Below are 72,089 nucleotides of genomic sequence, written 5' to 3'. Positions count from 1 at the left end.
ACCCATAAGAACACTAGTTACCAATAAAGTACAACTTAACATTAGCCTAAAGGGTGTACTGATTGGCAACACCATTTACTCCACTGATTAATTTTTTAATAAACCAGTACTGAGGTATATTTTCCATTAACTGACTGTTAATGTTAAAATATTTTATACATTATGAATCGAAAAAATGGGACAGTATCACAACTGTTATTAGTTAACCAACTGTTTTTGGCTGTTAGGCCATCATCAGGAACAAATATAAATTTGTGTGGCTATTAATTAAACAAGAACAAATATTTTAAACAAGACGCAACTAAAGAGTCTCTCAGTTGGCTGTCAGCAGTGACAAGTATTGAAACGAGAACAATTATTTCGTTAAAATGTTGAATAAAAACTATTTATCGTATATAAAATATTTGACAAATTAAGTTAATGAACTATTCATCAAATTACAAGAATTCGTCAGACAAGGGAAAAAAACAATGAGCCTAATACAACAATCTATGGTGGCATGTTTCAAGTGTATAACTGAACGAAATATTACCATCTTGAACAATTATAATATCCGGAGTCAGAGACCTGAGGAGATCAGACTGAGAAGTTAAGTAAGTGTAATTATACAAAGTAAAATAGGGAGTGAATGAAACTGCATACTGTAACTGAAATAAAGTAACGATTGCCACCAGCAGATATTGCAAATGAACCATCTGGACTGTTCTGTAATGTACCCTCCCTACTTATATCCACCGTATTTCACTCATGTGGATCACCAGTAATATACTAGCTCAGAATAATATTATCTCATTGTGTCATGACCCTGAAATATGTCACCGAAGTTTACTGTATTTTGCTCAATTTCTGTTTCTCATTTGATCAACTTTTGTTAATTTCTCATGGAGTTCATAAGGTAAATAAATTCGCTTCACATTTTAGTCTTACATCGGATTTTAATATGTCAGTCAACTGACTTAAAATCGTAGACATTTTTAAATTGGCAACCACACATTTATATTTACAGTATACCTAGTTATGGCCCAACAGCTGAAAACCGGTTACTTGAATAATAAATGTTGTACACTATTACAAAAGTGTCATGTGCTTTTCAGTCCTGATGTACAAGTTACTAATGTTATCCAATAACCCATGTTTTAAGTAAAATCTGTCGTTTCACGTCTTCAGCTCAGTAATGTTATGTGTGTAAGTAAGCATCATACAATGTTTTCAGACATCCACATCAATCTCTACATCCACATCTACATGACCACCTACACCCATGCTCTACAAACTACAGTGATGTACATAACATGGTACTTCCAATAGCGCTAGAGTTACCAATGGAAAACTTTTGAAGGAGAACTATTTTTAAAACGACAGAGATTTCCAAAAATAAATGCATATTTGAAAACAATTATTAACATGTCAGCTTAAGACAAAAACAAAACTGAGTTCCTCGTTTTAGTTGGGGGGGGGGGGGGAGGGGGGGCCTCAGACATGGCTTGTTACTTTATTAAAATGTGCAGAGTCTGCTTCTTGCAGACATGTCACTGAACTTGTATTTCATGATACTGTCGTTCCTTATTTCACTGACTAATTACTAAAGGAAAAAATCTAAAACGTTCCCATTGTGGCTTGGAATAGAAAAATAGAAATGACTAATTTTCAAAAGTGCTCAAAAGGATTCACCAATGCCACACCTTTTGCAGAGTTTACAACATTTTAAAACTAAAGATTTATATTTTTTGCACCATAATTACCGAAGTTAACGTAAGGACTGATCAAACAGCTTTCAGACATTGTACAGGGCTATTACAAATGATTGAAGCGATTTCATAAATTCACTGTAGCTCCATTCATTGACATATGGTCACGACACACTACAGATACGTAGAAAAACTCATAAAGTTTTGTTCGGCTGAAGCCGCACTTCAGGTTTCTGCCGCCAGAGCGCTCGAGACCGCAGTGAGACAAAATGGTGACAGGAGCCGTGAAAGCGTATGTCGTGCTCGAAATGCACTCACATCAGTCAGTCATAACAGTGCAACGACACTTCAGGACGAACTTCAACAAAGATCCACCAACTGCTAACTCCATTCGGCGATGGTATGCACAGTTTAAAGCTTCTGGATGTCTCTGTAAGGGGAAATCAACGGGTCGGCTTGCAGTGAGCGAAGAAACGGTTGAACGCGTGCGGGCAAGTTTCACGCGTAGCCCGCGGAAGTCGACGAATAAAGCAAGCAGGGAGCTAAACGTACCACAGCCGACGGTTTGGAAAATCTTACGGAAAAGGCTAAAGCAGAAGCCTTACCGTTTACAATTGCTACAAGCCCTGACACCCGATGACAAAGTCAAACGCTTTGAATTTTCGGCACGGTTGCAACAGCTCATGTAAGAGGATGCGTTCAGTGCGAAACTTGTTTTCAGTGATGAAGCAACATTTTTTCTTAATGGTGAAGTGAACAGACACAATGTGCGAATCTGGGCGGTAGAGAATCCTCACGCATTCGTGCAGCAAATTCGCAACTCACCAAAAGTTAACGTGTTTTATGCAATCTCACGGTTTAAAGTTTACGGCCCTTTTTTCTTCTGCGAAAAAAACGTTACAGGACACGTGTATCTGGACATGCTGGAAAATTGGCTCATGCCACAACTGGAAACCGACAGCGCCGACTTCATCTTTCAACGGGATGGTGCTCCACCGCACTTCCATCATGATGTTCGGCATTTCTTAAACAGGAGATTGGAAAACCGATGGATCGGTCGTGGTGGAGATCATGATCAGCAATTCATGTCATGGCCTCCACGCTCTCCCGACTTAACCCCACGCGATTTCTTTCTGTGGGGTTATGTGAAAGATTCAGTGTTTAAACCTCCTCTACCAAGAAACGTGCCAGAACTGCGAGCTCGCATCAACGATGCTTTCGAACTCATTGATAGGGACATGCTGCGCCGAGTGTGGGAGGAACTTGATTATCGGCTTGATGTCTGCCGAATCACTAAAGGGGCACATATCGAACATTTGTGAATGCCTAAAAAAAACTTTTTGAGTTTTTGTATGTGTGTGCAAAGAATTGTGAAGATATCTCAAATAAAAAAGTTATTGTAGAGCTGTGAAATCGCATCCTATCATTTGTAATAACCCTGTACTAATACCCTTGGGTTGCTAGTATCTTATTCATTACAAGACGCCATCAAACGAAATGTTTGTTAGTTTCAAGATTCATCCACAGGAAGCACTTAAATTTTTCCATAGACTAGGCCTTTAGAGAAACAAGAACAGAGAAAACTGTGTCATGCACTTTGACGACAGAATTATTTTCTCTGATGACATAATGAAATGGAACACAAACATCGTGAAGGAACCAAAGACACAATGGGAGACCGTACTCAAGTGCTACTGCTGTTCGAACAGTTGAGTAAGAAGTTTCATCTCCGCTTGGTGAAGTCAGTGCCCGTACAGTAAAGTCGCATGTCGTAATGGCATTCCACGCACTACTGTTTGGACAGCGATAAGGAGTACCCACCAAACTCATCTGCTCGGAACCTAGTGTCATCATGAACTGTTAGCCATCCATTTTGTGACGCGGAGAGCATACGCTATGTGATCAAAAATATCTGGACACCCGCAAAAACATACATTTTTCATATTAGGTGCAGTGTGGTGCCACCTACTGTCAGGTACTCCATATCAGCGACCTCAGTAGTCATTAGACATCGTGAGAGAGCAGAATGGGGCGCTCACGGACTTCGAACATGGTCAGGGGATTGGGTGCCACTTGTGTCATAAGTCTGTATGCGAGATTTCCACACTCCTAAGCATCTCTGTGTCCACTATTCCCGATGTGGAAGTGAAGTGGAAACTTGAAGGGACACGTACAGCACAAAAGCGTACAGGCCGACCTCGTCTATTGACTGACAGAGACCGCCGACAGTTGAAAAGGGTCGTAATGTTTAATAGCCAGACATATATCCAGACCATCACACGGGAATTCCAAACTGCATCAGGATCCACTGTAAGTACTGTGACAGTTAGGCGGGAGGTGAGAAAACTTAGATGTCGTGGTCGAGCGGCTGCTCATAAGCCACATATCACGCCGGTAAATGCCAAACGTCGCCTCGTTTGGTGTAAGCAGCGTAAACATTGGACGACTGAATAGTGGAAGAACGTTGTGTGGAGTGACGAATCACGGTACACACTGTGGCGATCCGATGGCAGGGTGTGGGTATGGCGAATGCCCAGTGAACGTCATCTGCCAGCGTGTGCAGTGCCAACAGTAAAATTCGGTGGCTGTGATGTTACGGTGTGGTAGTGTTTTTCTTGGAGATGGCTTGCACCCCTTGTTGTTTTGGATTAAAATTGTTTGCCGGATCGAGATTTGAACCCGGACTCCGATTTCGAGTCTCGGTCCGGCACACAATTTTAATCCCCCAAGAAGTTTCAGTTAACCAAAAATGGTTCAAATGGCTCTGAGCACTATGGGACTTAATTTCTGAGGTCATCAGTCCCCTAGAACTTAGAACTACTTAAACTTAACCAACCTAAGGACATCACACACATTCATGCCCGAGGCAGGATTCGAACCTGCGACCGTAGCGGTCGCGCGGTTCCAGACTGTAGCGTGTGTGGTGCCGACAGTAAAATTCGGAGGCGGTGGTGTTATGGTGTGGTCGTGTTTTTCATGAAATGGTCTTATACCCCTTGTTTGGCGTGGCACTATCACAGCACAGGCCTACATTGATACATTGATGTTTTAAGCACCTTCTTGCTTCCCACTATTGAAGAGCAATTCGGGGATGGCAACTCCATATTTCAATACGATCGAGCACCTGATCATAATGCACGGCCTGTTGCGGAGTGGTTACACGACAATAACATCCCTGTAATGGACTGACCAGTACAGTAGTCCTGAACTAACCCTATAGAACATCTTTGGGATGTTTTGGAACGCCGAGTTCGTGGCAGGCCTCACCGACCGACATCGATACCTCCCCTCAATGCAGCACTCCGTGAAGCATGGGCTGCCATTACCGAAAAATCCTTTCAACACCTGATTGAATGTATGCCTGCGAGAATTGGAAGCTGTCATCAAGGCTAAGGGTGGGCCAACACCATACTGAGTTTCAGCATTACCATGGAGGGCGCCACTAACTTTTAAGTCATTTTCAGCCAGGTGTCCGGATACTTCTGATCACATAGTGTATATGGTGTGGCCTGTTCAAAAATGGGGGAAGACGACGATTGGTTGTCTAACGTGTTGTGGACCGACGAAGCCCATTTCACACACCGAGTCTCTCAACACGCACAACTGCAGAATATGGGCTACCGAAAGTTCTAAGATCAGACTCTTTTATTTCGATGAAATGGGGGTTGCTGCTTTCCAAACAGTCAGCATGATGTGTGTGTGGTACGCCGATATGTTACAGACTCGCATCATCCCTTGCCTGGCTGACAAACACCCCAAACTGTTAAGCGTCTGACAGATCTCTTGCGCACATCCTCAGGTGAGAATCGCTTACTGAGCCTCCCGTTCCGTCATGTTTGGCCTCCCAGGTCCCCAGACCTCAGTCCGCGCGGTTATTGGTTGTGGGGTTACCTGAAGTCTCAAGTATACCGCGATCGTCCGACTTCATTTGAGATGCTAAAAGAAAACATCGGACGGCGGTTTCTCACGACATCTACTGATACCCTTTACAGTGCTGAGGGATTGTTGACGAAGAATGCCCAACATGTTGATCATTTGTTGTAAATTACATCATCCGCAGCTCGTGGTCGTGCGGTAGCCTTCTCGCTTCCCGCGCCCGGGTTCCCGGGTTCGATTCCCGGCGGGGTCAGGGATTTTCTCTGTCTCGTGATGACTAGGTGTTGTGTGATGTACTTAGATTAGTTAGGTTTAAGTACTTCTAAGTTCTAGGGGACTGATGAACATAGCTGTTAAGTCCCATAGTGCTGAGAGCCATTTGAACCAATTTTTGTAAATTACATCGTCTTTTGTACATATCAATTGTTATACTAATTATCGCTTTTGGACCACATGAAGCACCATGTATTGGTCATTTTTTACCTTTTTGCGTTTCAATAAAACCCCATGCCATTTCAAGTATGTATGTCAATTTTTACCTCTCTTCCTACATTATTCCGTGAAGTACTGAATTTTCAAATGTTAACAGACTTTTGGATGACCTGTACGTATTAACGGCTGCAAAAAAGGGGAGCAATATTTATTTTGAAATATGAACCGCCTTACATGTGTGTGTGTGTGTGTGTGTGTGTGTGTGTGTGTGTGTGTGTGTGTGTGTGTGTGTACTCATTTTCCTTTAAGCTCTGAAAGAAAGCAGATTGGTACAAAGTGTGATATATCTTCATTATCCGAAGTTTGATGGCTCTGGTTTCAGTATCTAATTATAACAGCTGTTATGAGAAAGTATGTTTACAAAGGACACACTAATAATGTTCATAATAAAGTGAAAAACTTTCAGTATCATTTTTGCACTCAGGATTACAGTTCAACTTTATAAGTACATTGTCAGCTGTCTACAAGCTCAAAGTTGATTTTAGTTGAGACACACATGATTATGTATTGTTTTTTTTATATCTACACTGTATTTGTCTCATTTACCTCTGTTATTTTAATGTATTCCGTTCCAGAAGGAATGCAATAGTTTTCAAATCTAACACGCTATTTACTCAAAGAAGACAATTAACGATTCCCTTCAATCGTCCTTGGTCCCGTTCTTGCAGGCTCTTTCTCCGGCCGCAGCGATGTCGGAGATTTGATGTCCCACCGGATTCCTGATATTCACGGCACACTCGCGAAATGTTCGTTCGGGAAAGTCCCCACTTCATCGCTAATTTTGAGATGCTGTGTCCCTTCGCTAATGCGCCGACTATAACACCACGTTGAAACTCACTTAAATCTTGATAACATGCCATTTTAGCAGGAGTAACCTATATAATAACTGCGCCAGACTATTGTTGTCTTACATAGGCGTTACCGACGGCAGCGCCGTATTCTGCCTGTTTGCGTATCTCCGTATTTAAATACGCATGGCTATACCAGTTTATTTGGTGTTTCAGTGCGAATTCGGCCGAGAATTACGCGAAACATTGAAATTAAAATTTTTGGTGCTCCTGAGAGCTGTTAGGTAGGCAACCTGCAACTGTGTTCCGTGATCGTGTCTAAACATACTGGGTGCCGCAGATCAAAGCGCCAGTGTTCAGGAATATGACAGCTACGATCATTTGAAGCAAAAGCGTCTGCTGAATGTGGGCTCTAAAGTTCATAGCTTAAGGAGACTTAGAACGGAAAAAAAATTCACGTTCTCGGATTTTTATCTCATTATAATATTTGCAATTTTCTGAAAAAAATGATAAACTCACATGGGAAGTATTTTATTTTACTTTTTAAACATAATATACACAAGTTGAAATTGTTAACATTTTTACCTGCATTACTTCTAGAGCTAATGAAATCGGCAACTTCTTATACAGAAGGGTGTGGATTGCTGGTTATAAAAGTCATGTCCAAAAGATTATGGGCACCAGGTTGAGGAAGTTGAAATAAAGCTTGAGAGACAAGAAACTTTGTGATGATCAAACCGTAAGAAGCAGGCTGACAGACAAAATGACTGATGAACTACAGCAGTATTATGGGATGGTCATTGCAAATAATACTGAGGATTTGTTGAAAATGAATCAGGCAGTGTGGGCTACCTTCTACCACAGACTGTCAACTGATGAAAACCCAGTACACCACCTTTGTCCTCCTGGGCCTGATTCATGGTGCAATTACTGCAATGCCCAGTACTCAAACAGTTCATACAGCCATAAACATTGCATCCCAGCAGCAGTCAAGGATATCATAAAACCTGTTTACAGAGACCTGGCAAATCCTGAATTACAGACTCAAAAATCCCAAAAGTCATTCAATACTCTTATATGGAATGAAGACACCAAAGTGGGGGGTCAGTGTTGCTGTTATTGCTTTTAATGATGGCAATATTGGTAGTGTGAAAGTGATACAGCATATGAGCGTTAATCCTGGAGCAAACTGAATCAGAGAACTCTAACGGATGGACAATGTTCGCTTTCATATAGCAGAGTATGCAGCACAGTTGGTCACTATGGAGTCCAGAAAGAAGAAAAGAAGAAAAAACATGGAAAAAGATCAAGAGGATGATATACAATACGGTGCAGGGTGCTTCTGAGTGACTAAAAATAAAAAAAATTAAGCACATATTAAGTGAGTTACAGCCTTTTGTAGCTTTAGAAGCCGTTCCTGAAAATTGACATTTTTTCCGTAAATCTCAGAAGCCACTTCGAGTAGAGCATTCAGATTTTCAGGGAGTAATAACATACATATCATGAGTCTACTGAACTAAAAGGAGATCATAATGTTATGCATAATTAAAATTATTTAGGATAACGTACAAAAAAGTACACAAAATTTTAACCGTCTAATTAAAATATTGTATTTCCGGAAGCAGAGGATGAAACACAATTATTGTAGTTCAGTGGCCTCAGAACATACACTTTAACGTCCTGTAAAGGTTTCATGTCAATAGCTACAGTGGTTCCTGAAATACAGGGAAGCCGAGTCACTAAATTTAGCATTGTCGGGATAGGGCGTTCCAACTCCCCTTAAGTGTTATGGGCACGTGTTCATCTTCGCAACTTGAAACATCACTCACGGTCGCAGCTGTTATGGTATGTATTTTGTAGTCCATGTTTAGTAAACATGGACTTTTTCGCTTGGGATGATCGTTCTCGTCATGCCCCCGAATATTGACAGTTTCACCTGCGACACCGTGTGCATGGGGAAGGACGTGAGTACAAGCCCCTGTGGCGGCGCGGTTCTTTCCGTCCCTTACGACGAACCTGCACCTACCTGCGAACACAGTCTCAGCAGGTCATCAGCAGGGTAGCCGAGCAAAACCTACTGTACTTCGACGTGAACCAGGCTGCAATTAAAGTCAATAAATCTACGTTTCGGGAGAACGTTTTCACACGACATGAAAGGTTCGAAATTTTGTCCTTAATTAATATATTCTGAAACTTAGATGAACAAGTATCACTGTCAAGTCTTAACGCAGTCACTCACTACCCCTTTCACTCACGTTATCAAGTTTATCAGAGCACTGAAAGGCCTGAGTCGAAACAAGGCCCCCGGAGTAGACAACATTCCATTGGAACTACTGACGGCCTTGGGAGAGCCAGTCCTGACAAAACTCTACCATCTGGTGAGCAAGACGTATGAAACAGGCGAAATACCCTCAGACTTCAAGAAGAATATAATAATGAGGCAATACTGACCTTACGACTTATCTTAGAAGAAAGATTAAGGAAAGGCAAACCTACGTTTCTAGCATTTGTAGACATAGAGAAAGCTTTTGACAATGTTGACTGGAACACTCTCTTTCAAATTCTAAAGGTGCCAGGGGTAAAATATAGGGAGCGAAAGGCTATTTACAATTTGTATAGAAACCCAATGGCAGTTATAAGAGTCGAGGGACATGAAAGGGAAGCAGTGGTTGGGAAGGGAGTAAGACAGGGTTGTAGCCTCTCCCCGATGTTGTTCAATCTGTATATTGAGCAAGCAGTAAAGGAAATAAAAGAAACGTTCGGAGTAGGTATTAAAATCCATGGAGAAGAAATAAAAACTTTGAGGTTTGCCGATGACATTGTAATTCTGTCAGAGACAGCAAAGGACTTGCAAGAGTAGTTGAACGGAATGAATGGTGTCTTGAAGGGAGGATATAAGATGAACATCAACAAAAGCAAAACGAGGATGATGGAATGTAGTCGAATTAAGTCGGGTGATGTTGAGGGTATTAGATTAGGAAATGAGACACTTAAAGTAGTAAAGGAGTTTTGCTATTTGGGGAGCAAAATAACTGATGATGGTCGAAGTAGAGAGGATATAAAATGTAGACTGGCAATGGCAAGGAAAGCGTTTCTGAAGAAGAGAAATTTGTTAACATCGAGTATAGATTTAAGTGTCAGGAAGTCATTTCTGAAAGTATTTGTATGGAGTGTAGCCATGTGTGGATGTGAAACATGGACGGTAAATAGTTTGGACAAGAAGAGAATAGAAGCTTTCGAAATGTGGTGCTACAGAAGAATGCTGAAGATTAGATGGGTAGATCACATAACTAATGAGGAAGTATTGAATAGGATTGGGGAGAAGAGGAGTTCGTGGCACATCTTGACTAGATGAAGGGATCGGTTGGTAGGACATGTTCTGAGGCATCAAGGGATCACCAATTTAGTATTGGAGGGCAGTGTGGAGGGTAAAAATCGTAGGGGGAGACCAAGAGATGAATACACTAAGCATGGAGAGCTGCATCAAACCAGTCTCAGGACTGAAGACCGCAACAACAACAACATCAAGTTTATGGTGTGGCATTTCCCGAAAACGTAATAGCTACAAAAATACGTATTGTTTTTGGTTGAGAATGCTCGCCAAATACGAGGGCTATCCACAAAGTACATTACGTTTTCGTTTGTGTCCGTTAGGGGCGGGGCTAGCGCGGCCATCTTGGTGTCATGGCATTCCGCCGCTCAGTCGGCATCCTGCCGTGCTAGTGAGAGGTTCGTGCTGTACTCCGTTGAGTTACTCTTACAGTTTGAAATGTCAGCGTTAATTGAAAATGCCGCTAAGTGTGAAGTGCGTGCTGTAATAAGGTTTCTGACTGCAAAAAACTGTACACCGATAGAAATCTATCGGCAGCTTTGTGAAGTGTATGGGGACAACATAATCACTGAAGGTGGAGTGCGTCAATGAGTCATAAAATTTAAAAATGGCCGAACTAACTCTCACGACGAAGAGCGAAGTGGAACACCCAGCATAGTGACTGCCGAACTTGTCGAAAAAGTCGATGCCGCGGTCCGTGAAAACCGTAATTTCACAATAAAAGAACTCTCTATGAGTTTTCCACAAATTTCACGGAGTTTGTTGCACGAAATCATTACAGAAAAGCTTGGTTACCACAAGTTTTGTGCAAGATGGATACCAAAAATCTTAACAGAGATTCACAAAAATCAGCGAATGGCTGCAGCGTTAACGTTTTTGGACGATTACGAGAAATATGGCGACTCATTACTCGATCGCATCGTTACTGGTGATGAAACATGGGTTAAGCATGTGAACTGCGAGACAAAATTGCAGTCAATGCAGTGGGGGCACACAAATTCCCCCAAAAAACCCCAGAAATGCATGGAGACAATGCCGGCAAGGAAGGTAATGGCGACTGTCTTTTGGGACAGAAAAGGCGTGATTTTTGTGGATTTCCTGGAAAGAGGCACTACAATAAACTCTCAAAGGTATTGCCGAACTCTGCACAACCTCTGAAGAGCAATAAAAAACAAGCGCAGGGGAAAGTTGGGCTCAAAGATCCTGCTGATTCACGACAACGCCCGGGCCCACACGGCAAATGCAACTCGTGAAGTTCTCGAATCTTTTAAGTGGGAGGTGTTTCCTCATTCGCAGTACAGTCACGACCTGGCACCGAGCGAGTTCCACTTATTCCCAGCAATGAAGAAGTGGTTGGCTATGCGGCGTTTTCATGACGACGCACAGCTTCAAGAAGAGGTAACCACGTGGTTGAAGGCGCAGGCGGCCGAATTTTACGACGAAGGAATTTCCAAGCTCGTCCATCGCTACGATAAGTGCCTTAATTTAAATGGCAGCTATGTAGAAAAGTAGTATTTAAGTGTGGCTTTCATCTGTATATAATTAAAAAAAATTCCAATACTTTATTTATTTTTAATTCCAAAACGTAATGTACTTTGTGGATAGCCCTCGTATTAAGTCTGTCAGTACCTAATGTAGCCACAGTTTTTAGCCAGATGTGGTAAAACAACATTAAAACATCTGCCGAGCAGATCCGAATTGGAGCCGCCGCACCTCCCCGGATCACGGAAGTGGCGTGATAACGGGCGCGGCTATCCGATGGGGGAGAGTAGCAGAGAAGGTCCACCAATTCGTTCGAACGTTGTCAAAAATATGTCGCGCTGAAGAGTGAATACGTAGAGACGGACTAACCCCGGCACCGAGTTTCACGGTCCCAGTTTGCACACGAGCTTTTCTGACCCCCCGTGTCACGCCACTGTGCGATAAACACCGTGCGTTGGCTGACCTGTCGCCAGCTGTGTGACAGAGCAGCCGGGTTGTTCAGCCGCGCGCCAGAGACGCACGCGTGGGAGGGCGTACTGGCATTGCGTGCCGGCGATACGCACGTCTAGCTCTGATCCTGCCCCCTCCCCCGCGTCACAGCCCCGACCACACGCGACGGCCGACAAACGCCTGCGCGTGTCGCTGCGAGATAGGCGGGTGGCCGCGGTCAAGGGGAACAGCCGTTGGCGAATCTCGGCTCCCCCTATCGGCTGACACATCACGGCACGACGCGTTCGGCTGCAGGCCTTTACCTCAGTAGCCTAGGTCAAGTGAACCGAACCATCAACTCTTGTGTCGTCATTCCTCTGCAATGTTTTTTTTTATGTTAAAATAACTAATGGCAAAGAAAGTGGGTACGAATCTGACAAGCATACACATCTACTGGCCAATAAAATTGCTACACCAAGAAGATGACGTGCTACAGACGCGAAATTTAACCGGCAGGAAGAAGATGTTGTGATATGCAAATGATTAGCTTTTCAGAGCATTCACACAAGGTTGGAGCTGGTGGCGGCACCTACAAAGTGCTGACATGACCGATTTCTTATACACAAACAGCAGTTGACCGGCGTTGCCTGGTGAAACGTTGTTGTGATGCCTCGTATAAGGAGGAGAAATGCCTACCATCACGTTTCCGACTTTGATAAAGGTCGGATTGTAGCCTATCGCGATTGCGGTTTACGTATCGCGACATTGCTCCTCGCGTTGGTCGAGATCCAATGACTGTTAGCAGAATATGGAATCGGTGGGTTCAGGAGGGTAATACGGAACGCCGTGCTCGATCCCAACGGCCTCGTATCACTAGCAGTCGAGATGACAGGCATCTTATCCGCATGCCTGTAACGCATCGTGCAGCCACGTCTCGATCCCTGAGTCAACAGATGGGGACGTTTGCAAAACAACAACCATCTGCACGAACAGTTCGACGACGTTTGCAGCAGCATGGACTATCAGCTCGGAGACCGTGGCTGCGGTTACCCTTGACGCTGCATCACAGACAGGAGCGCCTGCGATGGTGTACTCAACGACGAACCTGGATGCACGAGTGGCAAAAGGTATTTTTTCGGATGAATCCAGGTTCTGTTTACAGTATCATGATGGTCGCATCCGTGTTTCGTGAAATCGTGGTGAACTCACATTGGAAGCGTGTATTCTTCATCGCCATATTGGCGTATCACCCGGCGTGATGATATGGGGTGCCATCGGTTACACGTCTCTGTCACCTGTTGGTCGCATTGACGGCAGTGGACGTTACATTTCAGATGTGTTACGACCTGTGGCTCTACCCGTCATTCGATCCCTGCAAAACTCTGCATTTCAGCAGGATAATGCACGACCGCACGTTGCAGGTCCTGTACGGGCCTTTCTGGATACAGAAAATGATCAACTGCTGCCCTGGCCAGTACATTCTCCAGATATCTCATCAACTGGAAGCATCACAATACGCCAGTCACTACTCTTGATGAACTGTGGTATTGTGTTGAGGCTGCACGGGCAGCTGTACCTGTACACGTTATCCAAGCTCTGTTTGACTCAGTGCCCACGCGTATCAAGGCCGTTATTACGGCCAGAGGTGGTTGTTCTGGGCACTGATTTCTCAGGATCTATGCACCCGAAGTGCGTGAAAATGTAGTCACTTGTCAGTTCTAGTATAATATATTTGTCCAATGAATACCCGTTTATCGTCTGCATTTCTTCTTTGTGTAGCAATTTTAATGGCTAGTAGTGTATATACAGCGCTAGCCACCAAGCCGTGTGTGACGGAGGGCACAGTTCGCGTCAAAGTCATGTTTCCCCCCTTTGTTCCACTCGCGGATCGCGCGAGGGAAAAACGACTGTCTGAACGCCTCAGTACGAGCTCTTATTTCCGTTATCTTTGAATGGTGATTATTGCGCGATTTGAAACTTGGTGGTAACAATATATGTCCTACATCCTCGCTGAAGATCAGATTTTGGAATTTAGTGAGCAGCCCCTTCTGTTTAAGGCGCGTCTATCTGCAAGTGTGTCCCACTTCAAACTTTCTATGAGATTTGTAACGCTCTCGCGATGGCTAAATGTACCAGTCACGAATCCTGCCGCTCTTCTTCGGACCTTCTCAATCTCTTGAATCAGACCCAACTGGTAAGGGTCCCATACAGACAAGCAATATTCTGAGACTGGGAGAAGTATTGTAAGCAATTTCCTTTGTTGAAGGACTGCATCGCTTCAGGATTCTCTACAAAAGAATGGCCCTGACTAACAATAACCTATACCTTTCTTGAATCACTTACCTCACAAAAATCTTCGTTACTCGAACTACTGCAATACAGCGAGCGCCAATACTGCCAGCTAAATAAAAGATTCTAACTGCTGAAGGGACTAACTACTGATAGGCATAGTTTCAAATGAAAGATTTTGATAGAGAACAAACAATGTATTTACCTTAATAGTGTTCAAAAGTCATAATATATATATCAGTCCATGATATCCAATATTACAAATTTACTCTTTCTGATGGACAAACGTCCAGATCGTCAGCTCTCAAAACTCCGCCATCTCTCTTCCCACATCCACCACTGCTGGCGGTTCACCTGCGCAACGCTACGCGCTGTTCGTATCCAACTGCCCGACACTACAATAGCGAATATTACAACAATGCCACCCAGCCACAGACTGCACACAGCAAAGCCAGTGATTTCCATACAGAGCGCTACGTGGCGTTACCAATATAAAAACCTGAACAGCCTGCTTACAAGCTCTTTGGCACCACACTGTCGGTTACCCGGCTGTACTACGATCTTTGCCCCTGTTGCGATCTCGCGGGTGTTTCCCGCTCGCAGCGGTTGGTGTTGGAGTCGCTTCGCTACGGGGCGCAAGGACGTGCTTGAGTGGACGAAAGAGGAAGACACGCGTGCTCGGCCAGCAGCGGCACGGTGGGCCTACCTCGTAAGCCGGTCGCGAGTTTGTGGTGGATCTGCCTGATGTCAACTCCGGGCGCTGTTCCTCGCATTGCCTTGGTGCCTGTTTTCTCGGAGAGACCCATCCCTGGGGACCGTCTCGAACAACGCTCTCCATCGAAGGTGTAAGTGATTTTGGGACCTTCGTTTCGTTGAACCATTTGAGTTGCAGCGAGTGTACTTGTTGCTTGGTTGCCCTAATGTGTGCGTTGTTGAAGTAAGAGCATCCGCAAAGAGTGTGACAGCATGGAGACCAGCAGTTCCTTTTAAAAATCTGCTGGTTACATTACTATTAGGAAGCTGATTAGCACGAAGGTGTGTGTTGTATTTTTTGGCTTTTTGGGACAGTATCCAGAAGTTTATGTATTGTCTGAATGAGATTTCCAGTGTATTTTGATTGCCATCAAGTCGACGTCCCTTTTATATTGCTTTAAAATTTGGGTCACTTATATACGTGCATTTATTTGAAAGCACTCACTCAGTTAGTGGTAAAGACTTGTATTTTATAAGGCTAGTCATTTATACGTAGTTCCTTTATATACGTGCATGTATTTCAGTGCACTCACTCAGTATTAGAGCAATTGCTTCTTCATTTATATTGTTATTTATTGATCTCTCAACGTATATTAATTGATGTTTGGTTGATATTTGCCGTGTCTTCTGCGGTCTGTTTGTGTTCCAGTTTTCTGCGAGTTGGGGTGTGTGGGAGCGGCGTACGTTTCGCTTCGGTGCATAGAAGCTGTGACGTGTCTTCTAAAGGGATGTGACTCCCGGCTGGGCCCTGGCGTTTAGGTGTTGTTTCTGGACGGCTGGTCTGCTGCTTCCGGCATTTTAAGGTAGGTCACCTTTTTCCCAGGGCAGCCAGGCGTCACTGCCCGTTTGGTAAACTTTTAACGTGTTTCATGTACATTTTTTTAAAAAAAAGGTTTTTAAAAAATTGTTTGAGAATGAATTGTATTAATTGGTAACTTTTAAATCACCTCCAGATTGTAATTTATTCTTCCTTTAACTATTGAAATGTTTGCGGCTCATCTCTTTAAGTTAGTCTTGGTAATTACAATTCGCTGCCTTGCTTGAGAAGCAAGCTATGTGACATTTCGGTATTGTCTTAAAGGTGGCCAGGTGTTGATTGTCTCTCAGCTGTTTTATAACTATTGTCTTGATTAAATTGTTAATTTATTGTTTTGGTAGTGCGCTTAAGAAGTGATATTATAGGGGCCTTAACCTTCCATGCGAAGTGCACCCCTCATCCCGACTTCCTGAGTCACAGATTTGTTGCATCTTCTTACTATTCTGCCAATAAAACGTGGTCTTTGATTTACCTTTCCCTCAACATTTTCTACATAGATAATATAGGGATCAGAAGGGATAGATACAACACACCAGTTTCTAAAATCATTGTAACAAGTAGCAACAACTTGACTATTCACATTGATGTGCGGAATGTTATGAGACTGGCAATATACTATCAGACTTTTTGGAGATCAATTCAGAAGATTACAATAGCCATATAAGTGCGAGAATTTTCGCACAATCATGCATCCAAGTTGCTAACAAGAATAATGTACAGACGCATGTAAAAAAAGAATTAAGAATGTATCCGGTGATGATTAGTTCGGCTTTACGAAAAGTAAAGGCACGAGAGAGGTAGTTCTGGCGTTGCGGTTGATACTGGAAGAAAGATTGAAGAAAAATCAAGATGCGTTCATAGGATTTTTCGACTTGAAAGAAGTGTTCGACAAGGTAAAAAGGTTCAAGATGTTCGAAATTTGCCGGCCGCGGTGGTCATGCGTTTCTAGGCGCTGCAGTCCGGAACCGCGGGACTGCTACGGTCGTAGGTTCGAATCCTGCCTCGGGCGTGGATGTGTGTGATGTCCTTAGGTTAGTTAGGTTTAAGTAGTTCTAAGTTCTAGGGGACTGATGACCTACGATGTTAAGTCCCATAGTGCTCAGAGCCATTTTCTTGTTCGAAATTTTGGGAAAATAGGGGTAAACGACTGGGAAGGATGGGTAGTACATAATATATACAAGAACCAAATCGGATGTAGTCTTTCGCGCCTTCTTTTCAATCTGTGCATCTATTAAGCAATGACGGAAATAAAACAAAGGTTCAGAGTGTAATTAAAATTCAAAGTGAAAGGATATCAGTGTTGTGATTTGCTGAGGACACTGATATCCTGAGTGAAAGTGAAGAAGAATTACATTATCTGTCTAATGAGTGCAGAATAAGGATTGAGAGTGAATCTACGAAATACTAGTAATGAGAAGTAGCAGAAATGATAACAAAATGGCTCTAAGCACTAGGGACTTAACTCCTGAGGTCATCAGTCCCCTAGAACTTAGAACTACTTAAACCCTACTAACCTAAGGACGTTACACACATCCATGCCCGAGTCAAGATTCGAACCTGCGACCGTAGCAGCAGCACGGTTCCGGACTGAAGCGCCTAGAACCGCTCGGCCACATCGGCCGGCGAAATGATAACAGCGAGAAACTTATCATACTAGTTATCAAGCAGTAGATGAAGTTAAGAAGTTCTGCTACCTAGGTAGTGAAATAAACCTTGACGAAAGGAGCAAGGGGGACATCAAAATCAGACTAGCACTAGCTGAAACCACATTCCTGGCCAAGAAAAATCTACTAGTATAGGACAGAGGAATACCTTCCATGGTACTAGAGGGAGCTGTAGTTGGTAAAAACTGTGGAGGAAGACAGAAATTGGAATACTTCCAGCAAATAATTGAGGACTTAGGTTTCAAGTGCGACTCTGAGAAGAAGAGATTGACGCAGGAGAGGAACTTGTGTCGTGCCGCATCAAATCAGTCAGAAGACAGACGAAAAAAAAAAGCTTCCAAATTCAGTTGTTCATAATTGTTATACCTAGGTATTTAGTTGAATACACACGACCTACATTTGATTTGTGTGATTTATCGTGTAGCCGAAATGTAACGGTTTTTTTAGCACTCACGTGGATAACCTCACACTTTTGCTTATTCACAGTCAACTGCCAGTTTTCGCACCATAAAATTATCTTGTCAGATCATTTTGCAGTTGTTTTTGTTCTCCTGATGACTTTACTGGGGGGCTACTAAGATTGTCTCTTAAATTGTTTATACTTATCAGGTCATGGAGCAAAAGTGCTGATATTATGTTACTTAGGCCGCCCAGTTGGCCGTGCGGTCTGACGCATGGCTTTCCGGACTGGGAAGGAGCACCTGGTCCCCGGCACGAATCCGCCCGGCGGACTTGTGTGTCGAGGTCCGGTGAACCGGCCAGTCTGTGATTGGTTTTTAGGCGGTTTTCCATCTGAATCGGCGAATGCGGGCTTGTTCCCCTTATTCCGCCTCAGTTACACTATGTCGGCGATTGCTGTGCAAACACTGTCTCTACGTACGCGTACACCATCATTACTCTACCATCCAAACGTAGGGGCTACACTCGTCTGGTTCCCTGGGTGTCCACCGGGGGCCGAACCGCACAGTAACCCTGGGTTCGGTGTGGGGCGGCGGAGGGGTGAAGTGGACTGCGGTAGTCGTTATGGGGTTGTGCACCACTGGGGCTTCGGCGGGGACGGAGCCTTTCCGTCGTTTCTAGGTCCCCGGTTAACATACAATTCAATACTAACAATGTTACTTATAATCCGTCATGATTGCAAAAATGTTTATTCACATGACAAGTTTCGGTTCCTCTAGAACCATCTTCAGATCTGAAAAGACAATGATACTGTTTCACAATTGCAAACCTTTTCCATCGTATCCGATCACCATCAAATGCACCAGAACGTACCTGCAATGGCGGTTACAGTTGTATGCCGTCCACACACAGCAACCTTCTCATGCTACGTCACATAAAATTGTTTGGCAGAAAGCACGTCATTTATATTAATTATAAAACTATTACCGACAGGTGTCGTCTGGTACATTTGTTACATTACACGTGCACATTCTGTATTAAGTACATTTTTCTAATTTACGTTTATCTCTAAAAATACTTAATTAATATCTGTAGTTGTCACGGTTAAAATCTATACTTGGCAAAATTAAAATAAACAATAAAATTATCATTTTTGTACTATCTAAAACAAAGGGCGATTTCCATATCCATGGCGCTGGTGTAGACTTGTTTTCCTCCATGGTTCCCACTACTTCGGTGTTGTGCCGTGAGCCTTTCAATCGTCTGATGTCCATCGCCGGGGGTATGAGGGCCGTGCAGGAGAGCCCCGTCAACGACGGATCGTGCAAAAATGATAATTTGATTATCTATTTTAATTTTTACAAGTACAGATTTTAACCTTGACAACTACAGATTTTAACTACACTACTGGCCATTAAAATTGCTACACCACGAAGATGACGTGCTACAGACGCAAAATTATACCGACAAGAAGAACATGCTGTGATATGCAAATGATTAGCTTTTCAGAACATTCACACAACGCTGGCGCCGATGGCGACACCTACAACGTGCTGACATTATGAAAGTTTCCAACTGATTTCTCATACACAAACAGCAGTTGACCGGCGTTGCCTGGTCAAACGTTGTTGTGATGCCTCGTGTAAGGAGGAGAAATGCGTACCATCAGATTTCCGACTTTGATAAATGTCAGATTGTAGCCTATCGCGATTGCGGTTTATCGTATCGCGACATTGCTGCTCGCGTTGGTCGAGATCCAATGACTGTTAGCAGAATATGGAATCGGTGGGTTCAGGAGGGTAATACGGAACGCCGTGCTGGATCCCAACGGCCTCGTATCACTAGCAGTCGAGATGACAGGCATCTTATCCGCATGGCTGTAACGGATCGTGCAGCCACGTCTCGATCCCTGAGTCAACATATGGCGAAGTTTGCAAGACAACAACCATCTGCACGAACAGTTCGACGACGTTTGCAGCAGCACGGACTATCAGCTCGGAGACCGTGGCTGCGGTTACCCTTGACTCTGCATCACAGACAGGAGCGCCTGCGATGGTGTACTCAACGACGAACCTGGGTGCACGAATGGCAAAATATCATCTTTTCGGATGAATCCAGGTTTTGTTTACAGAATCATGATGGTCGCAACCGTGTTTGGTGACATCGCGGTAACGCACATTGGAAGCGTGTATTCGTCATCGCCATACTGGCGTATCACCCGGCGGGACGGTATGGGGTGTCATTGGTTACAGGTCTCGGTCACCTCTTGTTCGCATTGACGTCACTTTGAACAGTGGACGTTACATTCCAGATGTGTTACGACCCGTGGCTCTACCCGCAATCGATCCCTGCGAAACCTAATATTTCAGCAGGATAATCCACGACCGCATGTTGCAGGTCCTGTGCGGGGCTTTCTGGATACAGGAAATGTTCGACTGCTGCCCTGGCCAGCACATTCTCCAGATCTCTCACCAATTGAAAACGTCTTGTCAATGGTGGCCGAGTAACTGGCTCGTCAAATACTCCAGTCAGTACTGTTGATGAACTGTGGTATCGTGTTGAAGCTGGGCAGTTGTACCTGTACACGCCATCCAAGCTGTGTTTGACTCTTTATGCACAGGCTTATCAAGGCCGTTATTACTGCCAGAGGTGGTTGTTCTGGGTACTGATTTCTCAGGATCTATGCACTCAAATTGCGTGAAAATGTAATCACACGCCAGTTCTAGTATAATATATTTGTCCAATGAATACCCGTTTATCATCTGCATTTCTTCTTGGTGTAGCTATTTTAATGGCCAGTTGTGTAAATATTTTTAGAGATAAAAGTAAATTAGAAAAATCTACTTAATACAGTATGTGCACGTGTAATGTAACAAATGTACCAGACGCCACCTGTCGGTAATAGTTTTATAATTAATATAAATGACGTGCTTTCTGCCAAACAATTTTATGTGACGCAGCATGAGAAGGTTGCTGTGTGTGGACGGCATACAACTGTAACCGCCATTGCAGGTACGTTCTGGTGCATTTGATGGTGATCGGATACGATGGAAAAGGTTTGCAATTGTGAAACAGTATCATTGTCTTTTCAGATCTGAAGATGGTTCTAGAGGAACCGAAACTTCTCATGTGAGTGAACATTTTTGCAATCCAGACGGATTATAAGTAACATTGTATAACCAGTGATCGCAGTATCCCATCAGACATTATGTCTGTTTTTGCAAAGTGCTGATACTCTACATGAGCAACTATTGAAACTGATACTGTCAACTATTTTGTAAGACTAGGGAAGCAGTCAAGTTGTTTATTTAGAAAACCGCATTTTTGCCATCTACTTGTACACGTTGCTGACAACAATGTTTGAACAACGAACTTCAAGAATGGAACTGTTCTCGTCCTCTGCAACACACACAGAGAAACTGTAGCGCCACAGACAGTAGTAAACACACGGAGAGAGACACAGCTGACAATGGCGGCAGTCTCTTTGTGACAGAATTTCTGCGCACAGCTTTTAGCTGCATTGTCGAAAGGCGAGGCAGAGAATGAAGTCGGAAAGAGAGTACCCACCTGCAGCCAGAGAGAGCGCGGCAAAGAAACGCTCATCATTTATTTAGACAAAGAATAGCTTTATGCTGGTCGCTTCCAGAGAGTAGGCCGGGGCACACAAAAGAACGCACGCGCACACACACACACACGCAGGAGCTAGAGTAGCGTTGCGTTGCGATCCTCCTTTGTGAAACACTTCTTACCGCTCGCGACAATGTTTGCAGAATTCTGGCCGCCGGCTGCGTTTCTAAGAGAGGCGAAGATTCTGTGCTAAACGCGAAACATTTAGGGCCTAGAACGCTGTAGAGATAAATTATCAGTTCTCCTACATATAAATCGATGTTTAGTGAGACTTCGTTGATCCTATGCCTGCTGACTTCGCCCCAAACAAGAGGCTGCAGAAAATCACTTACGCATTACAAAAAAATGTCCAATGCCTATAAACTTTGTTGATTTATGGGGACCACACCGTGGTTCAGGTCGAAAAAAATCGATTTTCGGTTTTCATCATATTTCGATAGATCAAGGTTTTATTTAAGTACTCTGAAAAAGGATTTTACTGAAAAAAAATTTTTTTCGAGCATTTAAAGAGAATTTTCGTACCACGTGTGTTTATGTGCCACTCCCACTTTTCTGTCACCCACTTTTCTGCATATATTTTAGATCTTTATATCTTACATTGCACGTTCGGGTTTTTTTTTTTTTTTTTTACTCCCGAATGTGTTGGCTACCCTTGCAGTGCCACGGTCGGTATTCGTTTGCAAACAACATGCTTTCAAACACGCAGTTAGCTTTGTTCAAGTGTGATTGCGAGTAGTTGTTACAGAAAACTTGCAGTATACTATGGGCAGGCAATTAGGAGAAATAAAGAAAATCTGTCGGCAATGAAGAGAGATGCTTGGGCCATATTCTTCCATAAGTCCTCTACTGTTGATAAGCCATGTCATGGATTGTGTCCATCAGGACAAAATTCGTGGTGCAAATACAACAGGGCTCAGGCAACTGGAGAATCTTATTCTCACCAGCATTCTGATCCTGCTGCTGTTATTACAGCAATTAAACCCATTTTTAGGCTCATCCTGACCTTCTACGGAAATGTCTGCATGGGCAGACACAGAACCCAAATGAATGTTTCTACCGCATAATTTGGAACTGCCTTCTTAAAACTGTATTTGTAGGCATGCATACAATGAAACTAGGAGTTCATGATGCTGTTATTACGTTCAATTATGGTAATATTGGAAATTGTTGGGTACTGAAAAAGCTGGGAATAAATCCTGATGAAAATATAATCACTGGGCTGCAACATTGCGATAAAATGAGGATAGCCGATGCAGACAGGTCTGCATCCAATATGGCCAAGAAAGCAAGACAAACATCTAGGCAGGTGAAAAAGAAGCTGGAAGACCTGCTAGAGGTCAAAGAAGGGCCATCATATGCATCAGGACAGTTTTAATTAAGTGTAAGTAACAAATTTCAAAAGTTTTTTTTTTAAAAGTCAATGTCCCGCAAACTAAAATTTTCGGTACATATGCCCCATTTTGACAATGTTGACTGGAATACTCTCTTTCAAATTCTAAAGGTGGCAGGGGTAAAATACAGGGAGCGAAAGGCTATTTACAATGTGTACAGAAACCAGATGGCAGTTATAAGAGCCGAGGAACACGAAAGGGAAGCAGTTGTTGGGAAGGGAGTAAGACAGGGTTGTAGCCTCTCCCCGATGTTATTCAATCTGCATATTGAGCAAGCAGTAAAGGAAACAAAAGAAAAATTCGGAGTAGGTATTAAAGTCCATGGAGAAGAAATAAAAACTTTGAGGTTCGCCGATGACATGGTAATTCTGTCAGAGACAGCAAAGGACTTGCAAGAGCAGTTGAACGGAATGGATAGCGTCTTGAAAGGAGGATATAAGATGAACATCAAGAAAAGCAAAACGAGGATAATGGAATGTAGTCGAATTAAGTCGGGTGATGCTGAGGGATTTAGATTAGGAAATGAGACACTTAAAGTAGTAAAGGAGTTTTGCTATTTGGGGAGCAAAATAACTGATGATGGTCGAAGTAGAGAGGATATAAAATGTAGACTGGCAATGGCAAGGAAAGTGTTTCTGAAGAAGAGAAATTTGTTAACATCGAGTATAGATTTAAGTGTCGGGAAGTGATTTCTGAAAGTATTTGTATGGAGTGTAGCCATGTATGGAAGTGAAACATGGACGATAAATAGTTTGGACAAGAAGAGAATAGAAGCTTTCGAAATGTGGTGCTACAGAAGAATGCTGAAGATTAGATGGGTAGATCACATAACTAATGAGGAAGTATTGAATAGGATTGGGGAGAAGAGAAGTTGGTGGCACAACTTGACCAGAAGAAGGGATCGGTTGGTAGGACATGTTCTGAGGCATCAAGGGATCACCAATTTAGTATTGGAGGGCAGTGTGGAGGGTAAAAATCGTAGAGGGAGACCAAGAGATGAATACACTAAGCAGATTCAGAAGGATGTAGGTTGCAGTAGGTACTGGGAGATGAAGAAGCTTGCACAGGATAGAGTAGCATGGAGAGCTGCATCAAACCTGTCTCAGGACTGAAGACCACAACAACAACAATGCCCCATTTTATCAGAAACTATCATAGATATATGAATGAAATTTTCAGAGACTCTGCATAACATAAAAACCCACCTGTGATACTACATTCATTAATATTCCTCCATTAGGCAGTTCACAAAAAATATTTTCTGCAGAAAAAAAATTAATATTTTTTGTTAATAAATGTGGTCTGCGAATTTTCTTTTATCTCGTCTATCGTTGCAAATCTTCGTCATTTAAAGGGGGTTTTCAACTTTGGACATAAAAGAAGGGTCCGCAGGTGTCAGGTCTGGAGAGTACGGTGGATGAGGCAGCGCACCGATTTCGTTTTTTGTGCTTCGTTTTTTGTGCAAGTCGCGCACGAACCGCCAGGGATGCACGTGCTGGTGCGTCATTTTGATACAGCAGCCACGAATTGTCTAACCAAGTTTCAGGGCGTTTCTTTCTCAAATTTTCTCGCAGGCGACCCGACAGCACCTTCGATTAACCGTTTGTCCCTGTGGCACGAATTCATGATGAGCCAATCCTTCAGACTCAAACAAAACTATCAGCGTGTCCTTGACATTTGACCTGACCTGACGAGCTCTTTTTGATCTTAGAAAACTTTCGCGGCCCGTAGTGCAGATTGAACCTTGGTCTCACCAACATAATCGTAGACCCAAGTCTCACCACCAGGTATGATTTTCTTAAGGAACATCTAGTTCTTATTTTCGTGAACCAAAAGCTCTTCACAGATTGCGGGGCGAAATTCTGATCTTCACTCGTAAACCATGGGACGAACTTGGCGGCAGCACGATGCATTCCAAGGTACTGTGTGAGGGTTTCATGAAGTGATCCAACTGAAATGTTACATTCTTATGCAACCTCTCGGACAGTCAGTCTTCGACTGGGGAGTACGACGGTTCAATCCCATCTCCGGCCATCCTGATTTAGGTTTTCCGTGATTTCCCTAAAACGCTTCAGGCAAATGCCGGGATGGTTCCTTTGAAAGGGCACGGCCGATTTCCTTCCCCATCCTTCCCTCACCCGAGCTTGCGCTCCGTCTCTAATGACCTCGTTGTCGACGGGACGTTAAACACTAATATCCTCCTCCTCTTCGACTGGAACGCACAATTTCGTTGACGCTCCTGAAGCGAAGCGATGTAGTCCTTCAACAGAGGAAATAGCTTACAGTACGTTAGGTCGTCCAGTCTTACAGTATTGCTCGTCTGTATTGACCCTTACCAGTTGGGTCTGATTCAAAACACTGAGAAGGTCCAAAGAAGAGCGACAAGATTCGTGACTGGTACATTTAAACATCGCGAGAACGTTACAAATCTCTTAGAAAGTTTGAAGTGGAACACACTTGCAGATAGACGACGCGCTAAACAGAAGCGGCTGCTCACTAAATTCCGAAATCCAATCTTCACCGAGGATGTAGAGCATATATTATTACCACAAACTTTCAAATCGCATAATGATCATCATTCAAATATAAGAGAAATTAGAGCTGGTTCTGAGGCGTTCAGACAGTCGTTTTCCCCTAGTGCGATCCGCGAGTGGAACAGAGGGGGGGAAATACGACTGGCGCGAATTGTGCCCTGCGCCACACACAGCTTGATGGCTAGCGGAGTATATATGTTGATGTACATGTAGACCCGAGCGTCGTCGGTAGACTTCGAGGGGCTTCCTGAACGAGGGTCATCTTTAACTTCCGTCCGGCAATTGTTAGCAATTTTTAAACTGTGTGAACCAAACACAACACTGAATACGGCTTCAGCTCGCATCACCGTAGGCTTCCTTCATCATTTGGTGTGAGTGCGTAAAGGTGTTCTTGAGGTTCGCGCAAAATTTAATGCAGACGCGTTGCTCCTGTAACTCTGCCATCTCGAAATTCGCAAACTGTGCGACAGAACGCTCTGCTCGACTAACAGACATAGAACAATGAAACTCCCGGTAGGTACACATTAAACACAGGCGTCTGTGGGGATGCCACCCCTTTTCGCTCCAACACACGACTGGCGCGACATTACGGATGTCCTGGAATTTTTTGAATAGACCTAGTGTGTTGTATACGGACAATAAGTAAAATTTTGTTATTTGCTATACGTCCAGCTGTTGGAGTTTTAATGACCAGCGACGTCCTTTGAGGGCACCTGACGTTCCGCTTCTTCAAGGGAAGATTATCTACATCTACACCTACGTGATTACTCTGCTGTCTGTTTAGTAAGTACACCTGTTGCACCTTCTAAGTGTTCTGCCAATGAATCGCAGTCTTTGGTTTGCTCTACCCACAATATTATCTATGTGATCGTTCCGATTTATGTTATTTGTAATTGTAATCCCTATGTATTTAGTTTAATTTACAGCCTTTGGATTTCTGTGACTTATGGCGTACTCGAAAATTAGCGGATTTCTTTTAGTACTCGTATGAATAACTCCACACTTTTCTTTATTCAGGGTCAATTGCCACTATTCGCACCATACAGATATCTTATCTAAATCATTTTGCAAGTCGTTTTGATCATCAGATGACTTTACAAGACGGTAAATGACAGCATCATCTGCAAAAAAATCTAAGACGGCTACTCAGATTGTGTCCTATGTCGTTAGTATGGATCAGGAACAATAGAGGGCCTATAACACTTCCGCGGGGAACGCCGGATATTACTTCTGTTTTACTCGATGACTTTCCGTCTATTAGTACGAACTGTGATCTTTCTGACAGGAAATCACGAATCCAGTCGCAAAACTGAGGCGATACCGAGTAGGCACGCAGTTTGGTTAGAAGACGCTTGTGAGGAACGGTATCGAAAGCCTTCTGGAAATCTAAAAATATGGAATCAATTTGACATCCCCTGTGCCGGCCTGGGTGGCCGTGCGGTTCTAGGCGCTGCAATCCGGGACCGCGGGACTGCTACGGTCGCAGGTTCGAATCCTGCCTCGGGCATGGATGTGTGTGATGTCTTTAGTTAGGTTTAAGTAGTTCTAATTTCTAGGGGACTGATGACCTAAGATGTTAAGTCCCATAGTGCTCAGAGCCATTTGAACTATCTGACATCCCATGTCGATAGCACTCATTACTTTATGAGCATAAAGAGGTAGTTGTGCTTCACAAGAACGATATTTTCTGAAACTGTGCTGACTATGTGTCAATAAATCGTTTTCTTCGAGGTACTTCATAATGTTCGAATACAGTATATGTTCCACAACCCTACTGCAAATCGACGTTAGTGATATAGGCCTGTAATTCAGCGGATTACTCCTTCTTCCCTTTTTGGGTACTGGTGTGACTTGAGCAATTTTCCAGCCCTTAGGAACGGGTCTTTCAGTGAGCCAGCGGTTGTATATAACTGCTAAATATGGAGTATTTTATCAGCATACTCTGAGAGAATCCTGACTGATATACAGTCTGGACCGGAGGCTTTGCCTTTATGATATTTTTCCCATTATTTCGCCTTTTTCTCTTGGGCCTCCTGCCTCGCGGCGCTTGACGCCTCTGCAGCTTGCGGTGATGTGCGAGCCATTCGCAGTGCGGGCCGTGTTACGCGGACGCAGCGGCAACCCGACCCCGGTGTGTGGTGTGTACGCTGGCGACCGGATAATTCAATTGGGCGGCGCCACTCCGAGTCGTGACGTCACCTTCCGGCAGGCTTCCATCGCTGACGTGTGAGTGCGAGGGGCCACACACGTGCCTGGGAGCTGTGACACACCAGAATGGACTCCGGCGCTCGGAGGGCGGCCACGTGTGCAAGTGGCTCTCCAGTTGAAAGGGACAGCTGGTGACTTCTGTCTCCGATGCAAGGATCGCCGTGGCAAAAGATCCGGTCCAAAAAGAAAAACTCGTTTTGGTATGGCGAGCCGGCCTGTCGCAGACCTTGCTAATCGCTGGCGCCGGTAGGACACTAGGCCGCATCCTACGTTAAAGCCGTCAGCACACGGACCGTGCTGTCGAACGTCAACGTCGAGCGTGCTGAGTTCAAAGTGCTAATGAAAGTTCAGAAAAGATGCGACTTGTGCATACGGTACGTGGGCCCCGACGTGATTCAAAATGGTTCAAATGGCTCTGAGCACTATGGGACTCAACTTCTGATGTCATCAGTCCCCTAAGAACTACTTAAACCTAACCAACCTAAGGCCATCACACACATCCATGCCCTAGGCAGGATTCGAACCTGCGACCGTTGTGGTGGCGCGGTTCCAGATTGTATCGCCTAGAATCGCTCGGCCACCCCGGCCGGCCCCCGACGTGGTATTCTCGATCACAACGCTCTCCAGCGGCAGTTGCAGGATGTTTCTAGGTCGTAAATCATACTGTTTACTAAACTGGCTCGCATAAAATTCCCACGTTAGCTCTATTAAAACGCACATTTCCTCCATTGTCCATATGCTAGTCACATTGTTCTATATGTAATATACACAAATAAAAACTTCAATATCCATGTACGTCTTTTAAGACCAAAAGGAAAGTACCATGTCCAATCAGTAAGGACACAGGCTTATAAATGTTCCTTTACAGACAATGCGATACAAATTGTGGTGTCACCGCCAGACACCACACTAGCTAGGTGGTAGCCTTTAAATCGGCCGCGGTCCGTTAGTATACGTCGGACCCGCGTGTCGCCACTGTCAGTGATTGCAGACCGAGCGCCGCCACACGGCAGGTCTAGAGAGACGTCCTAGCACTCGCCCCAGTTGTACAGCAGAGTTTGCCAGAGATGGATCACTGACAATTACGTTCTCATTTGCCGAGACGATAGTTAGCATAGCCTTCAGCTACGTCATTTGCTACGACCTAGCAAGGCGCCATTACCAGTTAATATTGAAATTATAAAACATGTACCGTCAAGAGCGATGTTCTCCAATTATGGATTAAAGTTAAGTATTACATCAACTACGTACTTTATTTGCTACTAAAAATTCCCTTAACTGTTCCAGACCTCACGTCAATCTGCGTGAGCTTAAAAGCTTGCATTTCGGCCTCCTTTAGCAACTCGGTGTTGGCACTTAAGCCAACACTTCACAAATTTTCAATAGTTCTCCACATAAGACAAACATTATTTCATCATTCCCACATTTTAGTAGAACCCCAAAGTCATTCTTACTTGATCACTGTTCCTACCTAGTAGCAGAATCTTTACAAGACGTGAATTACGAAACGCAAAAGAAAAAGGAGCAAAATATCTTTATACAAGTGGCGCAAGCTGTCCTGTAGATTAAAACAACTGAACAAACTCACTCCTCAAAAAACGATGAGCTTAAATTTACATAACATCAAATATTATAGTATATACTTATATTAAACTAACAATACAGCATCAGAACCTATTAAAAAAATGTTAAACGAGGGTAGACGCCAACAACTGCCCATCTCGTTCAGGAATCAGTAACGCTACTCACTACGCTAAACCGCCGATGCTTATATGGCAGCCAATCTTAGCATGTTGCCACTTGCTTAAAGCTTTGATCGTAGCTATGTTACTAATTGAACTTTAGTTATAACAAATTGTACCAAGAAAAATGCGTTTTTGTTGGATCCTCGGTGAGTCGTTGCCTTCAAATGGCGTAGTCTCATAATACGCAAGTTACAATAATTCTTTTGCCACGAATATGATGTTTCTCATTATTGTATTGGAAGGAATCACACAGTTAACAACGGGTTTTCCAGTGATTCTCAATTTGCTGGTGCTCAGAAACGGCATATATACGTATAGGGTTGATATGAATGCGAGTATGGCGCCTCACAACTCTGTGCTGAAGGGAGTGGCGTGCATGTGACGTATGTGGCGTTGTGCCATCTCATTCGTCAGCGCTCAGACCCACGCTCAGAATATCTGACCTGTTAGCTATTGCTCTGCACGTTCGGGAAGACTCCCCACGCTATGACGTCACGAACTCGGCATACTCAACGCTCAATCTTCGGATGCACGGTCCGTGTGCCGACGGCTTAGGCCGTGTTCTGCGTGAGCGACAGAAGCGAGCGACAGTGTGTGACAGGTTCAGGCGAGAAAACACAACCCCAGTTATAGTTACGAAGTGTCCCACGTGAGCGACATTGTGTCGCTACCTGTCTCCCGCAGCAACTGGCGACGTTTGAATTCAAACGTGTTTGAATGTAGTCGCTGCCGCACGCACGCGCGACACAGAGCGACAGCCACGTGTCTTGTCGGCAAAGCAGTGAAGCGGACGCGACGGGAGCTATGAAACACTTATCATCCGATTTTGAGAAAATAATTAGGTGAAAAAATTTGATTCCTCCGCATCTTATAGCTTGATATGTTTAAACGATAAAGGTCTGAATTTATTTTCGTTATTCGTCATAGTTACTGTGCTGCACGAAATTGAGTACATGGCAGCACGAAATTTTTAAGAATTTGCAGAGGTAAAATCACATTGCGTAGACTTTCTGTATAGTTTATTTAACGCCATACATTATCGCATATGAAATGTAACCAATATATCTAAACTGTATTTTAAGTTGAGACCGGAATGATATCTCTTTTCATTCTTGAGATATTTGCTGTTATATCCGCGGACGGGTCGCTCGCGGTGAGTCCAAGAGTCCAAACCTTTAATGCGCTTTGGGAATCAAGTGGTCGTAAAAATCGTCGTTTCTCATAAACGGTTCAAGACATCGAAAAGACGATTTTTGGAAATGACAGCACGTAGAAGGGACTATTTTATCGTATGATTAAGAATCGATACGTTTTTGTAAACGCGTGAGCAGAGCGAAAGCAAGACTCCCTATACATTACGCCATGAGGTTTTGTCCAAATTTTCATAGCCAAACAGAGGGAGAGAAACAGGTAAACAGGGTATCAAAGTGACCAGCCTGAGGTCTAGTTCTGCATGAAAATATTTAACTCCTTGAAAGTAATCAGGGTAATTAACGAAAACTTAATTAATGAGTTGAGGAAACATTGAAATATTTCACGAAAAGCTGCTGTCAACCTATGTAAATGGAGTGTCAAAAATTTCGTCTGTTCAAGGCCTAGCTATTTTGCACGTAAAAATATACATTGGTGCGGTATTTAAATGTCAAAGAGGCTTTCTTCGAATCAAGTGTGTTAGGAAGGCAAACGAGGTTTCAGTAAGATCATGCTTTCTGAATAAAAATTGAAAATAAAAAATGAAAGAAATCAGTCAAATATTTTTTAAATGATTTGTGTAAAAAAATAAGTAGATTAGAGAAACATGCCTTTGAGTGATGCTCGAAATCGTGAACAGAAAATGAGGTGCACCAAATGTTTCCCTATTTTTTATTTCACACTTTTAGACATATCATTACACAAACGTTTGACTTCCTTTTCAAAAATTTTGAATGCTTTACTTTTACAGACTATTTAGAGTAATTGAAACGCTTGGCCTTAACATTGACTGCTGACGAATTACTTTCGCGGCATCCAATATCTGTAAAATTTCATGGTTTATAGTAATTTATTAGGAATTTAATATGTGTGATATACTGAGATAGGTGTGTGTACACTTACAGATGAAGTTCTTTGGCAAGACCTTAAAAATATACTTAACGAAGCAGTGTAAACAGTATACATAAAACTTAGTAACAGTTAAAATATGAGGAGCAGCTGGAGTCGAACCCAGAACATTTAATGAAGGGCGAATTGCAACGCTATCGCTATACCACAGCTACCTATCGTTCTCTGTTATAAATCTGTATGTTTATGTCTGTATTTAGGGTGATTCATGTAGTCAGTCATTCTTCCGTATTTATAGTCTGTTAAAAGTTCTTGATCATGTAAAAAAAAACATTCGTATTTAATTTATCGATGAGATAGTCGAATGGTCCTCTGCTCATTGATTGAGAGAGCATGAGGGAGAAGCATCGGTTAACTCACGGAGGGGCCTATTCACTCTCGCGATTTGAATCCCATAGAGTATGTCTAGGATGCACTAGGGAGACGGTTGCATCACGTCAGCCTCCACCAACCGCTCTCCAAAACTTGTGAGCAGCTCTCCAGGTAGAATGGGCGTTATTGCGTCAACACGAGATTGAGGACATCATTCACAGCACGCTCCGTCGTTATCAGGTCTGTATTGCTGCCAGAGGTGGTCACACGCCATATTGACCACATTTAATTGTTGTCGAAATGTATGCGCAAATCTGTTGTTGTAAAAAACGAAGGACATTTATGTCTACCGTTATGTATATTGCAGTTACTTAAGTTCCGTATTCTTTATATTGTTCCTACTTTGTATTGCATTGTATTGAACTGGGGGCCTAGAATCGACAGAGCGTTCATCCCCGCCATAGCCCTCAGTGGTTCACAACCTCAAACAGGCTACAGCAGTCCACCCACCCCACCGCCGCCCCACACCGAACCCAGGGTTATTGTGCGGTTCGGTCCCCAGTGGACCTACCCCCCCCCCACCCCCACTTCCACACACCCCTCCCCCCGGGAACGTCTGACACCAGACGAGTGTAACCCCAAATCAAATGTTTGCGTCGTAGAGTAATTATGGTGCACGCGTACGTGGAGAAAGTGTTTGCGCAGCAATCGCCGACATAGTGCAACTGAGGAGGAATAAGGGGAACCAGCCCGCATTCGCCGAGGCAGATGGAAAACAGCATTAAAAGCCATCCACTGACTGGCCGGCACACCGGACCTCGAGACACTGATCCTCCAGGCGGATTCGTGCCGGGGACTGGCACGACTTCCCGCCCGCAAAGCAGTGCCTCAGACTGCACGGCTAACCAGGCAGGCGTTTCTACTTCACTATCACCTCTTTATACTGTTTTGCGGCAAAATAAACGCAACCTTGGAAAATTTCTGTTTGTTGCTTTAATTTTGGACATCGCTGTATATGTACAGTTTACCAAACGGGCATTGACGCCAGGCTGCCCTGGTCAAGGTGACTTAACGTCATCTTCGTGGTGTAGAAATTTTAATGGCCAGTAGTGTATGTAGATGTACAGGGCTATTACAAATGATTGAAGCGATTTCATAAATTCACTGTACCTCCATTCATTGACATATGGTCACGACACACTACAGATACGTAGAAAAACTCATAAAGTTCTGTTCGGCTGAAGCCGCAGTTCAGGTTTCTGCCGCCAGAGCGCTCGAGAGCGCATTGAGACAAAATGGCGACAGGAGCCGAGAAAGCGTATGGCGTGCTTGAAATGCACTCACATCAGTCAGTCATAACAGTGCAACGACACTACAGGACGAAGTTCAACAAAGATCCACCAACTGCTAACTCCATTCTGCGATGGTATGCGTAGTTTAAAGCTTCAGGATGCCTCTGTAAGGGGAAATCAACGGGTCGGCCTGCAGTGAGCGAAGAAACGGTTGAACGCGTGTGGGCAAGTTTCACGTGAAGCCCGCGGAAGTTGACGAATAAAGCAAGCAGGCAGCTAAACGTACCATAGCCGACGGTTTGGAAAATCTTACGGAAAAGGCTAAAGCAGAAGCCTTACCGTTTACAATTGCTACAAGCCCTGACACCCGATGACAAAGTCAAACGCTTTGAATTTTCGGAGCGGTTGCAACAGCTCATGGAAGAGGATGCGTTCAGTGCGAAACTTGTTTCCAGTGATGAAGCAACATTTTTCCTTAATGGTGAAGTGGACACAATGTGCGAATCTGGGCGGTAGAGAATCCTCACGCATTCGTGCAGCAAATTCGCAATTCACCAAAAGTTAACGTGTTTTGTACAATCTCACGGTTTAAAGTTTACGGCCTCTTTTTCTTCTGCGATAAAACGTTACAGGACACGTGTATCTGGACATGCTGGAAAATTGGCTGATGCCACAACTGGAGACCGACAGCGCCGACTTCATCCATCAGCAGGATGGTGCTCCACCGCACTTCCATCATGACGTTTGGCATTTCTTAAACAGGAGATTGGAAAACAGATGGATCGGTCGTGGTGGAGATCATGATCAGCAATTCATGTCATGGCCTCCACGCTCTCCCGACTTAACCCCATGTCATTTATTTCTGTGGGGTTATGTGAAAGATTCAGTGTTTAAACCTCCTCTACCAAGAAACGTGCCAGAACTGCAAGCTCGCATCAACGATGCTTTCGAGCGCATTAATGGGGACATGCTGCGCCGAGTGTGGGAGGAACTTGATTATCGGTTTGATGTCTGCCGAATCACTAAAGGGGCACATATCGAACATTTGTGAATGCCTAAAAAAACTTGTTGAGTTTTTGTATGTGTGTGCAAAGCATTGTGAAAGTATCTCAAATAATAAAGTTATTGTAGAGCTGTGAAATCGCTTCAATCATTTGTAATAACCCTGTATATGCAGGTGATTTATATAGTTCATCCATGTTGGGAATCGAGAATCTCAACGATATTTGTGTGTTATCCATATCGGCACTGGAAAGATACAGGTCCCAAGGCCGTATCAAAATCTCTTCAGTAGTTCCTCAGAATACCCCGGACATACAAAAAGAAGCGAGCAGGGGACGTCAGTTTATATACATAGATAGAAAAGATTTAATGAAACATTTTTATTAACTCACTACAACATGATTACAACGCACATTTCATGTTTGCCTGAAGTAATGTTCCTCTATCATACTTCTGATGGATGATGAATGCAATGTATGTTGCAGTGGCAAAAAGATGTTTTTATGGGATGTAATTACAATCTAACAAGTTTCACATTTTTTACTTTACTTGTGCAGTTAAGCCTTTGTTCCTGCCGAATTTCATGATTCTACGTCAACGGGAAGCACACATTAGGTTTTGATGAGTGAGTTTACGGGTATCAGAACGTGTGACATAAATGGCCATACGTTTTGATTTCATTGACTTAAAAGTCTAAATGCTTTACACCGGCAAGCGATCGTAGACATAAATTTTAGCTTGATACGTCAACCCGTTCCTGATAGAAAGGGTGTTTAACAGTCGGACAGACAGGCACACAGATAAATGAAATACAAAGCGATGCTATAATAGTTCCGTTTTTTACCGAAAGTGGCATGGAAGCAATATAAACTAAACAAAACGTCATTGTATACAATTAACTCAGATGTATAATGTGATATATTTTCAAAAATACAGCTTTGAAAACAATGGACGTATGTATTTCACATGTCTATATGTGATCAAAATGGTTCAAATGGCTCTGAGCACTATGGGTCTTAACATCTGAGGTCATCAGTCCCCTAGAACTTAGAACTACTTAAACCTAACCAACCTAAGTACATCACACACATCCATGCCCGAGGCAGGATTCGAACCTGCGACTGTAGCGGTCACGTGGTTCCAGACTGAAGAGCCTAGAACCGGTCGGCCACTCTGTTTCTTTAATCTCATTTTGTACTATATGTGGCGGACGTCCGATGACATCCGTTCAGGTTGTTCGTTGATCCGTTCACTCAGTTTTTTATTACAGAGGGTAGCTAAACCCTCTGACCGAACACGCTAAGCTACCATGCCGGCTAACCACTCCGGCCGGCTCAAAAATTATTGACAGAAATTGCGAACTTAAAAGGGTTCCTCTGGTCCCTGCGCAATCTAAGTGCGTCCATATGTGGCAGACGAGACGTTTAAACCACACTTCTGCCGAAGTGTCTTGAAATGAATTTCCGTCATGAAAGATGCAGGTTGCATCACTCAAGTCGGGCGCATCCGCAGCGTTGATATCCAGATCATTATCGCCGTCTAAGAGCAGAGTGTCGCAGTAGTACGACGAAGAATCGGATTATTTCGTGGGTGACCAGGACTTTTGTCAAGCGATCTGGTCAACTGATCCTTGCATCACGGGCAGTGATCAGGCTGGTGCTTGCAGCTCCAAAGCTGGAAGTTGAGAAATGGTGGACAGAGAAACTGCATTTAATGTCCCCGTGGAATATTGAGGTGTTTAAATGAAAACCTTCATGGACACTGTTGTGATGGACAATTCGCAATTTTTCCCAAACACAACTTTTATAGATGTAAGTACCCAAGGTTGATGACTGAACGACAAACGAAAGGTAACAATAACGATGCCAGTAAAACTCTCCTAATTGAGGCAAACAAAAGTTCACTTCTAAATTTCCATAAAGGTTCGTGGTAACACACACAAAAGTCCAATTCAGAGAAGAAGACGTAATCTTTAGGGGTCAAAGTCCATAAGGTTGGCATGCAGCAACTTCGTGGCTGGTTCTAGCCCCTAAATAGCTGTCTCCAGCCAGTCGGGTTTTGGCGTTGTGATACTTCCTGCAGGCCGTGGCTAGAGCTTCCCCTGCAGGAAGTAGTGCTCGGAATGTCTGTTTCCATTCTTGTATGTAAATAGCCAGCGCCTTGAGCATAGACAACCTAGTCCTCTGTGGTGTAATATGGGTTGCCTGCCCTCAGGGGCTACCTTGGCTCCGGTATAACAGACACCGACCCACTTAAACACAACGGCCCCTATCACATGTAACCGAAAGACGTGGGCACTGAAGGTGCGCTTCTTTCCAGATATCACTGCGAAATTACCGAGCAGTAATAATTAAAGAGCTACTCACAGAGATTTAGTGTGAGCCGTAAATATTGTATGGCAGCGAAACTCGATAGATATTTTAATGCCTTAACGCGAAACCGATTTACACTAGAAAAAAATTAATTCCAATTTTTGGCCACCAGTTACAAATTTGGCGCTTTAAATACAAAAAAGACGTGTAAAATGTTTCCATTTGTAATAGATTACGAACGGCCGTGGTCAGAAAATTGAGAAAGGCGTAATGTTGACTCCGTTATTAACCCGCACGTACACAGTTTGTTCAATATGAGCATCAGAGGCTTCGACGAGATACTGAGTCCGTAAAACGCGACCAAAACTCGCCCGCAGCAGTTCCGCTGGAATCTGAGCGACGTGTTCCTGAATATTGCCCTTCACATTAGCTAGAAACTGAACATGTCCCTGATAAACACATTCTTTTAGATATTCCCATAGCCAAAAGTCACATGAGTTCAGATCCTGTGATCTTACAGGCCATGCATTTGGAAAACCTACGCAGATAGCATGTTCGTGGAAGGTTGCATCACGATCAATGGGCGAGCGACATGAGGTGTTGGCGCCATATTTCACAAAGACAGTGGTTTTCACACAGTTGGGCTCTTCAAAAGCTGTACAACGAAATCTCGATAGCTTGCAGACATCACTGTACACCTGACAGACCCTCTGGGTGGAAGTAGGGACCGAGAACTAAACTGCTTGTGATCCTGCATCACAGTCACGTACTGCGAGTGCAATGGCTCTTCATGCACAACACGCACTTTTATAATACCCCACATTCGGCACCCTGTAGTGTAAAATGTGCCTTGTCAATCCATAGAATATTGCCCAGCCACATGTCATCAAACTCGATCCGTCCCAGAAACCGAAGAGCAGGTTCAGGACCTATGTACAGATAATGAGGTTTCAGTTGCTGCACCAGTACCGATACCGGTACCAGCTGACATCCCTTCGCTCCCAGCTTCAGGCAGTGTTGGCTTCGGTCACACAGCTTGAGGCTGTTGCCAAAGGGCATCACTGTGGGGGTCCGGATGGGGGTTTGTTGGGGACGGCCAGCTCGTCCCACGCATCCCCCGATCGGACTACGGCTGTGGCTGCCCAGGATACTGCCCTCATTGAGGGTGACCCCTCACCCATGGTAGAGTGGGAGGTCGTCTCGAGGTATGGCAGGGGGCGAAAGACATCCCGGAGGGTTGAACGGAAGGCCTCTCCAGTTTCTCTGATGAACCAGTTTCAGGCTCTGTCTTCGGCTGATACTGATCTTCGGCCAGACATGGCTGCTTGTCCTGTTCCAGAGGTTGCCCCTCAGTCTGCAAGATCTGGGCGGTCGCAGAGGGTGGGTTTACTGGTAGTTGCGAGCTCCAACGTCAGGCGCGTAATGGGGCCCCTTAGGGATATGGCAGCAAGAGAGGGGAAGAAAACCAATGTGCACTCCGTGTGCATACCGGGGGGAGTCATTCCAGATGTGGAAAGGGTCCTTCTGGATGACATGAAGGGTACAGGGTGCACCCATCTGCAGGTGGTCGCTCATGTCGGCACCAATGATGTGTGTCGCTATGGATCGGAGGAAATCTTCTCTGGCTTCCTTCTCTTAATCCTCGCACAAAAGAAAAAATGGCTGACATCGAAATAAGTATCCAAGGAATAGAAAAGCAACTGAAATCACTCAACAGAGGGAAGTCCACTGGATCTGACGGGATACCTATTCGATTCTGCACAGAGCACGCGAAAGAACTTGCCCCCCTTCTAACAGCCGTGTACCGCTAGAGTCTAGAGGAACGGAAGTTCCAAATGATTGGAAAAGAGCACAGGTAGTCCCAGTCTACAAGAAGGATCATCGAGCAGATGCGCAAAACTATAGTCCTATATCTCTGACATCGATCTGTTGTAGAACGTTAGAACAGGTTTTTCCTCGCGTATCATGTCATTTCAGGAAACCCAGAATCTACTCTGTAGGAATCAACATGGATCGTGTGAGACCCAACTCGCTTTATTCGTTCATGAGACTCAGAAAATATTAGATACAGGCTCCCAGGTAGATGCCATTTTCCTTGCCTTCCGGAATGCGTTCGATACAGTTCCGCACTGTCGCCTGATAAACAAAGTAAGAGCCTGCGGAATATCAGACCAGCTGTGTGGCTCGATTGAAGAGTTTTTAGCAAACAGAACACAGCATGTTGTTCTCAATGGAGAGACGTCTACAGACGATAAAGTAACCTCTGGCGTGCCACAGGGGAGTGTTGTGGGACCATTGCTTTTCATAATATATATAAATGACCTAGTAGATTGTGTCAGAAAGTTCCATGCAGCTTTTCGCGGATGATGCTGTAGTGTGCAGAGAAGTTGCCGCATTAGAAAATTGTAGCGAAATGTAGGAAGATCTGCAGCGGATAGGCACTTGGTGCAGGGAGTGGCAACTGACCCTTAACATAGACAAATGTAATGTATTGCGAATACATAGAAAGAAGGATCCTTTATTGTATGATTATATGATAGCGGAACAAACACTGGTAGCAGTTAGTTCTGTAAAATATCTGGGAGTATGCGTGCGGAACGATTTGAAGTGGAATGATCATATAAAATTAATTGTTGGTAAGGCGGATACCAGGTTGAGATTCATTGGGAGAGTCCTTAGAAAATGTAGTCCATCAACAAAGGAGGTGGCTTACAAAACACTCGTTCGACCTATACTTGAGTATTGCTCATCAGTGTGGGATCCGTACCAGGTCGGGTTGATAGAGGAGATAGAGAAGATCCAAAGAAGAGCGGCGCGTTTCATCACAGGGTTATTTGGTAAGCGTGATAGAGTTATGGGGATGTTTAGCAAACTGAAGTGGCAGACTCTGCAAGAGAGGCGGTCTGCATCGAGGTGTAGCTTGCTGTCCAGGTTTCGAGAGGGTGCGTTTCTGGATGAGGTATCGAATATATTGCTTCCCCCTACTTATACCTCCCGAGAAGATCACGAATGTAAAATTAGAGAGATTCGAGCGCGCACGAATGCTTTCCGGCAGTCGTTCTTCCCGCGAACCATACGCGACTGGAACGGAAAAGGGAGGTAATGACAGTGGCACGTAAAGTGCCCTCCGCCACACACCGCTGGTTGGCTTGCGGAGTATAAATGTAAATGTAGATGTAGATGTAGACTATATAGACCGCAAAACGCACCGCATTGTTGCCCATGGGATGGACAACTCTCGTGACGCTGCACAAGCACTAAGCGGAATATGTGTTGCGTGATAACATCTACATCTACGTGATTACTCTTCTATTCACAATAAAGTGCCTGGCAGAGGGTTCAATGAACCACCTTCAAGCTGTCTCTCTACCGCTCCACTCTCGAACGGCGCGGGGGGAGGGGGGAAACGAGCAATTACATTTTTCTGTGCGAGCCCCGATTTCTCTTATTTTATCGTGATGATCATTTCTGCCTATGCAGGTTGGTGCCAACAGAATGTTTTCGCAATCGGAGGAGAAAACTGGTGATTGAAATTTCATGAGAAGATCCCGTTGCAATGAAAAACGCCTTTGTTTTAATGACTGCCACTCCAATTTACGTATCTTGTCTGTGGCACTATCTCCCCTACTTCGCGATAATACAAAACGAGCTGCCCTTCTTTGTACTTTTTCGATGTCTTCCGGCAGTCTCATCTGATGCGGATCCCACACCCACATTAGAGAGTGCTATCGTGGTATACTGATATGAAGCTTGTTAAGGTATGGGCTCTAATTATACGCAAAAGAGAAAGAACAGGTGTTAAACGTCGGCGCAGTGCAGTTTTATCTACATTGCGATGCATACTTGTCTTAACAGGTATGCAGCTCCGCTAAAGATTCACTGCAGTTTGATCATGCAATAGCAAAAATATAAAATGCATGAAACTAGATAATTGTTGTTAGCTCCAATGTGCTGATAACGAGCATCACAAAGAAAACTGGAACTTACGTCTGATTTTTGTTTTCACTAAGGTTGTCATCCATAAAGGAAAATACTCTTATATCAGTTCAGTGTTTTATTGCAGCTTGAACTGTAGGTGGTAGTGATTGTAGTTTGCCCTTATTTTCTGTTCTAAAGTGATTCTTATACAACTTTTGAAATATTTTGTAAAGAAAATTAATCACCAAGGCGAGACCTTCCTACGATCCCACAGATTCTAGACCTTCTCTGAGACAAGCGACGCGATTAAATCTCACACGGAGTCTGTGGGTGAACTGTTGACAAGTTATGAAAGGCTTTATACAATTGCACCATGAGCACCTCAGCTCCTTCCCCCCAACTGCGGAGCCGTTTCTGACGGATATGTGAGCAATTTCATAAGAGGAATGGCACCCGCGGACGCGAGGTATGCAGGTTAGTAATCTCCTGCTATTTTGGCAAACTATTGTTGACGTATTGCTAGGTATGCTCAAAATGGAACTTACAAGAGGTAAATCAAGTAGTTCTAAACCAGTTATAATTTGATCAAACATTCTTTAAAACTTTAAGCGAGAACATAGATGACGGTATTTTATTCTAGCGGTTACTACAGTTATTTTCTTTATTCATAAATATTATGGGATTGTTTGGTATGTTTGATAGTTTCGACAAGAAACTGTTCAAATGGCTCGGAGCACTATGGGCTTAACATTTGTGGTCATCAGTCCCCTAGAACTTAGAACTACTTAAACCTAACTAACCTAAGGACATCACACAACACCCAGTCATCACGAGGCAGAGAAATCCCTGACCCCGCCGGGAATCGAACCCGGGAACTCGGGCGTGGGAAGCGAGAACGCTACCGCACGACCACGAGCTGCGGACGACAAGAAACTGTATGATGATGATGATGATGATGTTGGGGTTGTGGGGCGCTCAACGGCGTGGTTATCAGCGCCCGTACAATTATCCAATCTTTGCTCAGTCCAATTTCGCCACTTTCCTGGATGATGATGAAATGATGAGGACAACACAAACACCCAGTCATCTCGAGGCAGGTGAAAATCCCTGACCCCGCCGGGAATCGAACCCGGGACCCCGTGCTCGGGAAGCGAGAACGCTACCGCGAGACCACGAGCGGCGGACAAGAAACTGTAAAAACATAGGAAAATCTTCAGTTTCTTAACGATTAAGTAAGTAATTTTGTGACTTGGTATCTACTGGATATCATCAGTGCAACTGTTTCATAAAATTCCAGCGATTCTGAACATCAGAGTTTACTATTATTAACAACTTTTCTGTAGAAAACATTTCTTGGTTATTTTGCTACTTAAATGTTTGTGTATATTAATGATATAAGGTAATACACTTATTTCTGAAGTACGAGCTAAACATTTTTTTAAATTTTTCATCACATTATGTTTAAATAACTGTACCAATCCTAGATTTACAAATTGTCGATAAAAGTTTGTTGCGCAGTGTAATTCCTCACAGAGATTACTGCGACCTTGTGCACCATAAAAACAGCTGTACAGCCTTACCTACTGGCGAGTAATACCACTGCGTTATTCATCCCAAGAGTTGTCCGACACGATAAGGGAAGACAAGTTACGAGCATTAACAACGGAAGAAACCAACTCAAACCTTTGCGTGGCATCACTAACCAAAAACCACATTTCGATAAGAGCTAATTCACCAACTCGGATGGACTGTGCGGCTGGTCCCGGTGGAGGTTCGAGTCCTCCCTTGGGCATGGGTGTGTGTGTTTGTCCTTAGGATAATTTAGGTTAAGTAGTGTGTACGCTTAGGGACTGATGACCTTAGCAGTTAAGTCCCATAAGATTTCACACACTTTTTTCACTGCAAGGAATTTTTCATGTTTATTAATTATTTGTCTAACATTTGCGAGAGTAAGAGCTTAGTATCAGTAGAGAGGATATAAAATGTAGAGTGGAAATGGCAAGCAAAGCGTTTCTGAAGAAGAGAAATTTGTTAACAGCGAGTATAGATTTAAGTGTCAGGAAGTCGTTTCTGAAAGTATTTGTGTGGAGTGTAGCCATGTATGGAAGTGAAACATGGACGATAAACAGTTTGGACAAGAAGAGAATAGAAGCGTTTGAAATGTGTTGCTTGAGAAGAATGCTGAAGATTAGATGGGTAGATCACATAACTAATGAGGAGGTATTGAACAGAATTGGGGAGAAGAGACGTTTGTGGCACAACTTGACTAGAAGAAGGGATCGGTTGGTAGGACATGTTGTGAGGCATCAAGGGACCACCAATTTAGTATTGGAGAGGAGCGTAGAGGGTAAAAATCGTAGAGGGAGACCAAGAGATGAATACACTAAGCAGATTCAGAAGGATGTAGATTGCAGTAGGTACTGGGAGACGAAGAAGATTGCACAGGATAGAGTAGCATGGAGAGATGCATCAAACCAGTCTCTGGACTGAAGATCAGAACAACATCAGTGATACTCTTTGTAACTGTTAATGGGTGTTTTCACACAAATAGCATACAAATAATAATATATTAGATAATTAAAAAAAACAGTTTGTTAAAGAAAATATTTCACCTAAGAGCATTGTCCACATCCTCGATCCAAGTCATTTTTATTTAGACGAGTGTCTCACTCAGTGATGTGAATGAAATAGTTTTACTTGCTCTCTGGAGCATTGCACTAAGCTCTCAGCAGCTGCTACTGGTGCACAGAGAGCAGCAGGCAGTTACATTACAAGGTAAAATAGTTTCATTTCAGGATCAGTTTGCTAGGAAAATTATCGACGCACAGGGACCATTTCATTAACAGCACTATTAGGCAAATCGTTAATGGACTAGGACGACTGTCTTTAATTAAAGAGATTAATAATAAAGTTCATGATTCAATCAGTTTGCACACTTTTAGAAAGCTTATAAAACAGGGCCAAATTCATGTTGTATTCTCGTAGCCAGATATACTTGGTTTCTCTCGCGGTTGTAAGCGCATAATGTTACCCAAAGCTAAACTACAGCAAAATTACAACCAGGTCAGTATCAAACCTCAAATAAAATGAAAAGAATTACTTTAAAGGAAACTTTCACTGTAACAAAAAAAAAAGTATCGTATGAGTGTTTTGACGCCTTAGAGTCAAAAAGGAAGTTTGAAAAACAGGAAGACGTATCCTACCTTTGTGCATACCGGTGAATTTGTCCCTCAGCACGGCAAACTCGTAAATCTCCCCGAACTGTTCGAACATGGGTCGCAGGTGCGTTTCGTCCAGGTAGCGCGGGATCTGGCCCACGAACAGCTTGATGACGTCACGCAAACCACCTCCATTGTTGTCGCCATTGTTGGTATTGTCACTCGCGCGGTCTTCACTGTCGCCCGAGGCCGGGGATGCTGGAGCGCCGTCCTCTCCAACGTCCGATCCGCCGCCTCCACTATGTGTGCTATCAGGTATTTCCTGCATAGGTTTGTTGCTGACTGGTAAACCCACGCCTCCAGAGATGATGTGCATGCCATTTATTCCGCTATCACACAACAATGCACTTTCACATTCATTGTTGCGTAGACTGTTGTTGTGTGCAATATCTTGAGTATCCATTAAAGCATCCTCATGAAGTTCATTTCCAGACGTTACCTTATCGAGCATCTGAACATCATTATTGCTCATATTGTCACCATTTACAGGGACGTTTTGTCCTGTGCTGATGGTCTCACTGATATTGATAACAGCTTGTAACAGAGTAGTATCCGTCGCCATGCCATCCCTCGATTGACCATTGCTGCCACTAAGATTAATAATGGTCCGTCTGGTACCACAATTCACTGCATTGCTGATATTAAACGCAGAATTGTTACTGTGTAAGTCATGAGGTGTAAATCTATTAGTATCATTTGCGAGATTTCCAGCACACATACCATTGTTACCACCGTTTCCAAACACGCTATTGGCTGTAAAATTGCCTATGACAGTGCTGCTGCTAAGCATATTGTTAATACTTGTATTGTTACCAGTTAACACACTGTTGCTACTGAGAGAAAGATGACCTCCAACTGCATTCTTGTTATCCCTCATTTTGTTTTTATACAGATTATTACCAGTGTCCGAGTTTGTACTTCCACTGGCGAGCAAGTCACCCCCATCAAAAATGTCAGCCTTGTCCTCACCATTGGCACTCAGTACAGCATTGTTGTTAGCTGCAGAGCTGTCTTCACACACATCCATTGCGAACATCGCCATCGATGGTAGTAACATTGAACTGTTTGTCAATTCTGTAAGAAATCTTAAATTATCGATGTCTCTAGAGAGAATGTTGTAGTATTTGATTAGATTAAGAAACTGGTTTTTAACACGCTATAACACTTTGCTCTAGATATTCTGCAGTTTGTATTGATTAAGTTCACAGAATCTCGTTATTTGGTAACACCATTTACTGTTTGATGATTCAGTTATCTGGAAATGCTTCACTCGATAAAAGTTGTGTGTCCTCTGAGAACATTCAAAAGTCTACAGCAAACAGATTAAGACCGCAGATCATGAAACTGAATGATGTCTCTTCATAGTATTTTAGACTGCCACATGGGTTTCTTTATATTCACTACAGTTTTTCCCTGATGTTCACTAAACCAAAACTTCTAGGTAGATACAGTGGTAGCGACTTGAGAAAACAATAGGGTCCTCCACTTCCTTAACAGGTTAAAAATTAACAACAGCTAAAATTCTTCCTGATGCTGACTATAAGCTGCATATTTATAAACAAAATTCTGCGTGATTACTGTGACAGAAGTTTCAATGACTAAAACTTCGGCTAGCGTTCTTCTCTTTAACAGTTCAAAGCATCACATTCAGCATATTTCGATGGAGTATATTTTTTCTTCTAATCGAAAATCTAGATAGCTTCGGTGAGAGATTCATATGAAATATGGGGGGCTCACCAATTTTTTCGTCTTTAACAATACACTGCTTAATAATCTCTATCCTTTTTGCCTACCTGTTTTTGTTTTGATAGTCAAAATTTCACACAGTTACAACACAGAGGTATGAGTGCATGAAGTCCGCTAACTTATCGCTCCAGAATAATTTAAAGCTTTAAAGTCACTATCAGTTTCCCTCTTTCACACTAAATCTTATGTTTTTGTAAGAAGAAATGAATGTAGCTGTAGAGATTTCTTATTGAACTATTTACAGCTTAATATTCGCTGCGATTTTTCCGCACTGGTGATCAAAAGTGTTCTTTTTATAGTTTGCCTAATGCTCTGGAACTGTTAAATGTCTTTTATGCACGATGAGTTTTCCTATTTATCGTCGAAACACATGTTTTGTAGCAAAATATCGATGAAGTGATGGCATGTTTGATTCACACGACATCCATTAGCTTTCGCCTCTTGAACAGCATAAAATGTTATTTCATACTTGCTCATTACCGTTTTACTCTTGCAATCGAAAATAAACACAGAGTGAGTTCCTAGACATCCCCTAGTTTGGCTTCCTCGAACGTTTCAAGATTTTGGTTTTGGTTGCTCAACAGGTACATCACTACAGCAACACTTCCTTATTAATTCACTTATCCTGTGCTGTATTTGAAATTTTCTCTCCTAGTATTGCTGTCAACCATATTTATGGAAATGAACGTTTACGCTGATTGCACAGCCCTGTTTATCGAGTTTATTGAATACTTGTTGCCAGACTACTGTGATATATACATATCAAATGAAAAAAAAATCTTCGTCTTACTCTGCACAGAATTTATTGTCAGGCACTTCCATCAAAAAGTTTTCACCACTTGTTGAGTTGTGAAGCTGAATCTTTGTAACCTCGCTATAGTGATGAAGCACTGTTTCCGATTTTACCAGTTTCCTCTTTCTAGTCCCAGCTGCAACGACGACCGTTAGAAGTCGTTCGGATTATCGGCGTTTTAAGGCCGTTTCAGCACCCGGCTGTCCTTGAACCAGATGGAGCTTCCCAAGGTCGATTGCGGGACCTTGCCTGGCTTCCGGGAGGGGTGTGCTAATGCGAGGGGGTGCCACCCCTGCCCTCTGCGATCGATGGAGCCAGCAGTCCGGTTTTTCCCCTCGCGAACGGCGGTGCGGTGCGTCAGAGATGCGAATGGGGTGTGTCGGACGACTTCCACCAGGAGACGGCTTGGCGGGGTAGAAGGGATGGGGGAAGGGGGGAGGCAATCTCGTCACGGGGGAGGAGAGGGAAGGGATCACAGCTCCGCGAACAATGGCAAACAAAGGCGAGCCAACCTCCCTCGCAGAGCCACGCGTTTTCCTCTAATCAGACGGAAGCGAAGACTCAAACGCGATTACTTATAATGTGCGTGAGCTTCAGTGGCGGAGAAAGTGCCTCCCAATACAGAAAAGTTTCTCGTCTCGCTGTTGATATCGGAGACACGGTAGCAACTAGAGGAACCCACACGTCTGATCCAATTCCAGCGGCTTGAAACACTATTGTTACAAATCGTCAATTATCTAACACGTAATTTTTTACTAGCTTTTATTTTCTAAGTAGTTCCGCTTAAGACAGCACCACGTTTGACACAGTCGCTTCAATCATTCACTTCTACCTGGAACAAATCTTCAAATAAAGAAAATGTTTTTAGCTAGCTGCACTTTTGTCCTGGATTTGTTGCAATCACCGCAATTCAAATATCACTGCAGCCCGTAGAAGTCGCTTACAGTGGCAGGTACTGTCTGCCACAAATCATTAATTTAAGACCTTTTGTTTTTATCTAGCAGTCCCGTACACAGTATTTTCGTCGCAGGCTTTTTAAAACTGATCCATGTGAGGTACCCAGACGTCTGACACAAGTCACTTTAAACATCGGCTACTGCGTGCTACAAAACGTTAAATAATGACAGTTTGTTTTTACGTTCTGTCCGTACCAAGAATTTTCGTCGTTTAGGGTTTCTGGAATGGCACCACGTCAGATAATTCGCCACTACCTGTTACAGATCGTTAAATAAAGGCAGGTACTTCTTATCCTTTATACAGAATATTTGTACTGGTTCTATTTTAGCCACCACACTTCAGAATCCGCACATTTCATACACGTCACTACAAACTGCAACAGATCTTTGAACATAAACGCTTTTTTCATCTAGTCCTCCCGTACACAGAATTTCCTCCAGATTTTTAAATTACACCACTTTACAACGTCTGAACAAAAGACGTTGTTCATTTAAAGATAAGCTGTCCGTCAATATACGAATGACAAATTCCTGGCTTAAGCAGAATTGGCACAAAACGCAGCAACATTCAGGACTTAAACTGCAGTCGATGTCCTTTTCACTGCAAGAGTCTTACGAACGATCTGCTACACTTCCCGTGTCTCCCTAATGTCTTTATCCCAGAAGCAAGTCTTGTGACACTGCACAGCTAGCGTACGTTTCAATAAATTTTCAGAAAATAGTTAACAATGCTTATTTAATTCTGCACTTTTCTAGCTCTGTGTGCTATGGTTAGTACAAATTCCTATAAAAATGACAAGGGTGATGGTTACTGAAGTATGGGTATCCCTCCCAGTGAACAGTACGCAGATATCACGCTTTCAATCACCAGGAATGCAGTCTCTTAATATGAGAACAAACTAAACAAACATACAACTTACGTTCGTCGAACTCCACTTTTATCTTTTCTTCAACGATAGCAGAACTGAAGATTCTTTAAGATTTAATGAGGTCATCTGCTTTAGATTTAATTCACACTTCTGCTATCTCATATTACGGCCAGTTGACGAGGCTATAATCGCTAACACTGGAAACGTGACTAACAAGAAATTCGATCTCCTTACAAATTGCAACAGGTCCGCCAGTTACAAAAGCAAAATCGCCTGTAGACGAGGAAAATCCTCCAACACGTTATCTTATCTAACCTAATTCCTTTGCAGTCTCTCCCTGTGAGCATTTACTTCCGCTGAAAGATTCTTTTCCACTGTGACGGAAGTAACAGGTGTCACCAACTCCGACAGCACACAAATAATATAAATCACAACCAGTGCTCTGTGCAGTATTCCGTTCAAGTGAGTCACAAGAAAGTGAACAGAATTAGTGATGCTACACCTAGTGACTGAGGTGGTCACAGTACCCAAAGCAGTGATTCTGGTCTGCTCCTACTCCACCACTCAACGAACGAACTCTGTACAATTGTACAGTGAAAAATGCTATCTGTTCAGTACGTTGTGGACTGTAGTATTGACAAAGGAAGTAATCAATTCTTGTAATGTCGACCATGAAAACTGTCACAGAAATTTTTGCTGTCTCAACACTGTATCCTACTTGAGATCATCGCAGAAACTTTAGATTATTGGTCTATTTCGAGACAAATAGTCCGTGTTGTGTCTCGTATCGACAGGCGCTGATTCACGAATATGTGACGGCAAATATGCGCAGTTTGTATCTACGGGAAACGAAGCAGTTTGTGAAAACCGATGACTGCCTGCGTGTGGGGGCTGCTTTTCACAATGTTGCGCAATTATGTGTCTGCCCTTACTGCATTATTATATTCAACGTTTGGTGACACTGACTTCCTTCGTTAGAACTCTGTGAAAGTAACACATGTTCACTGTTTTAAAATGGCGCTGTTACTGCCGTGTCAGTCTTAACACTGGAGGGTTCCAAATGATCGAAACTAAACACCACTATAGAGCTTTCAGTTCATTGTGGCACTTGTCTACGAATGTTATTGTTTACTAACAGTGTTTATATCTCCTGTACCTGTTGCACTTTCAAGTTCTCACAATGTTGTGCAATAATATGCTGTCTTCATACGAAGGTACTTAGAAAGAAATGCGACGCAAGTGTATAGTTACAACAAGAAACGGAACTGCAAAAATTATTCAGTTCTTATGGACTTTCCTGCTCTAAAGGTGTTGTGGCTGGTGTTGCAATTTTGAGCCGTAACATGGCGGCACCTCCTACTAGTTGAGTGTACAGATGGTGCTATTTGACAGTTGGCGAACCTGCTTTTACTCTCCAGATATCACTGTAAGTAGCTCCAACTGATGCTACCAGTAGCCACTCTCATGTCACTTTTAATGATGGAGGACTCAACGCTACAAGAGAGAATTCAGTCTATTGTGGCACATCAACGGAAGCTCTTGAATTGTTTACTAGCTGTTTTTCTGTCCACTTCGCTTACTGTACTTTTCAGAGTTATGTGTGACTCCACTGCAGTGTTCTGCCACAGTCGGAGGTAGCTAGACAACAATGTGGACAGGTGTGTAGCTACTGCAAGACATGATGATTCCAATGTTTTCCGCAGTCAGGCAGCTATTTTCTTCCACCTGGTGATATCACAGATGCTCACAACTTCGCGCTGTGGTATGACAGCACTTTATGCTCATCCACTGTGCAGACGTCCGCGTATGGCAGATGGCAACACTGCATTTGCTTGCGAAAACTCAGTGAATGAGTCTAAAGCAAGTCCACAGTCCTGCAACGATAATGTCACTCACACGTTACTCTTTAAACTTTATTCTAGCAGAGATGCCGATGAAAATTATTATTTGCTATTTTTGTGTCCCTTCTGTCATTCCAGGAAAGAGTTACTTTCTTGCCGCATAAATTCACTTGCAGACAAAAACTGTTAGTAATTACAGATAGAATCTGTAACAGACGGGGACTAGATGGCGGAAGCTCTTCGAAAAAACTATTATAGACACAGACATGCACTCTTATGGCGGAATAAATGGTAAATGGCGAGAAGCATAGAGGCACAACGGTAAGAGACGAATGTCGATAAAACGTAACGGTAAGAAGTATACGATAGACGACCACACGACGACACGACCACGATACGGAACGACCACACGCACGCACCAACAACACTAACACTACTGACGGCGCGTAGACAGACAGTCGCAGAGGTGCGTGGGGGCGGGCTGCCGTGGGGGAGGTCGGAAATGGAGGCGGGGTGAGGTGGGGGTTGTTATTGCTGTGGCTCGGCGGGGTGGAAGCCAGGGGCCGCACCGCGCTAGGGGGATTCCCCTCCTGACGTCTTCCCGCAGGGAAAGTAAAAGGGGGGCGCACAGTCGCGATAAATTAGGATGGAAGGGGGCGAGAGTGGGGGTGGGAGAGGGGGTAGCTGCACACACACACACACACACATATATTGGGGGCGGACACTTGGCGCTTAGGTTCGCCTGCGGCCGGTATGCAACCCGCGACCCGTCCTTGTTGCGGTAGGTCGCGGACCACGCCCTCAGGCCTTCTCGCTTCCCTATTGTCCTTACGCAGCAGCTGTTTCGACCCACGAAGCGGTGAAATTGTACATTAGAGAGACAACCTACGAACACATGCAGCACAGGACCCATATTAGAAAACACCACTAAACCCCCCTCCAATTGTTTAAAAAATCGGACTCCCATGTATAAAACGTCATATCTGATTTCTGATTGGTTGATATAAGAAAGTAGGCTTCCGCGGCCGGTGTCATAGTGATTAAAATTCTTCTGGGTATTATGCTAAAAACTAACAACAATAATAAACTAAAACCGACGTTTTGGCCGAATTACAACGGTCTTCCTCAGGACGCGAGTGGTTTTGCATGGGGATAGGTGCTTCTATTTATTACAGACTATCGATGTCTGACGTCACTGTTGTAACACTTTTAATTGGCCCTCTAATATGATTGGCTAGTCATGACGTAATGGAAGATGGAAGGAAAGAGGCTGTTTGTGGATGTCCATGTCGTCAACGATTGGTAACTGTCCGCCAATCAGCGTTCGGCTTCTGCTCGGCAAGTTTTCCTCCTGGTGTTCGCGGAAGTGGACCAGCAGTTGCTCTACAGCTGTTTGTGCAGATACGTCCGTGTCCCGTGTAGCTTCTGCCCCGCGACCGCTCGCGACCCGTTGGACTGGGATGGCCGGCAGCCAGGACGCCGGGAGTTTGTAGCCATCTTCTCTGTCGACGTTGTCAGGCTGCTTGATAATTTCGATCAAACGCATATCCTTCATCAGAAACAAAAATACACTAAAATCACATCCTGCAGTGGAGATACATAAAACAATCGTGCCAAAGGCGTCGTCAGTAGTTAAAATATGACCTCCATCCGTACAGCATAATTATGAGGAGAAGGTCGATGCGAACACAGCATATTATCAGTACTTAGCCTGTTAAATTGCAACGTATAGTAGGAACCCTTCGATACTGGTGCCTATCGATCACTTCATGTACAAAAACTAATAACTTTATGTAAACTGATTTATATGTAGAAAGAAAACTGGCGTTCTACGGATCGTAGCGTGGAATGTCAGATCCCTTAATCGGGCAGTTAGGATATGGATAGGATAGGTAAAAGTTAGATACAGTGGGAATTAGTGAAGTTCGGTGGCAGGAGGAACAAGACTTCTGGTCAGGTGAATACAAGGATATAAATACAAAATCAAATAGGGGTAATGCAGGAGTGGGTTTAATAACGAATAAAAAAGTAGGAGTGCGGGTAAGCTACTACAAACAGCATAGTGAACGTATTATTGTGGCCAAGATAGACACGAAGCCCATGCTTACTACAGTAGTACAAGTTTATATGCCAACTAGCTCTGCAGAAGAAATTGATGAAATGTATGATGAGATAAAAGAAATTATTCAGGTAGTGAAGGGAGACGAAACTTTAATAGTCATGGGTGACTGGAATTCGAGAGTAGGAAAAGGGAGAGAAGGAAACATAGTGGGTGAAAATGGATTGGGGGGGAAGAAATGAAAGAGGAAGCCATCTGGTAGAATTTTGCACAGAGCGTAACTTAATCATAGCTAACACTTGGTTCAAGAATCATAAAAGAAGCTTGTATAGATCGAAGAATCCTGGAGATACTAGAAGGTATCAGATAGATTATATAATGGTAAGACAGAGATTTAGGAACCAGGTTTTAAATTGTAAGACATTTCCAGAGGCAGATGTGGACTCTGACCACAATCTACTGGTTATGAACTGTAGATTAAAACTGAAGAAATTGCAAAAAGGTGGCAATTTAAGGAGATGGGACCCGGATAAACTGAAAGAACTAGAGGTTGTACAGAGTTTCAGGGAGAGCATAAGGCAACAATTGACAGGAATGGGGGAAAGAAATACAGTAGAAGAAGAATGGGTAGCTTTGAGGGATGAAGTAGTGAAGGCAGCAGAGGATCAAGTAGGTAAAAAGACGAGGGCTGGTAGAAATCCTTGGGTAACAGAAGAAATATTGAATTAAATTGATGAAAGGAGAAAATATAAAAATACAGTAAATGAAGCAGGCAAAAAGGAATACAAACGTCTCAAAAATGAGATCGACAGGAAGTGCAAAATGGCTAAGCAGGGATGGCTAGAGGACAAATATAAGGATGTAGAGGCTTATCTCACTAGGGGTAAGATAGATACTGCCTGCAGGAAAATTAAAGAGACCTTAGGAGAAAAGAGAGCCACTTGTATGAATATCAAGAGCTCAGATGGAAATCCAGTTCTAAGCAAAGAAGGGAAAGCAGAAAGGTGGAAGGAGTATATAGAGGGTCTATACAAGGGCGATGTACTCGAGGACAATATTATGGAAATGGAACAGGATGTAGATGAAGATGAAATGGGAGATACGATACTGCGTGAAGAGTTTGACAGAGCACTGAAAGACCTGAGTCGAAACAAGGCCCCGGGAGTAGACAACATTCCATTAGAACTATTGACAGCCTTGGGAGAACCAGTCCTGACAAAACTCTACCATCTGGTGAGCAAGATGTATGAGACAGGCAAAATACCCTCAGACTTCAAGGAGAATATAATAATTCCAATCCCAAAGAAAGCAGGTGTCGACAGGTGTGAAAATTACCGAACCATCATTTTAATAAGCCACAGCTGCAAAATACTAACGCGAATTCTTTACAGACGAATGGAAAAACTTGTAGAAGCCGAGCTCGGGGAAGATCAGTTTGGATTCCGTAGAAATGTTGGAACACGTAAGGCAATACTGACCCTACGACTTATCTTAGGAGAAAGGTTAAGGAAAGGCAAACCTACGTTTCTAGCATTTGTAGACTTAGGGAAAGCTTTTGACAATGTTGACTGGAATACTACTCTCTTTCAAATTTTAAGGGTGGCAGGGGTAAAATACAGGGAGCGAAAGGGTATTTACAATTTGTACGGAAAACAGATGGCAGTTATAAGAGTCGAGGGGCATGAAAGGGAAGCAGTGGTTGCGAAGGGAATGAGACAGGGTTGTAGCCTGTCCCCGATGTTATTCAATCTGTATATTGAGCAAGCAGTAAAGGAAACAAAAGAAAAATTCGGAGTAGGTATTAAAATCCAGGGAGAAGAAATGAAAACTTTGAGGTTCGCCGATGACATTGTAATTCTGTCAGAGACGGCACAGGACTTTGAAGAGCAGTTGAACGGAATGGACAGTGTCTTGAAAGGAGGATATAAGATGAACATCAACAAAAGCAAAACGAGGATAATGGAATGTAGTCGAATTAAGCCGGGTGATGCAGAGGGAATTAGATTAGGAAATGAGACACTTAAAGTAGTAAAGGTGTTTTGCTATTTGGGGAGCAAAATAACTGCTGATGGTCGAAGTAGAGAGGATATAAAATGTAGACTGGCAATGGCAAGGAAATCGTTTCTGAAGTAGAGAAATTTGTTAACATCGAGTATAGATTTAAGTGTCAGGAAGTCGTTTCTGAAAGTATTCGTATGGAACTGAAACATGGACGATAAATAGTTCGGACAAGAAGAGAGTAGAAGCTTTCGAAATGTGATGCTACAGAAGAATGCTGAATATTAGATGGGTAGATCACATTACAAATGAATATAATTGGGAAGGAGAGAAGTTTGTGGCACAACTTAACTAGAAGAAGGGATCGGTTGGTAGGACATGTTCTGAGACATCGAGGGATCACCAATTTAGTATTGGAGGGCAGCGTGGAGGGTAAAAATCGTAGAGGGAGACCAAGAGATGAATACACTAAGCTGATTCAGAAGCATGTAGGTTGCAGTAGGTACTGGGAGATGAAGCAGCTTGCACAGGATAGAGTAGCATGGAGAGCTGCGTCAAACCAGTCTCAGGACTGAAGACCACAACAACAACATATAGACGATATACTTTGTGAACTGCTGCCTTCTTTCGATATGAACAGAATATTTTTGAAGTCAATTAAAAATAAGTTTAACTATGTGAATTTCATAATATTTTAGCTAAATTTTGTCCTGTTTGGGTAGAGAATATAGGTACAGTCAATTTAATTACTTTCGGTGTGAGCAATGTAAAAGATTAGATATTTCATCTACCGTGTAACATCTGATCACTCTAGTTTGAAGGGAACAGAAGATAAAATCTAACACGCTACTTCGGTAACAAATAGCAGTTGCAGTTTTTGAGCTCGTATGGGTAGATGGAAATTATTGTGTAACATTTGTTTAAATGTCAAAGAAATACAGAAGCTAAATTGAATGAACTTTTATTATTTCGTATTTAATGCCACCCGCTGCACTGTTTTGATTTTGTAAAGGTTGGTTCTGAGCACTATGGGACTCAACATCTTAGGTCATAAGTCCCCTAGAACTTAGAACTACTTAAACCTAACTAACCTAAGGACATCACACACACCCATGCCCGAGGCAGGATTCGAACCTGCGACCATAGCAGTCCCGCGGCTCCGGACTGCAGCGCCAGAACCGCTAGACCACCGCGGCCGGCGATTTTGTAAAGATTCACATTTCTTCGTATAGAAAAAATCGACATAACGAACGTACACCGAAGAACACACGGAAGCCAGCATAAAACTAGCTAAGTACCACATATAAATTTTATGATTTCGGGCATGACTTTCAATTTTAAGCTAAATGACACATACCAATGAAAGAATTGCTTGTCATTACAGACGTGACCACTTTTGAAAATACATGAAACAATTGCCATTTCGAAATTACACTTGGTATTTTATGACTGTTGTAATACAATAAACTAAATAAAACGAAGGAAATAAATCAGACTTTCATATATAAATGTTATCTTCGAGTGGATATTGCTCTAAGTGTGTACACATTTAACGGATTAACTGGCAACACTACCAAATATATGTAGAGCTTATGGATAAGATGATAGAGTCACGAAGTAGCCCTACAACTTTATACCTTAATCATCGTGTGTCTCGATATTAAGGAATACATAAGGCCCTCTTATTAGTGTGGTAAGTATAAACAGACTTTGTGGTACTTACCGACATAAAGAAACTCTTCCTCCTTTGACTAATTTCGTAATGGATATCGCAGCAGCAACTATTCAGCATCATTCCTGTTACAAATAAATAAATAAGTGAAAAACTGTAATATAAGTGTAAGATTAAAGTCTTTGTGTTGACGCAAAATGCAAACAAAAATGTCAAATCGACGTCATGTTAATATTAGGTTTGTGCATATGTTCGCAACGTTTTTCATAAATTTATTGATAAACACAACAGTACACGTAACAGAGATAATATAGTCTGCCGGCCGTAGTGGCCGAGCGGTTCTAGGCGCTTCAACCTGGAACCGCGATACCGCTACAGTCGCAGGTTCGAATCCTGCCTCGGGCATGGATGTGTGTGATGTCCGTAGGTTAGTTAGGTTTACGTAGTTCTAAGCTCTAGCGGACTGATGACCTCAGATGTTAAGTCCAATAGTGCTCAGAGCCATTTGAACCAATAATATAGTTTCCTTCACTATCTACAACAGTCTGCCGAAGCAGGGATGACTATTCTATTCCGCGTCTGTAGAAATCACGTTGTTTAGAGGCGAAGAAGCCATCGAGCCATGTTCGGAGCACATTTTCATCCGGAAAGGAAGTTCCTTGAAGGTTGTTCGGTAGAGAGCGGAAAAGGTGAAAATCTGAGGGTGCAACATTATGTAAATAAGTTGTTTGAGGAATGACTTCCCAACCCATTTCCTGTAGAGTGTTTTCTGTCAGTCTATCAGAATTTGGGCGGCCGTTGTCGTGAAGCAGCATCACTTCACGCTGTCTTCCAGTTCGTCGGACTGCGTCTGGAAGACGTCTCAGTTAATGACAATAAATATCAGCAGTGACTGTTACGCCACCGGGGAGTAATTCGTAGCACTCCACACCGTCGCTATAGTCTTTTGTGGATTCGTGCAGGACATTTTATGGGGAGTTGCTTGTTTCTTTGGATTCAACCATTCCTTTCTTTTCCTTATGCTAGCATAAAGACTCCGTCACCAGTAATGATACAAGATAGGAATGATCGGTGTTGTTCACCGGCCAACCGATGACGAGCAAATAGAGATGCACATATGAGCACCCACTGAGTTTTATGATCTTGGTTTACAGCATGCGCTACCCCCCCCCCCCTCTTCCCCTCCTCCAATAGTGCGCAAATGTCGCACGGAGATGGAATGATCACATTTCATCACACTTGCCAGTTCTCGAGTACGTTGACCGTGGATCACTCTGTATTAATACACTCCTGGAAATGGAAAAAAGAACACATTGACACCGGTGTGTCAGACCCACCATACTTGCTCCGGACACTGCGAGAGGGCTGTACAAGCAATGATCACACGCACGGCACAGCGGACACACCAGGAACCGCGGTGTTGGCCGTCGAATGGCGCTAGCTGCGCAGCATTTGTGCACCGCCGCCGTCAGTGTCAGCCAGTTTGCCGTGCCATACGGAGCTCCATCGCACTCTTTAAGACTGGTAGCATGCCGCGACAGCGTGGACGTGAACCGCGTGTGCAGTTGACGGACTTTGAGCGAGGGCGTATAGTGGGCATGCGGGAGGCCGGGTGGACGTACCGCCGAATTGCTCAACACGTGGGGCGTGAGGTCTCCACAGTACATCGATGTTGTCGCCAGTGGTCGGCGGAAGGTGCACGTGCCCGTCGACCTGGGACCGGACCGCAGCGACGCACGGATGCACGCCAAGACCGTAGGATCCTACGCAGTGCCGTAGGGGACCGCACCGCCACTTCCCAGCAAATTAGGGACACTGTTGCTCCTGGGGTATCGGCGAGGACCATTCGCAACCGTCTCCATGAAGCTGGGCTACGGTCCCGCACACCGTTAGGCCGTCTTCCGCTCACGCCCCAACATCGTGCAGCCCGCCTCCAGTGGTGTCGCGACAGGCGTGAATGGAGGGACGAATGGAGACGTGTCGTCTTCAGCGATGAGAGTCGCTTCTGCCTTGGTGCCAATGATGGTCGTATGCGTGTTTGGCGCCGTGCAGGTGAGCGCCACAATCAGGACTGCATACGACCGAGGCACACAGGGCCAACACCCGGCATCATGGTGTGGGGAGCGATCTCCTACACTGGCCGTACACCACTGGTGATCGTCGAGGGGACACTGAATAGTGCACGGTACATCCAAACCGTCATCGAACCCATCGTTCTACCATTCCTAGACCGGCAAGGGAACTTGCTGTTCCAACAGGACAATGCACGTCCGCATGTATCCCGTGCCACCCAACGTGCTCTAGAAGGTGTAAGTCAACTACCCTGGCCAGCAAGATCTCCGGATCTGTCCCCCATTGAGCATGTTTGGGACTGGATGAAGCGTCGTCTCACGCGGTCTGCACGTCCAGCACGAACGCTGGTCCAACTGAGGCGCCAGGTGGAAATGGCATGGCAAGCCGTTCCACAGGACTACATCCAGCATCTCAACGATCGTCTCCATGGGAGAATAGCAGCCTGCATTGCTGCGAAAGGTGGATATACACTGTACTAGTGCCGACATTGTGCATGCTCTGTTGCCTGTGTCTATGTGCCTGTGGTTCTGTCAGTGTGATCATGTGATGTATCTGACCCCAGGAATGTGTCAATAAAGTTTCACCTTCCTGGGACAATGAATTCACGGTGTTCTTATTTCAATTTCCAGGAGTGTACATTTAAACGATCTCCATCAAACCCCGAAGGCCTTCTTCAACCCGTAGAGTCACTGAAGTCAAAACGATCCCCCTTAAAACGAGTAAACCATTTTCTTGCCTTGCTCTGTCAAATGGTTCAAATGGCTCTGAGCACTATGCGTCTTAACTTCTGAGGTCATCAGTCCCCTAGAACTTCGAACTACTTAAACCTAACTAACCTAAGGACATCACACACATCCATGCCCGAGGCAGGATTCGAACCTGTGACCGTAGCGGTCGCCCGGCTCCAGACTGTTGCGCCTAGAACCGCACGGCCACTGCGGCCGGCCGTGCTCTGTCCAGTGGCACTATCCCCATACACGGTGAAAATGTTTCTGGCTGCCTCCACTGCTATCAGCCCTCTACTGAACTAAGACAGAAGAAGAAGCCGGAAATGTTCCCATTTCTCCACTTGACACTCCATTTTCTAGCGTCCACAGATGCACTCGCTGTCTCCAAATGACAAAACGACAGTTTGTAAACTCAAATAGCAACAGTGAACTACAAATTAAAAAATGATAATCGATAAATAAATTCGTAGCAACCGGAATACCAATACGCAAAATAAAAACGCTATGAAGTTATCCACCAACCTAAGGTTTCAGTTTGACGTAGCGACATATGCAGTTGGCTTCTCTGACTCTATGCTGCTTCCAAACGAAATTTGCGACTGAGTGGAAAGCTTATTGATAAGGAGGGCACAGCATGTCATCTAGAGATTCAGAAGAAAGTCCAGGGGTAGCCCAGGGATATGTGTTGTAAACCTTGCTGTTCACGATGCATGATAATGAACTGGCAAGCAATGTTAACGGTAGCAGACGTTTTGCAGACGATGTGTTTATCTACAAGCAAACACTATCTGGAGAAATTTACACGCAATCGGTAAGATTTCAAAGTGGCGCAAATATTGGCAATTTGCTTTAAATCTTAAAAAGGTAAAATTGTACGCTTCACCAAACACAAAAGCATCACTGCGTTTAGCTATTGATGACACGGTGGTATGTCAAAACTACACTACTTGAAAGTAGCAATAACAACATTAGGTTACAATTTATACAGGATGTAAACGATAAATCTTTACAACATACTACTGAGGTGAATGGGATATCGAGACAAACTATCTATATTAATATGGTAATTAATGCAAAACTGTTTTTGTCTGTTAACTTTTCAGAACCTAACCGTTGAACTGCTTTCCATGAAATTCGGTATGGATATAGTTTGAACGCTAGGGAAGAACACAGGCTACTTTTGAAAGTAAAAAAAGGAAAAGAATAGACCCCTAGCAGGGAATGGAAGATATATTTTTTTACATTAGTTAAAATAAATCATGCATAATGTACACATGTTCTTTCGAACATATCTTCATATAGTTAAGGCTAACCGGCCATTGATGATCTTCTTCTGTGCCGGATGCACACTCATTGCCCGAACTCTTACGGGGCTCGGTAAGATTGTCTGCCACGAGCAACGAGTGTAATGGGCAGGGGCACTACGAATATAGTGTGTGGACATTAAGTTGAAAATGTGGTCTCAAGGGGAGCGTGCAAGAGAAACGTCTGAGCAGTTGCACTATCCTCTGTGCCCTCGGTGGCTCAGATGGAAAGAGCGTCGGCCATGTAAACAGGAGATCCAGAGTTCGAGTCCCGGTCGGAGCACACATTTTCAACTGTCCCCTTTGATGTATGTCAACGCCTATCGGCAGCCTAGGGTCTTGATTTAATTGTTATTTCATTCTAGAGCGCTGCGTGGTCACTGATGGTATCTGTTTTTTCGGCATGTCCGAAAGAACAGATACCATCTCCATACATGATGATTTGGTTGTCCAGGTGTTGTGGTGTGGGCAGACAATGTTACATGCATACAATGAACTCCACAACAATGAACGCAGTACAGTCAGCTGCCAACATTACTGTGGTGCTGTAGTCCTTCTCGATTTCTGTCATCTCATTGTCAGTGATACATCGTGCGAAAGTTGTGTCGTTACGATTTCCGTACCAGTCAAATACTGCTGAAGATCCCGTGTAATAACAAGTTTATGTAAGAGGGTCATTGTAAAAATAAAGAACGTCTGTTCCCCGTACACTTTTTGTCCAAGGTAATAAAAGAAAACTTATTCCACAACATATTTTGATACCTTTTTGTTTGTGTAGAAAGTGGTTGTTCAAATTCAAACATTTATCGTCGCTCTGCATAAGTTCCCTTTTGCACACTCAGATGGCGTCAAATTGTTAAACTTGTCACTGACGTCCAATTTCAGTTCGTTGTTATTTCTATAGTGCTTTCTTAGTAAAAGGTCATTTAGTTTGTGAAAGAGACGGTAATTACTCGTGGCCAAGTCAAAGCAGTAAGGCAGACATACAACAGGTTGCTAACAAAACACACGCGAGATTCAAACCAATGTAACCTATGCTTAATAGGCATAGCACATGAACAGGAGGGTGTCGAGATCCGTGTGTATGTCATTTATGTGATCACACCTCCAAGATTTCTGCGCCACGTACAGATCATACAGGATAAGATGCTATGAATCATAAGCAATGCTCCAAAATACTCACGCACTGCAGACTTACATATCGAATTCCGCCTCCAAACTCTCATGGAGGTATTGAGAAACCTCGCCACATGACTGTACAAAGACTCAAGAACCTCGAACAGAACCTTTACCCAGAATCTGGGGATCTACGAGCACAATCATATATCGAAACTATGCTGGCGTAAGCTGTCGACTGCACACCAGTCGACAGAGATGTAGCACGAAGATCGATAGTAGGCGCCAGATTAAACACGCCTATCACGAGGGAGAGCAGAGACACACTGGCAATCAACTCGCCGCCAACGCCCTCTCGACAGCATTTAGGTGGCCGCCTGTGACCTGGGGGCCTCATTAACTCACACTCCAGTTTGCCGTCTGTCAGTTCAATCGCGGAGCAAGTATATTTCATCGCCAGTTACGTCAGTACATAGCGACCAGAATTGTACTGTAAATCAGAGTACAAGAAGACTATTACTGCTGAGCTTGTACCCTAAACATGGACTCTATTCAAGTAGCAGCTTCATGTAATTAAAGAACCATATTAATCAACATGTGCATTTGCTTTGTAAAACGAGGATACCGGCCTCCCATAACAACTTCCTCTCCCTTGCTTCCTATGGTACAAAACTCTACAGTAGCCCGATCGAACCCCCCCCCTCCCCCCCCCCCCCCGCCCGTAAAAAAAACTTTTCCTTAGGCGAAACTAACTACCTATGGGCAGGCTTAAATTAAGCACACAAGCAGCAATATCGGCTAACCCCTGTATCACAGAACATGTGACTGCCATGCCATTGCCAGCTGTGGCCATTAGGATAAGTTAGGTTAGGTTAGGTTAGGACTGCCTCTGAAACAGTACAGATGGGGAAGGCCGAACAAACGGAACACAAAGTCCACACAACGAGCGGCCGATTTATGACCTACTAACCACTCAGTACACAATCTGTCTCGTTACAGGTATGCTGACGTTGCAGCTGGCCCAAGAGGCCTCATCAGACACCAGCTATAACTGACATACAGTAAAACTTGCTCAAAACGGAATCGCCTGGGACTAAAATAATTTTCCAAATTGGACAAGTTTTCGGATTACGCAAAACTCACTGGGCTACAAAAAATTTGTCAGGTATCATGCACAGAAGTACAGCAGAAATGTTTAATTATGTATATGTTGTATTTACGTACCTTCACACCAGCACAGTAGATGTTAATTTGCTGTATATTGGACAACTGAACATTGGACTATTACACTAATTGATAAATATCACTTCATTTCTATATTTTTACTCTAACTTTAAATTCGTTTATTGTTGTATGTACATACACATCATTCCCATGTTTATTTGCCTTACGTTCCACTTTGTTCGCTACATATCAAGGAGGGATACTTGTTTTAATATCCTGTTCAATTTTTTTTCTACGCAGTTTTTTGCACCATATAATAGTTCCAACAAGTTGCGAGAATTTGTGTGTGCTGTAAACTGCATAACATTGTTATGTATGCAATGGTTCTTCAGGCGTATCAATTTTCCTAGGGACGTATCTTGCTCTTCTTCTTCCTTTGTTTCTTCTTCATCATCATCCTCTGAGTTGCGGATTTCTATTAAATCTGTTGCTGCACTACATGAAATGTTTCGCATTTTCATTAATTCAGCAATTGCTGCTGCATTGTCTTGAATTTCGATGGCCACAAAGGGTCTTGTTCTTGATTCCAAAAGCCTGCATTCTAGAAGCAGTTGGTGACAGTTGCGTGGTTTATTTCCTTTACTGCCCAGCCAATCCAGTTTACTTGCATCCAGGACAGAAACTGACCGTGCAAGAGCAAACGCACTTTCGGCTGCTTCAACACTAAGAATAAGAGATTGCAACAGTAATCGCCTATAATGACACTTGAACGTGTAAATAACCCCCTGGTTGTGTGAGGCTGGTTGAACCTGGAGGGAACGAAGCCAATTTCATGTTTGATAACATTACTTTCGGGTGACAGGTTGCATTGTCTAGGAAAAGGAGAACTTGGCGATTTCCTTTTTTTCATTTTAGCATTGCAAGAGCCCAGCCATTCTTCCCTTAAGACCACTCACCATCCACCCCTTTTTATCGCTTCGCCATGTGACTGGGAGCTTACTGACGTATAAGGTTTTGAAACGATGCTGTTTTGCCTCCTTTCCAATCACCAGTAGCTTCTCCATTTCACCTAACATGTTTCCACACAGCAGTACAGTGAGTCTTTCCTTGTACATTTTTCCGCTGGTGCACTTTTCGCCTCTTATTGTTAGCGATTTTGAAGACAGCGCGCGATAAAACAATCCCATTTCATCGGCATTGAACACGTCTTTCGGGTCATAGTTCACAATTAAGTTGGCCAGTATTGTCTTCCATTCTCTTGCTACACTTTCCTGCACATCCTTAGCTTCCCCACACACTTCATTCCACACGATGTTGTGCCTAGCTTTAAAACTGTCCAGCCATCCTGTGGATGCCTTAAACTCCGTAATTCCAATCTCTTTAGCGACTTTCAGAGCCTCACTCTGTGACATAGGTACAGAAAAGGTAAGTTATTTGCCCGTGCACTTACGTACCACCCCCATACTATTTCGTTACTTTCTTCATTTCCGGTCTTCTTCGCCTTTCTTTTCATCTTCCCGTTCCCTTTCATAGATTCGTGCCGAGTCTCGTAAATTTATGTTTCACCGCATTTTAAAGGCAACACAATTTCGCGTATTGAGAGTTTGTCTTTCTTACTCGCGTCGATTACATTAATCTTTTCGTTAAGAGTGAACGACACATACCGTTTGTTCGACATCATGTTACTGTATCTCTTAAAGTGCTACGAGTCAACTGAAACTGGGAGAAAATAACGACCTTGCCGTGTAAAATCGTTGTTTAACGTAACAATATCCACCTCTTTCACTGCGCACATTGCAGCATAGTGTTGGTTTGTGCGCAACAATGCTTCTGAATTGGCTGGCATGCGTCAATAATGAGGGAAACGAGACAGTGCTGACAAACGAACCGTTTCCTTTGATGTACTATACCGACGCTAAGCGTAACTTATCTATTGTTGCACAGAGCGGCGCGGTTTTAGGTCCACACGGGCAGCGCCGCTGTTACACAAAAAAGAAAAATCATGCCACTATGGCACCCTTACCTGTTAGGTAATTGTATACATAATACTATGAATGATATTTAAACAAAATTTACGAATAATTAAATAATATGTAAATATGTAATATAATAATCACTATAAACCATTAACATTTACTCAGAACTATAATAATCAGTATGTAGTTCACTTGATTAGAAGTAGTTATGAATGTTAGCATCACTATTACTTTCGTTAATTAACTGCAATTAGATCTCGAAAGTTCAGTTTGGAAAACGTTATTGTAAATCGATCAAACAGCAAGAACGAAATTTAAATTCACGTAATTTCAAGTGATACGTAATTTCAAACCCAAATTTGTAAACCAGAATTAATACCATTACTAAAATAATTAACTGATCATTATTAGCACATGTAATTAACTCCATTACTTACGTTTGGATGCATATTTCAAAGTTATGAGCCATTAAAGAGGTTAAACAACTTGTGTATATATTACGTAAATGTTAGAAATATTTTCCGATCGATAATTGATTTGTATTTATTAAATTAATGAAATGTGTTATTGTAAAAAGCCATATTTAATTTTCAATCTTAAATTGTACAATTTCTAACCTAAAACTAATATTTTATGCTGTAATTAATCTGCTTGTCAACTTTTGTATATTTGTAACTATTAATTTCACGATGATGTAATAATTGAAGTAATGAACACTCATTGTTTGGAATATATATATATAAGCAAACGCGGCAATGCAGCGTCAGTTCACCTAGGGATTCACTTTGCAGTCAAGTCTTTTCGGTCAGTAAGTCGGTCTGTCAGCGGTTGGATTGTCAAAGAGTCTATATGTGAAGTTTGATGTATTCTGCAATGATTATGTAAAAATGTTATCATCAACAAATAAACCTCCGCAAATTGTATGACCTGGAGTTTTAATTGGAACGAAACACCAGCTACTCGACTCAGGCAAATTACAAGATAAGTACAACAAAAATACTTTGTTATGCTTCACCCTTACTTACGTCCACTCCAGGTGCTAATATATAAGCAATTATATTAACGCACCGGTAAATAAATCATATGCATCCATAAAGTAAGGGAGATGTCATAATGTCCTTGTAGAGTCGTGAGTAACTAATGAACTACAATACAGTAGTACTGTATAGGCTCTTTTCCGCATTATAAGTGAATTATTAAGTACGCTCTAAGGTTTGCTTTCCGTTTACGCTTTAGGCACATTCCGCTGTATACAAAAAATCAGCATATAAAAGTACACTGAAAGCCTCGGGACTGAAATACTTGTACGGTTTGGGCAGATTTCCGAATTGTACACGTTCCGATTTGAGCAAGTTTTACTGTTCCTCTTTGCTAACTTTTCCCTATACCTACGCCTGAACTGGCACAAATCCGCCAGCGGCCCTACTACGTGGCCAGATTGTCAAAATGGTTCAAATGGCTCTGAGCACTATGGGACTTAACATCTAAGGTCATCAGTCCGCTAGAGCTTATAACTACTTAAAACTAACCAACCTAAGGACATAACACACATCCATGCCCGAGGCAGGATTCGAACCTGCGACCGTAGTTGTCACGCGGTTCCAGACGGAAGCGCCTAGAATCGCTCGGCCACACCGGCCGGCCTACCAGACTGTCGTAGGCCTCTTTTCCCCCAAGGCGCTTGCCGTGACACTTTTTCGCTCTGCTCTAAAAATCGTTATCCTTCAATCGCTTACGTCTGCCATTTACTATATTGGACCATATTAGTGGGTGATCGTACCCGGACGTACGGACAACGGCACAAACATGCATCCTATGACTCCTAGATTCGAAGGATAACCATACTGCACAGGTGCCAGCTGGTGCGTGCGTAGATGGGTTCCACTTCTACAAAAAACGGCAGACGCTGAAAACATCCTACTTAACTCTGTAAGAGACAAAAATCTTTGGTGCAGCGAAGCAGCTTAACTCGCTTAGCAAAGGTAGGGCCTCCGATTCAGTCAGGTTCCTTTGAGAGTATGCTGACACAATAGTTCCATACTTAGCAAACGCGTACAACCGCTCGCTCGTAGAAAAATCCGTATCCAAAGACGGGAAAATTGCACAAGTCACACCAATACCCAAGAAAGGAAATAGGATTCATCCGCTGAACTATAGACCCATATCATTGTCGATTTGCAGCAGGGTTTTGAAACACATACTGTCCTCGAGCATTATGAATCACCACTAAGAAAACGATTTATGGATAAATAGCCAACACGGATTCAGAAAAATACAACTAGCTCTTGATTCTCAAGAAGTAATAAGTGCTATCGACAGGGGAAGTGAAGTTTATTCCAGACTTTTAGATTTCCAAAAGGATTTTGACACAGTTTCTCATAAGCTACTTCCAATCATATTGCGTGCCTATGGAAATCGTCTCAGTTGTTTGACTGGATTCGTGATTTCCTGGGAGGTAGGTCACAATTCGTAATAACTGATGGAAAGTCATCGAGTAAAACAGAACGAATATCAAGCGTTCCCAAGAAAGTGTTACAGGATATCTGCTGTTTCTGATCTACATAAGGGATTTAGGAGGCAATCTGTGCGGTGCTCCGAGATTGTTTGCAGATGATGCTGTCACTGTCTTGTAAAGTCATCAGATGATCGAAACCGATTGCAAAATGATTTAGACAAGGTATCTGTATTGTGCGAAAAGTTGTGAAGTCATCAGAAGATCTAAACCGGTTGAAAAATGATTGCCACAAGGTATCTGTATTGTGTAAAAAGTGGGAATTTACTATACGTAATGAAAAGTGTGAAGTCATCCGCTAAATTTCAGTTAATCACATAAATCTAAAGGTGTAAATTCTTCTAAATACTTAGGTATTACATTATGTATAACTTAAACTGGAATAATCAGATAGATAATGTTGTGGGGAAAGCAAACTAAATATGGCGACTTATTCTCAGACGAAATGCAACAGGTCTTTTAAAGACACTGCTTACACCACGCTTGTCTGCCCTCTTCTGGAGTACTGCTGCGTGATGTGTGATAATCATCAGAAAGTGTAAGTAAGCTGTTTAGGTTTTTATGTTGATAACGCCACGTAGCGCTCTATACGAAAATCACTGTGCTGTGTGCAGTCTGTGGCTGGTTTGCATTGTTGGAATTTGCTATTGTAGTGTTGGGCAGTTGGCTGTTAACAGCGCGTAGCGTTGCGCAGTTGGAGGTGAGCCGCCAGCAGTGGTGGATGTGGAAAGAGAGATGGCGGAGTTTTGACAGCGGATGATCAACGTGTGTCCATTAGAGAGAGTAAATTTGTAAGACTGGATGTCATGAACTGATATGTATATTATGACTTTTGAACACTATTGAGGTAAATACATTGTTTGTTCTCTATCAAAATCTTTCATTTGCTTAGTATGCCTATCAGCAGTTAGTGCCTTCAGTAGTTTGAATCTTTTATTTAGCTGGTAGTATTGGCGCTCGCTGTATTGCAGTAGTTCGAGTAACGAAGATTTTTGTGAGGTAAGAGATTCATGAAAGGTATAGGTTATTGTTAGTCAGCGCCATTCTTTTGCAGGGATTATTGAAAGTCAGATTGCGTTGCGCTAAAAATATTGTGTGTCAGTTTAGTGTTGATCAGAATAAGTAGAGAGTAATGTCTGAGTACGTTCAGTTTTGCTCCGCTGTTTGAAAAGCAAATGACGTAAGGGGTTTATCAGGACAGCAATTCGCAATTTTTCTAAGGGGACGTTTCAACAGGATTGACGGAGGACATCGAAAAAGTTCAAAAAAGGGTACCTAGTTTTGCATTATCGCGAAATAAGGGAGAGATTGCACGTGAATTGGGATGGCAGTCAATAAAACGACGGCGTCGTTCGTTGCAACACGATCTCGTCATGAAAATTTAGTCACTAGCTTTTTTTCTCAGAATGTGAAAACATTTTGTTGGCGCCCACCTACGTAGCAAGAAATGATGATCAGGCTAATATAAAATAAACCAGAGCTCACACAGAAATATTTAAGGGCTTCTACTGGGTTTCCCTATGACGTAGGTTCTCGCACGCTACAGCGCTTAGACCTCTTCAGCACAATAGACGGTTTCCCCATCTCGTGGCGAAGATGTTCGTTTCACAATTCCTGAAGCCTGACCCTTTCTGCCCTATACTTAAATGAGAGCGAAATGCTCGTTAACTCACGACGTCCAGTCTCAAACGTGACTAACATTCACGACAGTTACAGTATGTATTTAAAACAAACCTCATTTGCATCCTCATAGTTACTCTTATCCAACTGCCGTGAAGTCTGAGTAGACATCATCTTTCAGATGTAGAAACATGCCAACCAACTTTCGTTTACGCCGCACAACTCCTTCTTAATGTTGCTTTTCTTTTTGCGATCAGTGTATTTCAGTTTGTCCCATTGACAAAACTCGACGCCCGCTGACAGCTAACCTCTTTAATTTCTTCGTGGCTTGTCAGTAAATATTGACGACATTTTAATTGTAAGTGCAAACCTTTTACTATGCAACATGTATTTCTCACATATTCGTATGGGCTATACGCACCTGTTACCAATCTAGAATTTTGCTCCTGAATCTGCTCCAATTTTTCTATCGTACCAACTTGATAATGACTGTAAGCGACGGGAAAGTACTCTCGAACAGGCTGCACCGCCGTATTGTGTAATTTTCTCCTTTACAGATGGGCATCACTTTACGAGAATCCTGCCAAAACTCTGGTTTAGTTTTGTGTATTTCGGAAGGAACGTCGTAGCAGAAGGCGGATATCTAAGGTGGTTGCCAGCTGCGCCGTGGGATGTGTTCACCCCTGATGGCTGAGCGATCCACCCCTGGCTTCCGCCTCCAGTAGAAGCCGTTTCCAACCACCCCTCGCCAAACACACACACAGCAAAAGGACGGATTGGTGAAGGGTCGGACATCATCAGTGTGCGTCCCAGGACTTGACAGCACATTCATTTCCTCGATTTCCATGCGGCTTATCGCGGATGATGCTGTAGTATACAGAGAAGTTGCAGCATTAGAAAATTGTAGCGAAATGCAGGAAGATCTGCAGCGGATAGGCACTTGGTGCAGGGAGTGGCAACTGACCCTTAATATAGACAAATGTAATGTATTGCGAATACATAGAAAGAAGGATCCTTTATTGTATGATTATATGGTAGCGGAACAAACACTGGTAGCAGTTACTTCTGTAAAATATCTGGGAGTATGCGTGCGGAACGATTTGAAGTGGAATGATCATATAAAATTAATTGTTGGTAAGGCGGGTGTCAGGTTGAGATTCATTGGGAGAGTCCTTAGAAAATGTAGTCCATCAACAAAGGAGGTGGCTTACAAAACACTCGTTCGACCTATACTTGAGTATTGCTCATCAGTGTGGGATCTGTACCAGGTCGGGTTGACAAGGAGATAGAGAAGATCCAAAGAAGAGCGGCGCGTTTCGTCACAGAGTTATTTGGTAACCGTGATAGCGTTACGGAAATGTTTAGCAAACTCGAGTGGCAGACTCTGCAAGAGAGGCGCTCTGCATCGCGGTGTAGCTTGCTCGCCAGGTTTCGAGAGGGTGCGTTTCTGGATGAGGTGTGGAATATATTGCCTCCCCCTACTTATACCTCCCGAGGAGATCACGAATGTAAAATTAGTGAGATTCGAGCGCGCACGGAGGCTTTCAGACAGTCGTTCCCGCGAACCATACACAACTGGAACAGTAAAGGGAGGTAATGACAGTGGCACGTAAAGTGCCCTCCGCCACACACCGTTGGGTGGCTTGCGGATTATAAATGTAGATGTAGATGTAGATGTAGATTATACATTTTACATTATAAATTAACAAAGAAGTCACAGAATCAGATGATCTGCTTTATAATTAGGGATACTGAGAGATACGACTGGATGCACACCGACAGGAAATAATGACGACGATGTAAGTGGCGTGAACTACTTTTATTAAACTAAACACTCTTTTCTTGACCGCAAAATTGATGATCAGTGTATGTTACTTGCTTTCATTAAGACAGATCTGGAATCCCAATGCGAAAATAATTAAAAATTACGGTTGCTTAGTGAGCGATGAGGAGATGCCTGCTGGGAATTATTAGGAGTCACAGGAAGAAAAAAAGATGGATCCGACATACGGATAGCGGTTACCGACTAAACAACCGATTTTCGGTTATATCGGTTTAATTTGACAAAACCGCTCGAAAAATGGTTCAAATGGCTCTAAGCACTATGGGACTTAACATCTGAGGTCATCAGTCACCTAGACTTAGAACCACTTAAACCTAACTAAGGACATCACACACATCCATGCCCGAGGCAGGATTCAGACCTGCGACCGTAGCAGCAGCGCGGTTCCGGACTGAAGCGCCTTGAACCGCTCGGCCACAGCGGCCGGCAAAACCGCTCAAATAACTAGTTTCTAAAATAACCCATTTTCCGTTATTTACATCTACATCTACATCTACATGGATGCTCTGCAAATCGCACTTAAGTGCCTGGCGGAGGGTCCATCCCACAACCTTGACAATAATTTTCTATTACTCCAATCTCGTACAGCGGGCGGCAAAGACGAACGCCTATACCTTTCCGTGTGAGCTCTTATTTCCCGTATTTTAATATGGTGATCGTTTCTGAGTATATTCTCGCATTCGGAGGAGAAAATTGGTGATTGAAATTTCTTGAGAAGATTCCGCCGCAACGAAAAACTCCTTTCTTTTAATGATACCCACCCCAAAACCTGTATCATTTCAGTGACACTCTGTTCCCTATTTCACGATAATATAATAAGTTGTTCCAATTATTCCCTGTAACAAACGTAAAAACAGAACGAAGACTGAAACATTTTTTACTCTTTCAGTTTCAAGGCACATAGAATCAAAACATTAAATTAAATGCGCAAATAAACGAAAACTTAGTCCGTTCACCGTTTGTTGCTTTTTTCGAAAAGCGGCAAGTGGTTGACTACAACAGAAAAACACACCAGTAGTCTCGTATTGATTCTAATTTTTTGAAACTCTGCTCAAGAATCATGTTGTGATCGAGGATCATATCAGTATTTTGGCATGACGAATAGTGCCAAAGAGTGAAAACTTAGGTTGAAGAAGTATATTTTTCGTGTTAATTTATCCGTTTTCAAGGGCAGAAAGTCGATAGACTGGAGAGCCAAAGAAACTGGTACACCTGCCTAATATCGTGTAGGGACCCTGCGAGCACGCAGAAGTGCCGCGACACGACGTGGCATGGACTCGACTAATTAATGTCTGAAGTAGTGCTGGGGGGAACTGACACCACGAATCCTGCAGGGCCGTCCATAAATCCGTAAGAGTACGACGGGGTGGATATCCCTTCTGACCAGCACGTTGGAAGGCAGCCCACATATGCTCAATAATGTTTGTTCAAAATGGTTCAAATGGCTCTGATCACTATGGGACTTAACATCTGTGGTCATCAGTCCCCTAGAACGTAGAACTACTTAAACCTAACCAACCTAAGGACATCACACACATCCATGCCCCAGGCAGGATTCGAACCTGCGACCGTAGCAGTCGCGCGGTTCCGGACTGAGCGCCTAGAACCGAATAATGTTTGTGTCTGGGGAGTTTGGTGGCCAGCGAAATTGTTCCTGGAGCCATGCTGTATGGTACAAAAAACGTGTAATGTGCTCCAAATATGTTGTTCCAAAGCCCATAGAATTTCTCGTTTCACCAGCTATCGACAGCCCATAAAAATTACATTCTTTCACTGAAAACGTCTGTAGTTATTGGAATAACACGATAGATAATGAAGTTTTACACAATAACGATATGGTAAAATGCCCTCCTCTTTGAGTGCTATTATTTGCCAAAATCTGATTTCGATATCTGAAACCGTTTATGAAATATGAGGAATGTTGTGAATATTTCACTCTGGCTTTCTCATTGGCGCGAGGCGATCACAAACGAGTGTGATACATCACATCAATTTTCTCAAGATTAATGACAGATACATACCTCTACCTAAGTCGTAATTCAATATGTTAGCTAAATTTCATAAGCAGAAATGTATTACAGTATGTAATATACATCAAACGCAAAGTGATGGCGACCCCTATTTTTGATTGCACACTTTTCAAAATTCCGCG

The 72,089-nt window shown here is 43.3% G+C and overlaps 1 protein-coding gene across 1 annotated transcript; it reads right to left on the bottom strand.

Moving 5' to 3' along the window:
• Nucleotides 1-21,339: 21,339 nt before the first annotated feature.
• Nucleotides 21,340-44,694, bottom strand: LOC126427965 (CAR1 transcription factor-like). The gene is made up of 2 exons (XM_050089852.1): nt 43,653-44,694; nt 21,340-21,407 (listed from the first exon to the last, which is right to left on the bottom strand). The coding sequence occupies exons 1-2, from the start codon at nt 44,692-44,694 to the stop codon at nt 21,340-21,342; spliced, it is 1,110 nt and encodes a 369-aa protein (XP_049945809.1).
• Nucleotides 44,695-72,089: the final 27,395 nt, after the last annotated feature.

The sequence above is a fragment of the Schistocerca serialis genome, chromosome 12 (genome assembly GCF_023864345.2).
Source record: "Schistocerca serialis cubense isolate TAMUIC-IGC-003099 chromosome 12, iqSchSeri2.2, whole genome shotgun sequence".
Lineage (NCBI taxonomy): Eukaryota > Metazoa > Arthropoda > Insecta > Orthoptera > Acrididae > Schistocerca > Schistocerca serialis.
Note: the sequence above shows the minus strand (reverse complement) of the source record. Positions and strands in the feature narration are given on the sequence as shown.

Coding starts and splice junctions, on each gene's coding strand:
- LOC126427965 (XM_050089852.1), bottom strand. CDS start 44,694: ATGGATGTGTGTGAAGACAGCTCTGCAGCTAACAACAATGCTGTACTG. Junction 21,408..43,652: donor ATTCACCGGTATGCACAAAG/GTAGGATACGTC, acceptor TGTGTGTTGCAG/AGGACGAGAACAGTTCCATT.